Below are 68,230 nucleotides of genomic sequence, written 5' to 3'. Positions count from 1 at the left end.
GTGCAGAAGTAAGGGAGGGTCTAATATCATTTCTGTGTTGCTTCTCCAATTAAAAAAAAAAAAAACCTTTAGGTATGAGAATGAGCTGACCCTGCGCCAGAGCGTGGAGGCCGACATCAACGGCCTGCGCCGGGTGCTGGACGAGCTGACCCTGTCCAAGACCGACCTGGAGATGCAGATCGAGAGCCTGAACGAGGAGCTGGCCTACCTGAAGAAGAACCACGAGGAGGTGAGGGCCGGCAGGGGCCTGCCAGAGCTGAATCACCTCCGGCGAGAAAGGGGAGCAGCCAGACCCAGCCCTCTGCTGTGGGACCTGGAAGCGCTTCCCAGAACATGCTGGTGGCACTCAGAGCCAAGGCGGGGGTGGGGTGCGGGGGGAGGATGAGGAGCATCACACATCTTCCTCTTCCATCCTTATAGGAGATGAAGGAGTTCAGCAGCCAGGTGGTAGGTCAGGTCAACGTGGAGATGGACGCCACCCCCGGCATTGACCTGACCCGCGTGCTGGCCGAGATGAGGGAACAGTACGAGGCCATGGCGGAGAAGAACCGGCGGGACGCCGAGGAATGGTTCCACAGCAAGGTGCCCGGCCTTCTTACCCCGTGGAGCCGGCGGCTGCCAGGGCCTTCCACTAGGCTCCTCCATAACCTTCTTCCTCCTCTAATTTCAGAGTGCAGAGCTGAACAAGGAGGTGTCCTCTAGCACCGCCATGATGGAGACCAGCAAGACGGAGATCACGGAGCTGAGGCGCACGCTCCAGGGCCTGGAGATCGAGCTGCAGTCCCAGCTCAGCATGGTACACCCGCTGCCCTCTGCCCGGCGGCCCCACCACCTCCAGGCCTCTGCCTGGCCTGGCTCCCTTCATCACTTCTTTGTTGCCCCACCAGAAAGCCGGGCTGGAGAGCACGGTGGCGGAGACTGAGTGCCGCTACGCCATGCAGCTGCAGCAGATCCAGGGGCTCATCAGCTGCCTGGAGGCCCAGCTGAGCGAGCTCCGTAGTGAGATGGAGTGCCAGAACCAGGAGTACAAGACTCTGCTGGACATCAAGACGCGGCTGGAGCAGGAGATCGCCACCTACCGCAGCCTGCTGGAGGGCCAGGACGCCAGGTAAGGCCTCTCAAGTCTCTTGGGAAAGTGACCACAGGACCCTTGGACAGCCGAGCAGGTGGGGCCTTAGGGATCAGGTCCTCATGGCCCACATGGAAGGGGACCTTCTGAGCTTAAACAGACTGGACGCAGATCCAGGACCAGAGCTCCCTGTTTTCTAGAATCAGATTGTGGGGGCATTTCCTCAAGCAGGCTGCAGAGTCTGTCCCTTTAAGCTTTCTGGTTTGGGCCTCTGGATTAGATGGGCAGGAATAGGGGCCATGGACAGAACATCTCATATTGGAAAAACTATTACCTTGGGTTCAGGTCAGCTGGACAAAGCTATAAACGTGGTGATTTAACTCCCTTCAGACCATTTGCAGGGACCAGGCCACCCTTGTGGGCTCAGGGGGAGTAGAGGTGGCGGGGGAGAGTACCAAATGGATCAGAGGGAGGACAAAACTTCTGGCAAATGTCCTGGATTTGGGGCGAATATTATCTCCTCCTGAGGCCTCACAGACAGCAGACAGACCTGGCAGGTACCAGGTGCTGCCCCTTGGGCTGGGGGCAGAGTTGGTAAAAAACCCAACTCAGGGGCTCTGAGTGATGATCTGAGTGGCTCCCTCCGCAGACAGGTGAGCAACTGTCCTCGGGGGGCCTTCTGCTCACATGACCTCTCTTCTCTCTCCCAGGATGACTGGCTTACCCTCCTCGGGAGGTAAGGAAACAACCCGGGGAGAGGGGCGAGTCTGGCTCCCGTTCAGCGCCCTGGGGGGCTGGGAGAGAGGCTGTGCTGGACTCCCCAGTGTAGGGAGGGAGGGAGGGGGCTCTGGTGGACGTGGTCATTTGCTTGTCTGTTTTCTTTGCAAAATAGCTGGCTCTGTCCCACTGAGCCACTGGGATACTTTGGAGAGAGAACCACCTTTGGGGACAATAACCTGAGTCCTTATCAACTAACCTCCAACCTGCGCCGTGGGGGCATGGGGCGTGGGGCCCTCCCGGGGGACGCTGACCTGCCGAGGTCTTCTCCAGCTTGAGTGTGTCTTGCCCCGTCCATTTCTCAGGAAGCACCAGCGCCGCGGTCACCACCACCACCTCCTCTTTGGGTCGCCGCACTTCAGACACCCGTAGGCTTTAAATCCACTCAGCATCCTCTTCCTCTGTCTTCAGCGTCCAGAGGAGAGAGCTGATGGGTCCCTGCAGGAGAGGGAGAGACCGCAGGATGCTCCCCCGCCCCACGCTTTCCCGAGGGCGGGCGCTCCGTGCTTCTCTCCTTGTGCGCTTCCTCTTCTCCCTTACCTGGCTACTCTGCCTTCTCAGCTTCTCTACTAACAAGAAAAGATAATTCAATAAAGTTTCCTGCCTTTTTGCAAATGTATTTTTGATTCTGGCCTGGTTTCTGAGGGCAGCACCTGCCAAGACCCTGATTTGGGACGGTGGGAGAATGGGTGCCATTGGGTCAAGTGGCTCCCCCTGACAAGGTCTGGCCCAGGGAGCTCCCAGCTGGGAAGGACACAAGGCACCTGGGTCAACCATCAGGGCACAGACACGGGTGGCTCATGGATGAGGGTGCTCAGCAAACACGGACAAATGGAGCAGACTGGAGACATGGGGGGACACATGAGCCAGTTTAACACCCTGTAGGATGTACGGCAGCAACAGGGTTCCAGTAGCGTCAGGTGATGGAAAGAGGTACAGAGGGCTCTGGGGCAGGCTTTGAGGGGTCAGTGCAGGGCTGATTTAAGGAGGAGACCCAGGACAATTACCCCAGGCCCAATCTGCTGCCTCCCTGCTTTCTGCAGAGCGCCTTCCTGCTTTCTGCAGAGCAACCCCCTTTTTTAAAAAAAGATTTTTTATTTACTTATTTGACAGAGAGAGACACAGTGAGAGAGGGAACACAAGCAGGGGGAGCGGGAGAGGGAGAATCAGGCCTCCCGCTGAGCGAGGAGCCCAAGGTGGGGCCCGATCCCAGGACCCTGAGATCATGACCTGAGCCGAAGGCAGATGCTTAATCGACCGAGCCACCCAGGCACCCCCAGAGCCTTTCCTTTTAAGATGATGGACATCCAGACCTTCAGTTGCCCCTAGCCCCTGGCCTACCCTAAGATCCTGCCATTCCAACCCACTCAAAGTGAGCTGACCTTCCTCCCCAATTCCCCTCTGCACCCCTGTGCCCCCTGCCTCTCTCTGTGTCCCAGCTCAGACTTACAACCTCCTCTTGCTTGGCTCGCTCCTTACATGGAGTCTGGTCCTCTGGATTCTGGCACAGGCACACTTCTCTTTCTCCTTTTCACGACCCCCTTAGCTCATCTGGGACATGTCCTTGGTCACAATTGCCAATACATTCTGATGACTCCAGGGAGGCCCCTCTCCTCCACACCAGACTCTCATGCCCAACTGCACTGGCCATTGCCTCCTCAAATCTACCTGTCGGACGGAGTGCCCCTCATTCTCCCAGATCTGTGCCTTCCTGATCCCCCATTCCAGAGGACCTGGAAACCCAAGCCAGGAGCCCAGGAGTCACCTTGGCCTGCTCACTCCCTACTCCCCTTCCACGTCTATCCCGTGGATGCTATTAGCTATAATGTCCTCACAGCCTCCCTGGCCTTCCTGCCTCCAGTTTGAGCTTCCTCTGCATCCTTGCTCCACACTCCAGTGGGGACGATTGCTGGGAATGGAAAGTCTTCCTCCTGGCCTAGCGATGCTTTCAAAGCTACCCCCGGCCACTGGGGAAAACACTGACGCCTCCCTGGCAGAGGAGACCCTGGGCCTCTTCCTGCCTCTCTCCAAGCCCTGAATTCTATAATCACCTCCTCTCACCCCCCGCAGTCTTGCCACTGCAAACCGCTCTCGGTGACCCAGCCATGTGGCCGGGAGCCTCCGGCCTTTGTTCAGTGAGCGACCTCAGTCTGACCTTCCTCCTCTCTTTCTCTCTGCACCTCCATCTTTGTGTTATTGCAGACTACCAGGTTTTTATTCAACATTCAGGCCCCTCTGTGGCCCTCGGGTAGTGTGGGTGTGTTCAGGTGTGTGCAGCCCCGCGCCGCACAGCATTGACCCTGTGCTTGGAGGGCGGGGCTGTCTTTCTGTCTCCGGGCCAGCCTGCCCCTGGGCTCAGCCCCGCGTACCGGAGGCAGAGATGGATGAATGAACCGGGCAGTGCCTGTCCGATGCTATCTAGTTTCTGCCACGGGGTTTAGGCCAGAGCATAGGTGGGCTCTGCCGCCCCTGCCAGCTTCCCCCTTTTCTGCCTCCTCATTTTCCCCCTCTCCCCCTCCCCAGGCCCCTGCACAGTTTATTCCCCTCATTCTTTGTCCTCCTTCTCCTCCTCCAATCACAAGCCTGCTGTGGGCTCAGCTGGCTGGCTTAGTCCCACAGGGGTCACTCAGACATGGCCCACCTGGCTGACTAAGCCAGATGGTTCCAGATCGCACCCCACGGCAGAACAGGCGGGGCTGGGTGCTAGCTCCCGCGCCCAGAACTGTGCTCGAGCTGAGGCGTCAAAGGGAAACAGGACCTGGCCTCCTCTCCCGGAAGCTTTGTACCTGTCTGTGGTTCCGCTTCGTCAGCAGCTGTTTGTTGAGTGCCCGCTGTGTGACAGGCACTGTGTGGGGGACCTGGACAGAAGGGCAAAAGGTGGCGTCTGTCTTCAAGGAGCTCACGGACGGACTGATGGACGGGGCAGAGGGAGGAGACATCCCCAATAATAAGTGATTGCAACCTTCAAAGCTCAGCTCATGCTCCACCCTCTCTGGTCTCCCCCCACCACTCCCAGCATTCCCAATCTGTCCCCAAAGCCTCCAGTGCCTCCGTCTGTCCCCATGTGTTGATGACCATCGCAGCAATTATTGGAGAGCAGGGCGTGAGGGCCCCGTGCTCTGGAGCAACATCTGTGTGTCCGGCTCTGCCACATGCTCTATTCCTAACCCTGGCCAAGAGACTTAGCTCGTGCGCTCACTTTCGTCACCTGCCCAGCCCTGCCTCCCTGGGAGGCTAGAAAAGCAGTCCTCGGCACATAGCAAGGACTCAGTAAGAGAGCTTTCCGACTCTCTTCCCTAACCGTGAGTTCTTGCAGGGCAGTTCTTTGTAGTCCTCATCCTCATACCCAGAATGTTCTAGGAGCTCAATAAACCTGCTGGATGGAGGACGAGAGAGTGGATAAAGGCCAGCCATGGGGCTGAAAGAAGTAAGGAGGCACACTGCACTGAGATCACCCAGAGAAGGGGTGTCCCCCAGGCTGAGGGAGGGACCCGGGCCAGAGGAGCTCCTCAGAGCTGAGCCCTGTGCCGGTCCAAGGCTTCCAGGGTCCATATCCCAGGCTTGCTGGGCCAGGAGAAGCCCCTCTCCCAGAGACCCAGGCCAAGGCTCTTTAGGGGGCAGCCCCCTCCTTTTCTGAGCTTTTGTTGAAGAGCCTAGTGGGGTTTGAGGTTAGTGGTCCATGTGGAGCAGTGAAATGAGCTGGACCCTGGGCCCCGTGGGGGCTCTGGTCTGGGACCCTTTCACCCAGACCCCAGGGAGGACACTGAGAAAGCTGGGCTCCACCCAAGGGCTTCTGTGGCCCTATTGGGTGTCCCAGGGAAGCTGGGAGGGAAGCCCAGGAGGGGCTGCACAAGCCAACCCAGGAGCCTTCCCGAACTGGGAGGAGGTGGTCACCTCAGTAGTGCCGTCTGAGGGGTGGGACTTTCCATCCGGGACTCAATTTTCTCCCCTGTCATCTGCAGGGGGTGGCTACTGGAGGGGGGACAGCTTTATCGGGGCTGCTGGGTCCATATTTCCCTCCCTGGTTCGCTAGGTGCCCCCACCCACCCCAGGCTCACACCCCTGCTTCCCAGCGCTGCGGCTACGAGCGTCCGGCTAGGCTCTCTGTCATGACTGCCACTGAGCACACGTGAAGGCAAGAGATGCCACACAGAGGGGGTAAAAATAAAGGGGAGAGGAACAATATGGCTAGCACTTGACTCTTTACAGAGCTCCTTTTCATCCTTTATTTCATCTTTCTAACAAGCCCATGAGTTGGCACCATTGCGCCCATTTTACACATCTGAAGACTGAGGACCAGACTGGTGAAGTGGCCTATCGTGAGAGCGGGGATCCGTGTGCCAGTGTGCTTTCCAAGACTGTGGTTGGCCTTCTTTCAAAGTCAAGCAATCAGCCCTGGGAATCTAGGGAAAGAAATGAGGCTCTCTTCTAAGCCCCGATGCTCAGGGGACAAAGGCATCAACCTTGGAATGTTCCTGTGGCGTCCCAAGCCCCAGAGCTGCTCAGGCTCCGGAGGCAAGCACCACCACACGGTAGGTGCTGCACAAGGGTGGCTAATTGCTGTGTTGCCTCTGTAGTTCCAGGCTCCCTGGGCCACCTTGCTCCTTATCCGCAGCAAGAGGTGCCTCCCTCTCCCTCAGGCTCCACCCCTTGGATGCGGCAGTGAACTTCTGCCCCTCCCTGATGGGGTTGCGTGTCCTGCCTGGGCCCTGCAGGGGGCAGGCTCACCCCAGGAAGCAGATCAGCTCGTCTTCGGCCACCTGCTGGGACCCACAGTGGAGGAACAGAGCCCCAGACCTGATCCTATCTGGGCTTGGTCTTGACACATGGCCCTGGCCAGTCCCCAGCCTCATGTTGGGCAGGTGGGCACTCTGGTGAACAGGGCATAGCTCAAGCTAGAACTGTAGCCCCGAGACCCCTTGGAGGCCTCTTGTCTCTCTGCTTTGGGTGGCAACCTTTGAGGGTCCACAAAAGACCCAGAGTGTGAGACTAAGTGCCTGGGGCTTTCTGGGAAGGGGAATCTCAAGGTCCCTCCCAAGGGAAGCTTGAGGGAAGAGAAGGAAGGGGTGTCACAGGAAGGCTGTGGTCAAGGACGTGTGAATATGCAGTTTCATCTTTCCCATGTCAGCCGCTGGGGCCCTTCTTGTTTCTCTGCCTGGGTCAGCACATCTCAGGGCTGCCTGGGGACCTGGCTCCTATTGGATGGTGTTCCTGGGGCTGTTAGCGGCTGGAGTGGAGCAGGGTATGTGGGTGGCATCCCTTTGAGCAGTTCCTCTGGGAGGTTCTGCAAGAGCCGAGCACGCATCAGACTCCGTCCTCCTACAGACGTTGGGAGGGATCAGGTTGGTGGGCGGGTGCTGAGACCCATACAGGCACCTGTTGGGGGTGCGAAAAGGGGGCAGTTGGCAAAGAGCTGGTATTCACTCTTCTGGCCCATTTTTATGAACAGCCATAATGACTCTGTGGCTTCTTTCATCCAAGGATCTCAGACTAGTTTAAAAGTGGAATCCACAGTATAAAGCATAGTTAACTACAACCTGGAGCCCACTGTCTGGTTTGCAGACGTGCTGTCGTGAGGAGGAGATACTGAGACCAAGTGCACACCAGGCCCTGTAAATTCGGACAATGGAATCCAATTAAAGAGGGTGTTTGGGAAATTTGCTTTGTAGTTCAGTTAAGTGGTACCTGAACCAAGGGGACGCGGAGACTGAGGTACCACTTCCTTCTCTCAGTGGGCTTGGCTGCGCATCTCCCACAAACCACAGGTTCCCTAGGCACATTGGGGAGAGCAGTGACAGCTCTGGAATTTTCCATAAAAGCTGGGTGGGGGGAGTTAGGGGCTGAGTGGATCTGAGCAGGAGGCCCTGGACTCTTCCAGATGGGAGCCGTCAGCCGACGCAGCTGTGCAGGAAAAGCTGGCTCCAGGTGAGGGAAGCGGACCCTGGGATGCAAGAGGCAGAGCCTGGCGAGAGAGAACTGGAGAGGTATGGCTGAAGATGGGGGTCAGGGTGGCTCTCTGGGCCTCCTCCAAGGCCACAGCCATTTGGAGCAGAATCCTGACGCCCCGGGCAATTGCCAACATTATACCCCAGGGGGAGAGAAAGTACCTTTGTATCTTGGGGGGCAATGAGAGTTTTGGAAGCATTCTAGGGCTGGTGAAGCGGGAATTTCAAGGCCTAATCTGGGTGAGGTCAGGGCCATGCAAAGAGCAGCAGGCTGGGAAGCCACATCCCCAGGAACCCTGGCAAGCCCTTGAGTCTCTGGAGGAGTCACCGCTCATCAGCTCTCCCGAGGCCTCTGAGCATGGGCTCTGGGCCCTTTATTTATTTTTTTTTTTTTAAAGATTTTATTTATTTATTTGAGAAAGAGAATGAGAGACAGAGAGCATGAGAGGGACGAGGGTCAGAGGGAGAAGCAGACCCCCCGCTGAGCAGGGAGCCCGATGCGGGACTCGATCCCGGGACTCCAGGATCATGACCTGAGCCGAAGGCAGTCGCTTAACCAACTGAGCCACCCAGGCGCCCTGGGCTCTGGGCCCTTTAGAGGGCAGTCAGGGAGTGGGGAAAGACCCCCTTGATCACTTAGGGTGTGTCCAGACTGTCCTGAGCCTGGTGAGGGCAGGCAGCAGCAGAGGGTAGGTGGAAGTTTGGGACTCAGGCCGGGGGGAGTGGAAATGAGCAGGGAGGGACTTGCCAAATCTTGCCTAAGAAGATCTGAGTCACCTTGCTCAAGGCAGCTGCTCTGAGGGTGGAATGTCACTGAGGTGGCCAGGACGAGAGAGAGGACAACCCAGCAGGATACATCTGAGTCCTGCTCGCTGTTGCCTGTGAGGACAAAAATGGCAGCCCTGCCCAGTTAATTTGGAATTGCAGATAGATGATGAATAATTTTTAGTACAAGTATGTCCCAATATTTTTATGCATTTTTATTTGCTAAATCTGGCAAAGATATCCTTAGCAGGTCTGGGAAAAGCTCTGAGTCTCCTATCATCAAGACTAAAGAAGCGAGACCTTTCTCTGATTCTTTGGACAAATCAAATTGGTGGCTCAAAATGTCTTAACTGAAGTTTTTTTTTTCCCCTCCCATAATGCTGCCTTCAACTTTGTGTACCTGTTACTGCATGTCTGCCCTAGAACCCAACAGCTGGAGGCGGATTTGGCACGAGCTTTTGATCTGGTTATTAGACACAGAATATATAGTAACTGTGCTTTTCGGGGTGGGGGGCAGGAATCCCAGGCACTTCATTGCTTGAATAAATGGAAAAAGCAGTTGTGTGGGGGGAAGATATGAAGATCAGTGTGGGTCTCCCCATTTCTGGGTGGGTGGGTCCTGTTGTAGGGTCTAAAGAGTTGAAGACTTGGGATCAGTATTTTTTTTAAAATTATTTTTATTAAAAATTTTTTCTTTAGAAGTTTTTATTTATTTAAGTCATCTTTAAACCCAACGTGGGGCTCAAACTCACGACCCCAAGGTCAAGAGTCACGTGCTTTTCTGACTGAGCCAGCCAGGTGCTCTCGGGATTAGTATTTCTTAGATGCCTCTTACAGTGGGAAATTCTGCAGGACCTGTGTGTATGTGCATCAAAGATCAAATAGGTACCAGGAGAAAGCCAGGAAGCTCAAGCTTAAGCCAGTAGGCCAGTCAGAGAAAGAGAGAGAGAGAGAGAGTGAGACATTGTGCTTCTGGAATGATCTTATTCCTTTGGGCGCCCATTTGTAGGTGACCTGGCTGCCCCATGGTCCATTGTCTTCTTCCCCTGATGTCTTTGGGGCACTGTGTGGTGGTGGCGACGGGCACCTTTTAACCACAGCCCCGAGAAGCAGGAAAAGAGGGACTCTGCTTTCGTCCTTGGGCACACTGTGATGGGCTGTGCCTGGTCCCTTCCGTGCTGAAGGGACTGGTCCACTGGGAAGGAGACTCAGGCTTGATTTCTTGGGCTGTTGCCCACGGAGAACCCTGGCTTTCAGATGGGAGCTCATTTGGGAACGGAAACTTTTTTTTTTACCAAAAACCCACAAACTCAGTGGTTGATTTTGAACTTGGTGGCCTTCCAAGGTGGGCTTGGGAAAAGCCAGGGTGTTTTATGCTCTGCAGCGGCATCTCCACTTCTCCTCTTGCCCCTGAAGCTGGGGCCACGGTGGGCAGAGAGCATCTTGTCAGCTCTGTACTAAAACCAGCACTTTGTGCCAGCAGGAAGTGGGGGTGGCTTTGGAAGCTGCTAGAATAAGGGTCAGAGGCCTCATCTGGGGGGTCCCTGCTGCTCTGGACATAGTCCCAGCCACTGTCTTTCCTTGCACAACTGGGCTAGGCCAGTGTCCCATGAAACCAGGGCGAGTGGTTTGTGCCCTTGGTTATAGCATTTGACTGGGGCTCGACTAGATGGGTTCTAAGAACAGTTTTGATCTCTTAAATCCATGACACCCATTCCTATTTATCAAGCATGTGTCCATTTACTTCTTACGATCCCGTAAATGTGGTGCCTCTTGGGGAAATCTGAGGCTCAGAGTGACTGAGTAGCCTGAACCGAGGTCTGGCTGAATTCAGGCCCAGGACCCCCACTGTCCAGTCTGACACTATCCAAGCCCCTTCTTTTGCAAAGCGATGTCCTGGCTCAGTTGGCTAGAGATGTCATTTCAGCTTGGACTTGCTGGGATGCCCGCTCAACATCCTGGTGATGCTGTACCTCTGAATGGGGGCTTCTGGGGAACGGCCCCGGGAGGTGACTTAATGTGGCTTCTGCCTATGAGGGAAGGTCAGAAGGAAGCCCGTGCCATAGCTCTTGTGGTGCGTAGGTGTGGAGGCAAACGGTGACCTGGGGTCCAAGGGAGTTTGCAGAAACAAAACAACAACGAGAAAAGAAACTGTGTAATGACTTGACAATCTGTAACTCTTCTTTACTCCTTTATTCTGTAGGTCAGTGGCAAAGAAGGGATGGTGGCTGTGGGGGATGATGAATGAGTCACAGACATGTCCAGGTGACTCCTGGCCCCCTGCACAGGAAATGCCTATAATATCTGAGATGGAAGGACCTCAAGCTGGCCTGGTCTAGGCCCTTCCTGTTCAGACTGGGGCTCTGGAGCCCGGAGTGGACAGGGCTCACTCAGGGAGTTTGGGGCTGAGTTAGCCTGGAGTCCAGGCCCTCCATCCTTAGCCCAGTGTATTTTAGATTAACCTTAGAAAGAATGTTCTCGGAATAGGGACTCTATTTTGAAATAAAACCTGATGAGTGGGCACTCCTGGTTTCCTTAACACTGAACAGGTGGATTTTCTCCAGGGTTGGGCCACCAGGGGGAGTGGGGTGGGCAGATCCTTGGGCCTATGCTGGGAGAGGAGCAGCTCTGTGAGTCCCGGCTTCTCTTCCCTGATACAGGTAGAGCATCTATTCATCCTGTGGGCCTCACTTCATCCTGCGATGGTCCCGGCTCCTGTGTGGAAGAAAGTAGAGGAATTCCTCCCATGAGGCCCCCTTCACTCTTCCCTCTGAGAGTGGCCTTGCAGTCTACACCATGGAGAAAAGGCAGGGGACCAAGAGGGACCAAAAGCCCTTCTCTGGCCCTCTTGTCACCTGCTCCAGGAGAGGTATGTGCCTCTCTTCATAGCTTGGAAGACCCCTGCCTGGACTCTGGTCCATGGTGGTCCTCCTGATGCACAGGCTGAGAGTGATGGGACATCCAGAGCAGCAGTTGCCCTGAAAGAAACCTAGCCTCATCTTCAGATATGGATGGCACAGTGGAAGGGCTTAAGAAGCCCAGAAAATGAGAACATTCATTTCCGATGCCCAGCAGCTCGACACCCCAGAGAAGAGCCGCGCCAGGGCTCAGTGATGGCAGCCCTAAGAATGAGCACGCTGTGTCATCAATGAGGTAAATCGAGGCCTGGGCGCCTTAAGGACTTGCCCGAGGGGGCCCCGGAAGGACAGGCAGACTCAGTACTAGTTTTCCTAGAAAGTAAAGGGGGTGTCTCTAAGAGGTCTGGTCAGAGCCCCCATCCCTGTCCTGATGGTCCAGTGATTCTTAAGCGAGGGTGGTTTTGCCTCCCAGGGGACATTTGGCAATGTCTGGAGACAGTTTGGGGTTCACACCTGGGGGAGGAGGTTGCTACTGGCATCCGGTGGTGGAATCCAGAGATGTTGAAAACATCTTACAATGCACACAAAGCCCCCACCACGAAGAATTCTGTAGTCTACGATGTCAACAGTGCTGAGGTTGAGAAACCCGGAGGCTCTGCTGGGAGAGCAGGGACGATGGGGCTGCTCTAAGAGCCTGAGGTCCCCGCTCTCACTCCCAGGAGGGGCTGCTCTCAGGCACCCCGTCGAGGTGTCCACTGCGCTGGGCGAGGCGTGTGCACCACCGCCAACCGTCCTGAGTAATTCCAGAGAGAAGCTTATAAAGAGTTTTAAGAGGTTGCTAAATTACAACTTCAGAAGCACATAAATGCTTCCATAAACGCCAGCCTTGCAAACCAAGTCTGTGTGGGAGAAGAGCAAGCAGGTTGCCCGAGCCTTGGGAAATCCCACTTTGTGAGGCGGAAGAAGGAATTTACCTGTGGTGGTGAATTCTCAGGTGCTCCTCCCAGCTTGCTTAACTACCTGGCAGTGCTTCGTTTGTTCTTATTCCTTCCCTGTCCAAAGAGTCTGCATGAGCCATCTCTGGTCTTCTGCATCGACCCATTTCTCAGGGACTGGGGGGTCAGTGTAGGCTGCCTCAGGATCCTGATTCTACTCTCCTAGGTTCAGAGACCTGCAGGTCACAAAGGAAACCACCCTCCAAAGCAGCCCCTTTGGGGGCTCACATTCATGATCCTCTGCCGGCCACAACCATAAACCATCATCAAAGACTGTCCCGTGTAAGCAATATTTCTATAGTGCACAATGGCTTTCAAAAACACTTTGACTTCTATTCTGTTTGATTCTCCTCGTATCTGTGTGAGGCAGGCAGGGTAGGCTGATGACCTCTGCTGTCCTGATGAGGACACTGAGGCATGCCAGAGAGTGACATATGCTCACATCACAGGGCAGATGAGCCACAGAGCCACCATTTGGACCTAGGTCTCGGGTCCCTAAATTCTGGGTGCCTGCACTTGCCCTTGGTTTTATGAGAGAAGTGGTGGGACAAGAGTGTAGGATTTGGGGTCTGAGAGCCCTGGTCTCAGTTCCAGGCTCTGTCACTCAACTGCCTGTTCACCTTGAGCAAGCTTGTTTTTAGCCATTCGGTGTCTCTGTTTCCATGTCGGTGGAATGGAGACAGATTGGCCACCTCCCAGGATTATTGTGAGGTGTAAAGGACGTAACCAGGACTCTGGCACACAGTAGCCCCATGAATCGTAGCCCCCTTTGCTCCCTTTTAACCATCCCAGGGGCCCAGACGTCCCTGAGCACCTGTGAGCACTGGGGAAGTGGATGGGGGTGACAAGTGGATGGGGGTGACAAGTGGGCAGACCGGGATGCTCAGGGGAAGGCACAGCAGAGAGAGCAGGAACCAAATGTCATTTGTGAGGCCACTCCCGATTTATGGGATCTGGTGCAAGGACTTTGAAGAGGCAATAAAATTCATATTCTGCCAGGAAATGACAATAGACAAGAGTCCTGACTTAGCAAACAAAATTAAAAAAAATTTTTTTTTAATAAGGTAAGAAATTCTGGATAGGTAGCAAAAATCACATTCTAATGAGATTAGCTTTCCCAAGAGTAACATGCCAACACCCCATGGAGAGTGTATATAAATACTCCAGAGAGGCCTTGAGAGCCTAGAACCTGAGCTCCTTGCTAAGCTGCAACCTTCCTCTGCTAGGATCATGGCCACCCAGGTCTGCTCCCCCGTCTTCTCCTCTGGATCTGCCAAAGGCCTGTGCGGCCTCTCTTGGGTGTCCTCTGTCCGCTCTGTGGGCTCCTGCAGGGTACCCAGTCTTGCTGGTACTATGGGGTCCGCCTCCTCCGTCAGGCTGGGCCTGTCCAGCCACGGGAGCTGCTTCCCTGGCTCCTACCTGTCTGCTGGGTGCCACCCCTCTGGCTTTGTTGGGAGTGGGGGCTGGTTCTGTGACGGCTCCTTCAATGGCAGCGAGAAGGAGACCATGCAGTTCCTGAACGACCGCCTGGCCAACTACCTGGAGAAGGTGCGCCAGCTGGAGCGCGAGAACGCGGAGCTGGAGAAACGCATCCGGGAGTGGTACGAGTCTCAGATCCCATACATCTGCCCAGACTACCAGTCCTATTTCAAAACCATCGAGGAGCTCCAGCAGAAGGTAACGGGGACCCGGCCCCTCTCCAGCATCCCCAGCCCTGGGTGGGGGGTTGTCTCATCCCAAGGGACTACCCACTGATGGTAGCTCTTGGGGAATTCTCTGTCCAGGGCAAGCTCTTCTGTCTGGGGTTCTGGTTTCCTGGGGGACCCAGACCTCTGTGTGAGTCTTTAGCTTGCTTATAACTATGCCAGCCATCCTTCTCCTCCCCTCCCTGTCTCAGCTGTAGGAAGAGCAATAACCTATACCCAGCCCCTACTGGATGCAGGCACCCTGCCTGATGCTTTGTAGCCGTTGGATTATTTATCCCTCATCTGGGAGAGATGGGTATTACTGGGCCCATTCAACAGATACAGAAGTTAGATATCAGGGAGGTTCAGCCACTTGCCCAAGATTGCACAGCCCCTGAGTGCTAGATGCAGAATCTGAATCCGGGTTGACCTGTTCTTTCCACCTTACCCTGAGGCACCCCACTGTGTCACTCTGGGGCCTACTTCTAGGGATGCCCCTCCTGGACTGATGCTCCCTCCATACCTGGGCTCAGGGCTGCGGGTGCTGAGGGTACTGGTGGTTCTTAGAAACATGGCCTCTGTGAGCTGGGTGATTCCCTCCCACCCACTCCACACTGCTGGGCCTTTCCTAGCTCATGGGATGCCCCTTGTTCCTCAGATCCTGCTGACCAAGGCTGAGAACACCAGGCTAGTCTTGCAGATTGACAACGCCAAGCTGGCTGCTGACGACTTTCGGACCAAGTGAGTGGGCCTCATCGGGGAAGGTCTGTCATGCTTTCTCTCGCCTCTGTTCCCGGCCTTGGGAGCTGGTGAGCTGGGAGGAAGGCCAGATGGAACCGTAAGTGGGAATACAGCACAGGCCCTGCATCCCTTCCGGGTCCAAGGCAAGGCTCCCCGTGCTGCTGACCCCAAATCAGCCCCTGCAGCTGATGGAGGGCAGCCTATGCCCGGCTCCTCCGCTGCCCCCTGCCTGTGCTCGGTTCCCTCCCTGCGGACTCAGCAGGGCTCTGTGTGCACAGGTACGAGACGGAGCTGTCCATGCGGCAGCTGGTGGAGGCCGACACGAATGGCCTGCGCCGGATCCTGGACGAGCTGACCCTGTGCAAGGCCGACCTGGAGGCCCAGGTGGAGTCCCTGAAGGAGGAGCTGCTGTGCCTCAAGAAGAACCACGAGGAGGTGAGGCTGGTGCCGTGCGACCTTCCAGTGTTTCCCATCCAGCAGGGAGCCCCTAGTGACCCTTGGGCACAACGACGGTGACCACTGCTCCCACAGGAACTCCAGCTGACATTTGTTGATGATGGCGTACTGCATGCCAGGAGCTATCTGAAACACTTTGCATTTTGTTCTCACTTCATTTCATCCTCGCAACCGTCCCATTTTACAGATGAGAAAAATGAGGCACAGAGAAGTTAAGTCACTTGCCTAAGGTCACACAGATCCCACACTCCTGCCCATGACACTAAATCTCCCTCTGGATGCTAGTGCCTGATAACACTTATTCTATTTGCCTGACATTTGCATCATCTCATTTTACTCTCCTGAATCTGCAGAGGAGGTAGGTATATGTCCATGAGGGGACCGAGGCTCAGAGAAGTTAAGATCCTGTCTGAGGTTACACAGCCGGCCCTTGAGGGAGGAGGATTTGAACCCAGCCACCTGAACCCTCAATCCAGCTTCCTTTCCACAACCTTATGCCATCGTGCCTCCTCTCTGCAGGAAGTCAATGTACTCCGTTGCCAACTCGGGGACCGACTGAATGTGGAGGTGGATGCCGCCCCCCCAGTGGATCTCAACAAGATTCTGGATGATATGAGATGCCAGTATGAGGCCCTGGTGGAGAATAACCGTAGAGATGTGGAGGCTTGGTTCAACACCCAGGTGGGGCTGGGGCCACCCGGGACCACAGGCTCCTGGAGCAGGGGCTCTCCCTGAAAGGAGCTTCACTCGGTCTGACCGTGCTCTGGGCCCTCTTGTGTTTCAGACCGAGGAGCTGAACCAGCAGGTGGTGTCCAGCTCGGAGCAGCTGCAGTCCTGCCAGGCGGAGATCATCGAGCTGAGACGCACGGTCAACGCCCTGGAGATCGAGCTGCAGGCCCAGCACAGCATGGTGAGTGGCCTCTGCCTGAGGGACCGGCCACAGCCCCTGGCAAGCCCTGACCCACCAGCCTCAGCACAGGGCTTATCCTGGGGCGTGATCACGAGGGATATGCAGATACCCAGAGCTACCGGGCTCTGGGTGGGACTCCTTCCCATGAACAGCTCTTCCTCTTTCCCCTTACAGAGGAATTCCCTGGAATCCACCCTGGCAGAGACCGAGGCCCGCTACGGCTCCCAGCTGGGCCAGATGCAGTGCTTGATCAGCAACGTGGAGGCCCAGCTGGCTGAGATCAGGTGTGACCTGGAGCGGCAGAACCAGGAGTACCAGGTGCTGCTGGACGTCAAGGCCCGGCTGGAGTCAGAGATCGCCACCTACCGCCGCCTGCTGGAGAGTGAGGACTGCAAGTGAGTGGCTGTGCGCCCCGGAGAGCGAGGTGTGGGGCCAGGGCTTCCTGGACCAGCCCTTGGGGCCTCGGAGAGGGTGTCAGTCCCTGCAGAGGCTTTTGCCCAGATGACAGGGATTGATCCAAAGCCTTTCCCTGGAGATCCTTTCTTGTCCCAGCTTGGTCATCACAGGGTCACAAGCTGCCCCCCCACCCCCACCCCATAGTGCTTCCCCAACCATCGTGCTTGGCTGGGGGTTCCTCGTCCTCCTCCCTGCAGCCCTTGGGGGTTTCAGAGGCACTGAAGCCATTCGTTGTTGTCACCCACCTGTAATCACTCTATCCCCTAAATCCGTTGAACAGGAATCTCAGTCCCATGCCCCGCTGCCAGATGCACTCTGATCTGATTTCATTTCCTCAGGCTGCCTGCGCACCCTTGTGCCACGGAATGCAAGCCTTTGCTTAGGGGACCTTACATCTCGACTGGGCCCTGTGCTCCGGCTGGGCCCAGCGGCCCGACTCCCCAGGTCAGCACCCAGATCCGCACCATCACCGAGGAGATCAGAGACGGGAAAGTCATTTCCTCCAGGGAGCACCTGCAGCCCTGCCCGCTGTAGCCAGCGCGCCGCAAGGACATGCCTGTGGCTCTCGGCTCTAAGCGACCCTCCATTCCCTAGAGGGGCTCCCCGCTCAGCAGATTTTTTTCTACCAAAATACTTCTTATATTGTGTTTCTGGACTTAACTGCTTTTATGCTATGCAAAACTAGGTTCCCCTGGACATAGACCCAATAAAGTGTGTTCTCTTGGCATTGCAAACTTGACTGTCTATTCTCGTGAGGTTAGTTAGTGGGGATGTTTGATCAAGCGTCACGGTAAAGCTACGGGTTTGGGTTTCAGGTCTGTCTTCTTTGGGTCTGAGTGGTAGGAAGTGACAGGATGATTAACATATTTAAAAATGGGGATACCTTGGGCCCTGGCCCTCAGGAAGAGATGGGCATTGTCATTACCCACAGGCTCAGCCCTGCCCATGGGTACCCACCTGGGGCGGCCCCACAAGGGGCAAAGGCTCCCAAGCCAGGCCTCCTTCGTTGCCCTGCCTGGATCTGGGGGTTCCCTCTCCTTCCCTTCAGCTTCTCCTCCTTTGTCCCGCTTCCACCACCCTGCTGCCTCACCCCCAGGCCTGACACTGGTGACAGTTCAGGAGAGGGGTTTCCAGGACCAACCAGGGAGAGGCAAACCGCAGGCAGCCAGCCTGGGCAGACCACCTCTGGGAGGGGAGCTGGGCAATGAAGGCAGGAGGGCCAGGTGACTCCTGTCCCCAGTGCCGGGTACAGGGCTGAAGTGAAGGGCGGCAGGGACAATGACATGTGGGGGGGTCAGACATGGAGCAGGGGGAGGGAAGCTCACTGTAGGGCAGAGGTCAGAGTGCCCCGAATTCTACTGGCCGAGCTGTGACCTTCCGGGCGTCCAGCCTAACTGCGCCGGGCCCCGGACACCCCTCTGAGCAGAGAACCATGGCCTGTGAGAAGTCTGAGGGCCCCACGCCTTCTTTGTCCCCCTGATTTATTCTTTAGTGGAGAACACAGACCCAGAGAGGACAGCAGCTTGCTCCAGGACATACAGCAGTGAGTGGCAGAGAAGAGGCCATTGTCCGGCCATTCTGATTCTGACGCTGGTGCTCTTCCCAGCACATCATGTCTCACCCCGCCCCGCCAACCCGAATCATTATTACCTGCTGGACAAAGTCAGAGGGGCAGCCCTGCCCGGCCCTGCTTCTCTCTGTGCTCCACACTCCTGCTCTGGGGCTTGAGGTCTGCCTCTCCCCATTCTGGCCTGAGCCTCCGGAGGGGAGAGGTGGGCGGCCGGGGCTGCACAGAGCGCGTCCCACCCGTTTGCTGGTGCATGGAGACCAGCCAGGGATGGGGCCGTGACTGAGCCGTCCGACTACCGCTCAAGCTGCCCTCCTCCTGCTGCTGCAGGCAGACAGACCACGCAGGGTTGTGTCCCGACAAATAGTCACAGTCAACTCCTCCCACAGCCCAGCGCGTTCCCTTTATGGATGCACTCGACAGTGTATGGGGTGCCTCATCTCTGCCCCGTGGGATTGTGGGTGCTTTCTTTACGTAGCTTTGTCTAGGTTTTTATGAAATTTTCAGAGTATCTGTGCTGGTTAAGGAAGCCCTCCTATTCTCAACCTCGCACCCACCCTTGACTGAGTTCCAGCTTAAATCGCTCACTGCCGTGCAGACCAGAACTTAGCGCTGCTGGGGGCCTGCACTTGGCACCGCGAGTGGCAGGCTTAGGACGCCCTCTCAAGCCTTTTGATGCCCATATCATTGCTCTTTTCTTGATGGCAAGAGAGAGATGATATAAAACATCACATTTTATCAAATTTCTCCTGAGTGAACATAATCCTTTCTTTCAAGGTGGTTCTGATCTTGTTTATACTTTGCCAAGATGCCATCTGGCTCATTGACGCACACTCAGATCAATTAGTCAGTCAACAGATATGTACTGAACACCCCATGCATGAAAAACCCTGTGCTAACGCAGGGGCACGTCTAGGGAGAAGTGGGGGTGCCCGGGAAGCAGCTGGACCCAATGTGGGATCACAGGACCTGTCCTCAAGAAACTGATGACCCAGCTGGCCCAGGCATGGCAGGTGTGGGTATGGGGCAGGCTCTCAGGTTCTCAGGACAGGGAGAGATCACTGAGAGCTAGGGATTTCGGGGAGATTTGGAATTAATGGGGGCCTTGAAGGATGGGCAGAGCAGGAAGGAGGAACGCAAAGGATATTTTAGAGCATGGCCACGGCATGTTCTGGGGACAGTGCAGACCCCATCTCAGCAGAGTGCACAGGTCCTGGAGGGAAAGTAATTCGGATACTTACTAAGCAAGATTGGTTCCTGCTGATAAGGGGTTCCAGGTAATTATTTCATCCTAATAAAAAGAGTACTAAGGAAGAATGGAAATAGCCCAGAATGATTTAGAGGCTACTTCATAGCTTTAAAAATATTACTTATATGTTTTTTTAAAAGTTTTTTTTTTTACGAGAGAGAGAGAGAGAGCACGAGCAGGGGGATGAGCAGAGGGAGAGGGAGCAGAGAGAGAATCTCCAGCAGACTCTCCGCTGAGCACGGATCCAGATATGGGGTTCGATCTCAGGACCCTGAGATCATGACCTGAGCTGAAACCATGAGTTGGACGCTCAACTGACTGAGCCACCCAAGTGCCCCTAAAAATATTACTTATATGTTTTATAAAATTACCTAAAAAAACTTACCAAGAATTTTTACCCATGTCTTCAGCATAGAATCGGCTTATGGGACTGTCTCCCTCTGGCAGAATGGCTTTTGGCCCAGAGAACAGTTTGTTAGTGTTCGTGTGGGTGGGCACCGCTCCCCTACACAGAGCTGCCTAATCTCTTTCCATCTCTGAGCCTCAGTTTCCACATCTATAGCAGTAGGGATAGTAAGACTGACTTTGGAAGTGTCTTTCTCTTCCAGCTCCCTACCTACTTTTTTTCTCCTTCCTTCCTTATTCCCTTGTTTCTTTAATATGTTTCCCTTCTCTCAAAATCCTTTCTTTGCTTTCTTACTTAGCACAATTCACCACAGGTGAAGCATTCATTCATTTGCCCTTTCCTTCTGAGACATCTGGAAGCCAGAACTGTGCTTGAATGATAGAGATTTCAAGAGAAATAGGAGGTCTGTCCTTGCCCCCAAGAATGTACAAGTCTCCCTGGGAAGATAGGGCTCAAACACCAGACAATTTGAGGACATCAGTGAAGGGAGGGCCAACAGATCAACCACCGGTCATTGCCATGGGCGTTCAGAGCCAGGAGGGCAAAGCAGGGCTGGAGCAGGGGTAGGCTCCAGAAACATTCCAAGCCTCAGTTTACTCATCTACTAAATGGGGCTATTGGCAATGCTAGTCTCATGAGATTGTTGTGAGCAGTGAATGAGAGAATGCCTAGAGAGAGCTCAGCTCGGGGCCTGGCAGTCCTAAGTACTTAGTGACTGATGGCTGGTACCATTAGCCTTGTCATTAATTGGGCTGTGTAGGGGAGAAAATCCCGTTCTGGTCAGCACAGGTGTGGAGCCCTGCCTAGGAACCCATGTGACCCCCAGGGCTGTATAAACAGCATGAGGCTTCCCAGGCCCTGACTGCTGTGGCTTTTCTGGGTCCTATGGATCCAGGGTAGCCCTCACTGAGCCCAGAGCACAGGAGGCTGTGACTTAGCAGGGCTTGGGTGGAGCCCTGTACTCATATGGATGGGAAACATGAACACCAAAGGAGGCTCATCCAGGCTCTCAGCTCAGCTGCGTCCTTTGCACTGAGGCATGGATTTCCAGAGAGGAGAAGGTGAGGCAGCCAATGGGCCCTGGGATTGTGTTGGGTGGGTGCTGGTCACACCAGGCTCCCGGGTGTGGGAAGGGCATGGTGACTCATGAGAGTTCTAGATCTGAGGGCCCCCAAACACAGGCACCTGGCCTGGGGGATGGTGGCCTAGGTGCTCAGAGCCCATCTATGCTCCCCAGTGACAGCTGCTTAGCCTTGTCAGCTTGAGTACGGCCACATTCCGCCCATGTGGGGACTGGTAATCCTAGTTGTTGCTGTTCCTGAGCACTCACCATGAGCAGGTGCTGTTCTAGACATTTCCTCAGCTCTGAGGTGGGGGTGACAAGCCCGGGCTCACAGGGTAACATGAAGGTGAAGAGACCATGCACGGCAGAGCAGTGAGCCTCGCACCGGGAAGGTTGCTGGCGCTCAGCTCACAGCTGTTCTCCTGACGGGAAGGTAAAACCCGTCCCTAGAAGAGTAAGCAGGACCCCAAACGGCAGGGCTGACTGGAAAGCAAGTGGCCCAGGGCTCTAGCTGATGAGGCCCCACGGCAGCACCACCTGCCCTCTGGCTCAGCTCTCGGCCCCTCTCCCAAGCCTCCTCCCTTGGCACATTGGGTTTTCAGGAAAAATAACCCACCCTCGTCAAGCTTTCTGGACATCAGCCCGGACAACTCTGGTAGCAGAGATGAAACGGAAGTTCAGACTGTGTCTTCTCAGGAGGCCTGTGATCATGCCCCCATACTCTGCCTCAGCCCCCAGGCGGCCGGCAGGAAAGGCTGCCCCGCTTCTCAGCCAGGGCCTGGGGAGACATACCTTCCTACACATGGTACGTGTCACCACGGGCAGGTGCTCAGGTAGCCGACCGCTAGTCGTTTTGGCTGATGTTGGGGCTATACAACCAGCTAGATTTCCTGGTGAGGGAGGGAGTGGGGGGAGGTCTGTCCACCAGGGCTCTGCTCTGTCTGGGGCAACCAACTTTCCCATTTTGTGTGGGACTGAGAGGTTCCCAGGGTTAGGGGGCTTTTGGCACGAACACCAGAACAGTACTGCAGAAACTGGGATAGTTGGCCACCATGGCCCTATTTCCAGGGCCATTCTAGAGCCTTCTGTGTCTCCTTGGGCATGAAGTCTCTGCTTCTTGCAACAACCGGGCTTGCTCTTCCATCGCCCAGGGGCCAACCTGGAGGCCTCCTCTACTCCCCTGAGCCCATAAAAGGAGATGATGCTAGAGAACGTCAAGACTGGGGCTGTGGGTTCCCACACCTCCTAAGGCGGAGGCTGAGATCTGGGCTTGGATGACAAGCCCCTTTGAAGAACTGACGGATACTTGGTCTTCTCGGCAACACGGGGCGGAGGAGACGTCTCGATGTAGCCATCAGTTCAACGGGGCTCCCGTTTTATGAGGCCGGGAAATGTTCGTGGGAAGCTAAATAACAGGGTAATGAGGGGTTCCTATAGAAAGCGGTATTAACTTTAATGAGGAGAAAACCCTTTGTAAAGGGCAACGCCCACTGGAGCAGAGATATAAACCCGGGGTGAAGAGCTGCTTCTCCGCATTGGGGGGCGCCTGGCCTCGAAGACCCATCACTTGTGTCTGGGCTGCCAAGGCCATGGCTTCCAAGGGCCTCAAGGCCAGCTTCTCTTCGGGGTCTCTCAAGGGCCTGGGAGGGGCCGGTGGGGGCTCTGCTCGAGTGTCCATGATGTACTCTAGCAGCTCTTGCAAGCTCCCGAGCCTCTCCCGCGGGGCCCGGAATTTCTCTGCGTGCTCCGTTGGGCTGGGCAGGAGCAGCTGCAGGGCGGCCAGCTGCCTCCCTGCTCTCTGCCTCCCGTCCGGAGGCTTTGCCACCAGCTACAGCCTGGGCGGGGGCTGGTTTGGGGAGGGCATCCTCACCGGCAGCGAGAAGGAGACCATGCAGTCCCTGAACGACCGCCTGGCCAGCTACCTGGAGAAGGTGCGCCAGCTGGAGCGTGAGAACGCCAGCCTGGAGAGCCGCATCCGGGAGTGGTGTGAGCAGCAGGTGCCCTACCTGTGCCCTGACTACCAGTCCTACTTCCGGACCATCGAGGAGCTCCAGAAGAAGGTAGGAGGTTTGGAGAGGCTCTGGCTGCCCAGGAGTCTGATGCCACGAGCCCTGGACTGGAAGCTGGAACACCTGTGCTGGTAGCCCTGCTCCCATGGGGCACTTCAGAGGTCATGGAGCGTGTTCACATCTCTGGCCTCGTCTGCTCCTCCTGACGAGCGAGATATCATTAGCCCATTTTACAGATGAGAACACTGAAGCTCAGGCTGGTTAAATGACTTATTCTAGCTGGTCCAGCTGGCAGCTGGGGGAGCCAGAGCCGGGCTCTATGAACTCACTGGCTGCTAGCATGGTCTATCTCTATGAGTTTTAATTTCTTCATTTTTTTTAAGGTGAGGGGATTGAGCTTGACTTGTCTGGTGCAGATCAGGTTTTCTGTAAAGAACTCAGGGAAGGAGAAGCCCATAGCCCACATCCCCTGAGGGTCCCTGCTGGCTCCTAGGAGGGACCATTTGCGACCAAGGAATCACAGAGTACGCTGTTGTTCATGACCTGCCCTGAGCCCCCAGTGGCCTGGGAGACAGGAAGACAAGAGTTAACCACCATGCCAGTTTTTGCTGCAGCATTTCCACACTCCCCCAGTCTATGCCAGGTTACGGGTCCCAGAGGCACTGCACTGGGAGGGGCTATAGAGGCATCCCGGTCTGATCCCTACTTTGTGCCCGTAAGCCTCATGGAGCCTCAGATGCCAGGAATCCAGGGATGGTTGACTCCCTCCCAAGGAGGTGGCCCTTGCCAACTTTGGGGAGCTCCAGCCAGCAGATTGTCCTTCCTTTCACTGATGTCACTTCTTTATTTCCCCAGACCCTGTGCACCAAGGCAGAGAATGCCAGCCTGGTGGTGCAGATCGACAACGCCAAGCTGGCCGCAGACGACTTCAGAACCAAGTGAGTGTCCTGCTCCCTCCTTGGTTGGGGGCTGGTAGAACTGGACATTGGTGATGCCAGGATGTAGGGTTTTGGCTGCACTAAGTCACTGAGGCATTAAGGTGGGACACACAGAACCAGGGCAGCCTGGGGTGGGATCTGACTTGGACGTAAAAAGGAAACGGAGCTTCAAGCATCCTGTTATGTACCTGCCAGGTACGAGACGGAGCTGTCCATGCGGCAGCTGGTGGAGTCGGACATGAACGGCCTGCGCAGGATCCTGGATGATCTGACCCTGTGCAAGTCTGACCTGGAGGCCCAGGTGGAGTCCCTGAAGGAGGAGCTGCTGTGCCTCAAGAAGAACCACGAGGAGGTGAGCATGGGAAGGAGGTGAACATCGGGAAGGAGGTGAGCATGGGGAAGAAGGTGAGCATGGCGAAGAAGGTGAGCATGGGGGAACAGGTGCACATGGGGGAGCAGGTGGACATGGGGAGCAGGTAGGCATAGGGGAGGAGGGTGAGTGAGGCAGCCAGCTGGGACAGTTAGTGCTGACCCTGATCTGTGCCACAGGAAGTGAACTTGCTGCGCTCCCAGCTTGGTGACCGGCTCAATGTTGAGGTGGACGCTGCCCCACCTGTTGACCTGAACCGTGTTCTGGATGAGATGAGGTGCCAGTATGAGACCCTGGTGGAGAATAACCGCCGGGATGCTGAAGAATGGTTCAACACTCAGGTAGGTAGCTGGAGAGAGTCAGTGTAATAGAGACACAGGGTGGGTCAGACAGAATTGACCTTGGGGCTCCGAATCAGGAAACTGAGTTTGAGCCTCAGCTCTGTTTTGACCTTGCTGCGCACCTTGGGCAGGTTGCTGTCCTCTAAGCAATAATGTCCTCAAAGATGAAATGAATGGGTTGGACTGGGTGTTCTGGAAGGTCCTTCTTGGCTCATGATTCTATGCGGCCTCTGTAGACCTCTGAAGCTGAATCCCGGTGTTCCTGACCAGGTCCTGTGTGTGTATGTTTCAGACCGAGGAGCTGAACCAGCAGGTGGTGTCCAGCTCAGAGCAACTGCAGTCCTGCCAGGCGGAGATCATCGAGCTGAGACGCACGGTCAATGCCCTGGAGATCGAGCTGCAGGCCCAGCAGAGCATGGTGAGCCTGAGGCTTGAGGAGGGCTCCTGGGGCACCAAACCCAGCAGCACATGAGCCCCCTGGGCCTCCATGCTCTGACCACACAGGCAGGCTTCAGGGGTTCAAGTTCTTGAGCATCAGGGACTTTTTGTGTAGGGTGGAATGAGGTCCCAGCCCCCATTCACAAGTGTCCCAGGGGTAAAAGACAGGAGACCTATGGCAACCGACATGTCCCAGGGCAGCAGCTCTGTGTACTTGTGTAAGTACATTCATTCTGAGTAATTATCACGTCCTCAGGGATATCCTTAGTAGGGGGGATACTCTCTAGATCAGGGAGGCTATAGGGGCTAATGGGCTATCTCAAATGAGATGTCCGATTGTGGTTCATCTGGGTTCAAAGTGATTCTCTGAGCTTCTGTTCTTGGATTCTGAGGACTCGCTGAAACCCAGATGGATTAAGTGCATCTTCTCTGACTTCTCACCTTCGTCTTTTGCTGTCACAGCGAGATGCTTTGGAATCTACCCTGGCGGAGACCGAGGCCCGCTACGGCTCCCAGCTGGGCCAGATGCAGTGCCTGATCAGCAACGTGGAGTCCCAGCTGGCTGAGATCAGGAGTGACCTGGAGCGGCAGAACCAGGAGTACCAGGTGCTGCTGGACGTGCGGGCCCGGCTGGAGTGCGAGATCAACACGTACCGAGGCCTGCTGGAGAGCGAGGAGGGCAAGTGAGTGGCATTGCATGCTCGCTCGTCCTGCTGATGCAGTCTACAAAGTTCTGGGGAGACCCCGTGGTGCCTGGGAAGAGCCCAGCATTTGGAGTCAGGAGCCCTGGGGTTTAAGTTCTGGTCTTATTACAAATTCATCATGCAACCCCAGCAAGTCCTTTTTCTCTCTGGGCCTCTGTTTTCCCATTGGTAAAACAAGGGGGCAGGACTGGGTGATTTTTAAGGTGCTCTGAGTTATTGAAAACAGTAACTGGAAAATCACAGTAATCTGAACTTTCTCTTTCTCTTAGGCTGCCCTGTAACCCATGTGCTCCTGACCACTCGTCTGCCAAGTCCTGCCTCCCCTGCCTTCCTGCGGTCTCCTGCGGTCCCGGTGTGGTCCACACCACCTGCAGCCCCCGCCCTATGTGCGTGCCCTGCCCGGGGGGCCGGTTCTGAGAGTGACTGGCCCAGAAAGCCCAGGCTAGTATCCAGGGCCTGGACTTGGCCTCTATTCAACCCTAACCCTAGAGCCTGATCCCCTCTCTCTGTGCAGAGCGTGCTGGGGCCTGGCTCTGAGAGGGCTCACTGCAAATGCATCCCTCCAAGTCTCTCCAAGCCTGTCACGAAGGCTGGCCGTCCCTGAAAGCCTTAACTCCTCATCATTTCAGTGGGTGCCAGCCAGGCTCTCTGTTTTCAGGCTGCCTCTGGGGTCAGGTTTTCCTTCGGGTGCTGTTTTAGTGGGTTCTGGAATGCAGTAGAAGGCTTCTGTGGGCAGAATAATAAAGTGCATTTGGCTTTGGCTCTCTATGCCTAATGGCACTGTTCTGGTGTCCCTGTTGTATGTCTCTGTTGGGTGAAGAGAGGGATGACTCCTGGGCAGATGGATAGGGATGTTTGACCGCGTATGACAGGGGGATGACAGGGTCCCTGTGGCCCTGTTTGGGGTGACTAAGGGCCTCCAATGGGGCTTTTTGCTCAGCGGCTCAGCTTTCCTGATGAAGACGCTTCTCTAAGATTCCCATGTGGTGACCCGTATTACCAGACCTTTTCTACTTCGCTCCTTAGTCTACATGGCCACCCTGGGATCCCAGAGGAGGGTGGATAAAGCCAGGGCCAGTACAAGGTGAAGCATTTTAGGCTCCTTTTCAATTCATGCCTCTGGTTCTCATAAGAGAAGCAATGCGGACATCCCACACCAGCGTATCTTCATTTCATTCCTTCCACTGCGATACTTTCACACAGCCCTCCAACTTGGCAGATCCCCCCAAAACCTACACCCCTGCAGGTGCAAGAGTGAGCCCACCATTGTGACCTCCACCCACAATTCAGATATTCTTGTCCGTAAGAGACTCATCATGTTCTCTGTGCCTTTGGCATCTGATGCTGCACACAGAGCCTTTGGGTACCAGAGCATTTCCGCATGGAAGTGGGAGCTCCCAGCCTCTTGGCCCAAAGATTCTTGTTTATGTCCAGACTGTCCTCCCCCAGTAGACCAGGAAAATGCCAAGCTCCATGGATTCCAATGGGAAATGGTGATGAAGATAAAACTTTCTTAGGTAGAAAGGAAGGCGGGTTGTCTCCAGATAGCCCTGTGCTCCTTATAAGATGCCAAGAGCACCACTATGGAATTTTAGTGATGTTAGGGGAGTTGTAACAGCACACAAGGTGGAGAACGGATTGGGGAAAGACAGGTGACCAAGTGGGCCTAAGACCCCCACCCCTTAAGGGGGCCTGGTATCATTCACCCTGATTCAACTTTAGAGTTGTCCCCTTAATAACCCCCCATAAAGGAGAGCCTGGGGCTTTGGTTTCTCCCAGCCCCCTGGCTCCTGGCATCCTGCACTGCCTTGGCTTTGGTCTTCTTGGAACACCTTGGCTGGTTTTGTTGAGGCTCAGTCACTGGAAGAAGATGATGGTCTCACGATCATTCACTTCATTCAACAAACCTTTGCCGAGCACCTTCCTGGGCCAGACAGTGTGTCAGGTGCCAGGAGCAGGATTGACCCTTGTCAGAGGGAGGCCTTGGGGTGGGAAAAGAAGGGCACCCACTCCTTGCCTCAGTGGTAGAAGGAGGCCTGCTGAAGGGGCCGTGGCGTTAGCGTGAAGAAGACGGGCTCCGAATGTGGAGTCAGACTGACCTGGGTTCAAATCCTGTCCCCAGCACTTACCGCCTGTGGGAGCTTTAGCAGGGGGTGCCCCATTGCTGAGTCTCACTTTCCTCATCAGTAAAACAGAAGCCATGACACTAAACGTACTCTGAGGTCCATACTGCTTTCCCGAGCATTTGCTGGGCCTTTGAAAATGGCTCAATATTGTTGACCGTCTATCCTAGCTAGAGGCCTGGATTGCCCTGAGCCTGGGCATCTGCCTTTTCCCTGTCCAGACTTTCATTTCTGAGCTTTCCTTCCAGACAGCAATGCCTAGCAGCCAAAGTAGAGATGCCGTTCTGTGGCTTATCTTTTCTGATTCGGAGAAAAGTCAGGCTTGGGGGACCTGCAGTCAGCAAGCCGTGCAAGGGTTGAGCACACAGCTCTAGTTAACTCCATGTCCCATCAGCCACACTTCCTCCTTATGACATCCTTTGTGGTCCAAAGCCCTTCCAAACCCATCCTACTTCCCTCCAAGATGCAGCGAACCAGATCCTGCAGAGCCTTGCCTCTTACTATTATTTACGTCATCTGCTTGTGCTCTTTGAATGTAATGCTGTTCCCATTAAGTCAGAGATTCTCAACCTTGGCCGCACTTTGGAATGACGAGCATATAGGTCACTGGTCTGACGCCCAGCAACCCTGACTTAGTTGGTCTCGGATATGGCCTGGGGTTGGGGGTTTAAAAAGCTCCCCAAGTGATTCCAATGTGCAGCCAGGGTTGGGGGTTCCTTTGTCGGCGAGGAGGACCTTCCGGCTTGGCAGCTGGGGGCTCAGGCAGCTCTGCCGTCGCCATCATGCTGGAGGATCCCTGACGGGTGCTTTTGACTATCTCTCAGCTCTGGCTTTTTTCTCTCCTTTAATCTCAAACATCTGCACTGAACTTGAAATTTCAGTTATCATATTTTTAATTCCAGGGAGTTATTTTTTTGTTCTCTGTTCCTCTTTTATAATATCTATCATGACTGCTGGTTCTTAACTCTGAGGTCATTACAAAATACACACACATGTATATATATTAGTGTATTAATAGATTGTTTTAGAGTCCGCGTTGTTTCCGTTTCCCCCAGTTTCCTCTTAACTGTTTTGTTTATTTGCTTGTTTTGTTGTGTCTCTGTCTGTGATGCTGGAAACTTCTCTCAAATGTCTGGGGATCCTTCTGCTTATGTTTGATGACACAACACTATGGACAGGTTGGCAAACTGGCTTTTGGATGGTAGAACTACCTAAATTCAGCTTTGATAAATCTTTTGTCTGGGGTCGGTCTGGTTTTTCAAAGAATGGAAGGAAGGAGACAGTCTAGGGCCAGGCCCCTGCTTGCAACCTACCTATCCTTGTTTATTTTTATTTTTTAAAAGGATTTTATTTATTTGAGAGAGAGAGAGAGCGTGGGAGAGAGAGCACAAGCAGGGGGAGCGGCAGGCAGAGGGAGAAGCAGGCTCCCTGCTGGGCAGGGAGCCCAATGCAGGACTTGATCCCAGGACCCTGAGATCATGACCTGAGCTGGAAGCAGACGCTTAACCGACTGAGCCACCCAGGCACCCCCTACCTCCCCTTGTTTAAATGGGCCCTCCACCCTGGACACAGTCAGCCCCCAGTTCTCACTGGTGTTTCTTCCGCGTTTGCTTCCACTTCCTTGCCCTTCTCTGAGTGACTTTCCCTTCTCTCCCTTTTTCAAATACACTTCTTTGCCCAGTAGTTGGCTTTGGCCTCAGAGGCGTTGGGGTACAGTGGACAGGCTTTGGACTCAGCCAGAACTGAGTTTGAGAACGGGCTGCGCATGCTCCTGCGCTGGGTCCACCTGTCCCGTCCCCATCCTTCACCCGGCCGGGGCTTTGAACATTGCCGTTTTCCTTTTTCACACACACTCTCACGTGAGACCCAGTCCTTCCTCTGTCATGTGAACTGATGCTCATGCCAAGAGTTTGAATTTAGTGGATTTTGCTGAAGGTCTCGCGAACACCACAGAGTGGGACTGCGCTCCACAGCATGGCCCCTCAGCTCCTTCCTGGTATCTGTCCTCCTCGCTCCTGCAACCCTCTCCCCTTCACCCTTTGCTTCCATGATTGTCCTGGGAACTTCCAATTCTTCTCCCTTTTCTCCCTCTGATGTCTTGTCAGCCAACATCCAGGCACTTGGGGTCCCATCTTCTACCCCAAGAACTTAGTGTATTTTTTTAAGTAAAGACAGCTCTGGGACGCCTGGGTGGCTCAGGTGGTTAAGTGTCTGCCTTCGGCTCAGGTCATGATCCCAGGGTCCTGGGATCGAGTCCCTGATCAGGCTCCTTGCTCAGCGGGAAGCCTGCTTCTCCCTCTCCCACTCCCTCTGCTTGTGCGTGTTCTCTCTCTCTCTCTCTCTCTCTCTCTCTGGCAAATAAATAAAATCTTTAAAAAAAAGACCGCTCTTTCTGCAAGAGGAATTCTGGTGGCAGGTATTAAGATCTAGATGCTCCTCCTATACCTTAGTGGTTCTCAAGCCTGCCTGGAGAACTCATTTAACACAGATGGCTGGGCCCCACCCTCAGAGTTTCTGACTCAGTTGGTCTGGGGTGGGCGTGAGGAATTTGCATTTCTAGCACGTTCCTGAGTGATGCTGCTTTCTGGAGGCCACACTTTGAGAACCACTGCTATACCTTCTTACAGTAATAATTATTTTACAGTTTTTTGGGTGAGGATTAAGTGGGCAAATTAATGCCAAGCACCCAGCCTGGTACTTGTATAGATTCAATAAATGCTGGTTATGATTTTGTAGGCTGGTCCAGTGAGTCTCATTCCAACTAGTTGGTATCATCATCATAACCTCCTTCCATCCTGATGCCACTGTCTTCTCTAAATAGTTAATCCAGACAAAAGAATTGGAATTTATGGTTGGTGCAACAAATTTCAGGGAACCGGGCTACATGGCATTTCCCCTTCCCTGGCCCTCTGCCAACCCTTCTAGAAATAGATGAAAAAATAATACAAGTACTTACACCCCAATATCATATTGAGAAGATTAATGAATAAAAAGTGGCTCTCTAACCCCACATATTAAACATGTGATATGTGAGCCCACGGGTATTGTAGGCAGGACTGAAAACCACTGGTCTTGCCTATTGCCAATTTTTTTTTTTTTGAGAGGGAGTGAGGACAAAGGGAGAGGGAGAGAGAGAATCCCAAGCAGCCTCCATGCCCAGTGTGGAGTCCAACTCGGGGCTCAATCTCACGACCCTGAGATCATGACCTGAGCCAAAATCAAGAGTCGGACGCTTAATCACCTGAACCACCCAGGTGCCCCTTGTCTGTTGCTCTCTTAAGAAATGCCCAAGGCTTCTCCTGGCTTAGCTCATCCCAGGGCTGCAGAGGGTCGCTTCTTAAGGGAGCTGATTCACACTGCTCCCCGTCTCTGAGGTCCCGAAATGAGCCCTGCATGGCAGAAAGTAAAAATAGAGCCTGCTGCAGCCTGTCCTCCCCTGTCCTTCAACAAACAATCCTCAAACTCTCGACGTCTGTATGTGGAGCAGTGATAATGAAGGGAGGATCCAGAGATGGTCAAGATAGAGCGTCTGCCTCACGGGGATGGTCCTGAGACTGATTTCCTTTTCTGAGAGAGGGGTCCTCACGTCTCTTTCTGACTAGCATCCAGCTGAAGAGATGCCCCTGATTCTTAGGCTTTCTGTCTGTGTCTTGAGTTTGTTCTCTCTTCCCTGACATCACTTCTTCCCCTGGGTAGGAGGATGATACAGGTTTAGAAGCCTCCGAGGTTCTGTTTCCTATCTCCCTGGATTTATACCACTGCAACTATCCATGCAGCTTCTAGCACCCGCATACTTCCTCCTTGGGGGGCAGGCCTCTCCCCACAGGAAATGCCCTCTTTAAAAGGAACAGCTACTGCCCCACAGAACCACGGCCTTTCTCAGGTGGGGGTGCAGTGGGCAAGACCATTGGTGGCACAGGGCCAGGTGCTGTGGTCCTCTGGCAGCCCCGCCCTGGTAATGAGGCCCCGGACACCGAGCTGATCCTTTGAAGATGTGTCCTGAAGCTCTCCCCTGGTGGTCAATGACAGGAGCCCAGTGTCCTGCTTTAGTCAAATGACTAGCTTCGCCTCTTTTATGGGGAAAGGAACTCCTTATTGGAAACCAATTATGAATTAATTAGCAGCTTCCTCTGGGGCTGAGCATCAACATCAACACCACCCCATGATGACTTTCTAGAGCGAACCCCCTCATTCCAGGGGTATAAAAAGTCCCAAGCAGGTTGGGGTCTGCAGACACTGGCAATCCAGGTGACTGCTGCTGAGAAGGACCTCCCCGACATGCCATCCAACTGTTCAGCTTCCATCAAGAGCTGCCCGAGGCCCTCCTCCGGCTGTTCCAGCAGCCTGAGCTGCCGGCCTGAGCTGTGCCTGGGTTATGTCTGCCAGCCCATGGCCTGCGTGCCTTCTGTCTGCATGCCCACCACCTACCGGCCCACCAGCTGCCTCTCCAAGACCTACCTCTCCGGCTCCTGCTGGCCCAGCAGCTGCCGGCCAACCAGTGGCATCTCCAGCTCTGTGGGCACCTGCAGCTGGTACTGTGAGGGCTCCTTCAATGGCAACGAGAAGGAGACCATGCAGGTCCTGAATGACCGCCTGGCCAGCTACTTGGGGAAGGTGCACCAACTGGAGCGGGAGAACGCAGAGCTGGAGAGCAAGATCCAAGAGGCATGCCAGTCTCAAGTGGCCACCGTGTGTCCTGACTACCAGTCTTATTTCAGGACCATTGAGGAGCTCCAGCAGAAGGTGAGGGCAAGTAGTGAACAGACTCACTGGGAAGGCAACCAGAAGAGCAGAAGAGCTAGCATTCCAGATTTGAATCTTGTTAATTCATTAAGCCACATTCAGGGGAAAGAGACTTCCCTAGAGCATAGGATTAGCTCCTAAGTTGAGCGTTCAGCTAGAGCCCTTAACATGGAAGAAGTCTGGGATTTAGTCTCCATTCTACTGCTGCATGACTTTGGGAGGGCCCTGCCCTTCCCTAGACCTCAGTTTCCTCATCTGTAAACTGGGGATAATAAGAGTTCTCACCTGGTGGGGCTGTCACAGGATTCCACGAATCGAGGCAGGTGAAGTGTTTAACACAACCTCTGGTACATGGTGAGTTTTCAGTAAATGTTAGTGGTTGTTAAGGCTCTGTCTGTCCCATGAATGACTTCAGACTTAATGGGATTCTTTCTTTCCACATTGTTCATTGCAACCAAATGGGGCATTTGGATTTATGAAGACCTAGGTGCTTAAAAAATAAATCCCATGTTTTCCAAGGACTAGCAGTTCACCAACTATTCCCCAGGGCTCTAGGGAAGAGGGGCTTCTGCAAGGATGATTCCCAGGCTGCTGAGCCCTCTCAGCTACTGGCTTCTCATTTGGGTTCTTTCTCCTTTTTCTTGTCCTGAATTAACCCCCTCTTGTGCATTGGCCCCCAGGTTCTGTGCACCAAGGCAGAGAATGCCAGGATGGTCATGCACATTGATAACGCCAAGCTTGCTGTGGACGACTTCAGGACCAAGTGAGTTTGGCCGGGGGATGGGGGCGCCTCCTCTCCCTGCACATCTTTGGGGGCAGCTCTCCATTAGTTTCAGAGAGGGCTGGAGAAGCCCCCGCATTTCCAGGGCTTCCCTGATTTCTGTGTTCAGCACCAGCGCTCAGCTGCTGACCCTGCCCTTGCACAGGTACGAGACGGAGCTGTCCATGCGGCAGCTGGTGGAGGCCGACACGAATGGCCTGCGCCGGATCCTGGACGAGCTGACCCTGTGCAAGGCCGACCTGGAGGCCCAGGTGGAGTCCCTGAAGGAGGAGCTGCTGTGCCTCAAGAAGAACCATGAACAGGTGAGCCCTAAAGTCAAGCTGACGTGGCCCTGGGAAGCTGAGTGGGAAGAATGTGAGGTTTTGGGGTTGAAATTCCCAGGGGTGCCATGTAATGTTTCTGGGACTTGCCCAATTTACTGAACCTTTCTGAGGCTCCTCGTCTGTAAAACAGAGTGGCACTATCACACAGGCTGCTGTGAGCTTTAAGGGAGTCCAGGGGTGTGAAACACCTGTCACTTGGTCCGGGCTCAGAGAGGCGAGCAACCTTCTCTTCTGCATCGTGGTCTTTTGTGACTGCCAGATGCTCGCGGTGACTGCACGTGTTTTTCTCATGCAAGCATTGAGAAAACATTCTGGGGCTGTAGTGGTACCTGACGGCCTGAGGGGGTTGTGTTCCAGAACTCGCATGCAATGGCCTGTCCATCTCTGCCAGGCTTGGCTGTTGGGGTGACCCCCATCCTTCCAAGGGAGGGTCGAGTGCGGTGGTTTTCTTTTTTCTGTCCCCACCCTGTTCTTCCACTCTCCTGTTTGCATATAATATACTTGATATAAAAGTCACAGGTCTTTATTTTCTGATTTCCCCCCTCATCTCCTGCAGGTCCTCGGAGGGTGATTCCTCCACCCTGGGCACCCGTGTGCTGCAAAGCCCACCAGAGCTCTGGTGTCTCCCCGCCCACCCCCCTCTCTCAGTTGACTCTCAACCCCTTGACTTGGGATTTGAAAGAACAAGGGTCTCTGAATCCTGGCTGGGTTTCCTTAGGCTTAAATGTAAAGTAACAATCAGTTACCGCATACTCACTCAGTGCCCTAAGGTAGCTGACTCATCCTATTTAAATCAGTGAGCTGGGAACCGCACTGGGAGGCCAATGATGAGGCATCATCACACACCCCGGGGCAGCCTCCGAGACAACTTTCTCTCCTTGGCAGCCAAGCCTAGGGAGGCGCCTGCTCCACTCGGGCCTTGAACCAAGTAAAGCCAGACTCCTGCTGCCCTCCGTCCCAGATGAACACGGGCTGGGAGGGTGGCTGGGAATGCAGGGGCACGGGTTTCCCTTTGTAGCCCAAGGAGATCAAACAAATCCCGACGTTGCTCTCGGCTTCTGCCAAAGTGACAGGAAGAGCGATGGGGTGCTTCTGCCCTTATGGGAGTGTCCGGCTGGAGCTGGAAGACCACAGGGCATGCTGCAGAGTGGACTGCAATCCTCAAAGGGCCCCTCTGACATAGACATCTTAGCATCTTTTGTTCCATCATTTTATGTCTCCCAGGGGTGGTGACCATGTGACTTCATGCTTGTGCCTTTTCAGGAAGTCAGTGCCCTCCGATACCAGCTGGGGGACCGCCTTAACGTTGAGGTAGACGCTGCACCCCCCGTGGACCTGAACAGGCTGCTGGAGGAGATGCGGTGCCAGTATGAGACTGTGGTGGAGACCAACCTCAGGGACGTGGAGGAATGGTTCAACACGCAGGTGGGCCTCTCGCAGGTGGGGCCGGCCTCCCTAGTGTCCCTGAGAAGGTACTCCTGCCCTTCTTCTGTCTCCCCCATTGCAGATGGAGGAGCTTAATCAGCAGGTGGCCACGAGCTCCGAGCAGCTTCAGAGTTACCAGTCAGACATCATTGATCTGAGACGAACTGTCAACACGCTGGAGATCGAGCTGCAGGCCCAGCACAGCCTGGTGGGTCCTGGATCCCAGGTGGCATTGCACTTAGGTGCAGGCATCCAGGAGGGAGGAGGAGGCCCAGATTCAGCCACCATGGTTGCTTGCCCAGCTGATGTCTCCTAGAGGGAGTTTCTCCCCAGACCCAGCACAGAGATCAAAGGGGCATGTCTCACATCTGACATGGGGCAGGTGGACACTTGTTCTCTGCTTGGTCTGTCCTTCCAAACCTATGCTGCCTATTGGAGTGATAACACTTCCCATGCTCAGGTTCCTCTCTGGATGAGTGAAATCATAGTCTCTGGAGGTGGGGCCCGGGCACCAGGATTTTCTAAAAGCTCCCATGTGACTTTAATGTGCAGCCAGGGCTGAAGACCATGGATCTAAATAATGCCATAGGGGATGAGCCTGGTGAACCTCAGATCCAACGTGTAAAGCCAGACTGAGGATGAAGAAGGAATAAGGGATTTAGGATCACATGGACCTGGGTTCAAATTCTAGACTTGATACCGACCAGCTGCTTAAGTTTGAATAACTCACTCAGCCTTTTTGGGGTTAGTTTCCACAGTGACTTAGGTGGGGAGGGGTCATTCCCAACCCCAAAGAGAGAGGTGGCTCTTCTTGAGCTCTTCTTTCTGAACCAGGAAAATACATCTACTCCTCCACTATTTTGTCTTTCCCTTTGCCTTAGAGGGACTCTCTGGAATCCACCCTGGCGGAGACCGAGGCCCGCTACGGCTCCCAGCTGGCCCAGATGCAGTGCCTGATCAGCAACGTGGAGGCCCAGCTGGCTGAGATCAGGTGTGACCTGGAGCGGCAGAACCAGGAGTACAAGGTGCTGCTGGACGTCAAGGCCCGGCTGGAGTCAGAGATCGCCACGTACCGGGGCCTGCTGGAGAGCGAGGACTGCAAGTGAGTGGGCCCCGCTGGGGCTGTATAGATGCGGGCAAGGGTTGGAGGAGGCCATGGGAAGCAACTGGGCCTACCCATGAGTTAGAGCCCTCTCATGATTAAGAAGCAGTTGGAAAGCTGCTATGACCCAAAGAAAGTCAGGCAGGTGTTCATGCTGCCATCCCAAACCTGGCCCATTGGGGAGACCATTGTGTTCCTTTCTGTGTCAGCAAACTCCTTCCAAGGGCTTCCCAGGTGCGGGGCACCATGGGGGACGTGGGGCTAGATGGTGACAAGGCCTCTGCTCTCAGGTTGTTTCCATCTGTTTAGGGAGACAGGCAAGCAACTGGAGCTCATACTTGGGGGAAAGGTTTTCTGCACTTGGGAGGACATGGGTAGCTTAGTGTGATCAAGCTGTGGTGGGAAGGAGGACAGGAAAGATTGGTGAGGCCCATCCCTGAAAACCATGAAGGCCATGCTGGGGAGGGAGGACCTTATTTCTTTCTTTCTTTTTTTTTTTTTTTAAAGATTTTATTTATTTATTTAACAGAGACAGAGATAGCGAGAGCAGGAACACAAGCAGCGGGAGTGGGAGAGGGAGAAGCAGGCTTCCCCTCGAGGAGGGAGCCCGATGTGGGACTCGATCCCAGGACCCTGGGATCATGACCTGAGCCGAAGGCAGATGCTTAACGACTGAGCCACCCAGGCACCCAGGAGGACCTTATTTCATAGGCAATTGAAAAGTCTAATTTTTTTGGGGGGGGGAGGAAATGATAGAATTTGCTCAACTGCCTATCTCCCCAGTGAGATGGTAAACACCTAGAACTCAGAGACATTATAAATTCTTTTTACCTCCTGCACCTGGCACGTAGTAAATGCTCAGTAATGTTTCTTGACTGAGTCCGTGAAGGCTCAAAGCTGCTCTTTAGGAAGATGGTACGGATGCCTGCAGGAAGGACAGAGTAGAGGGAGGAGGGTCCAGGCAAGGAACGTGTTCAGGAGGCCATGGCCATGGTCTGGGTAAACAGTGGGAAGGGTTGGAAGCTGGGCAGTGCAGATAGGCTCAGTAGGGCCTGGTGGTCACCTGGGCGCAGGACACCTCAGGACAGTGGACACCTGGTGGGCTGATTGCTGTTGCAGGCAGTTTCTTATTCAGCATTCAGCCTTGCTTTTCTGTCATTCGCTCTCACCCTCCGGGGCAAGAGTTGCAAAGTTAAATACTCTTCAAGGAGCAGGCTGTTAACGTGCATGAGTGACACGGCTCACTGTGGGGCTGTGGAGGACCAGAGAGCTATGCCTAGTCCAATGAGGGCACTGCCCCCACCCCCCAAGGCTGTTTCTACCGTGTGAGATGCAGATCCAGTATGGTTGGGTCTTTTGATTGTTCAAGAGAAGCTGGGGATCTGGATGTCTTTTAAATATTAAATTCTTCTGATTTTTAAGTATCTTCAACAAATTAAAAAAAATACAGTGCCGTCCATATGAAACATATTTCAGGCTGGATGTTGTCCCTGGGCACCTGTCCAGTTTCTGGGCTATTTGGCTCCCATCTACTGTCCAGGGTGTTGTTTCTGGTTTTGAGCCCACACCTGTCGGTCTCTGAGATCATCCTTTCTCCTTTTGCCATGTATTCCTTCTGTATGAATTACTTAGTTCCTCTTAGTCAACAACACTCTTATGACACGCCTGCTCCTGGCCGGGTTTGCAGGGTTCGCATTCATATGTGGCTGCTGACCTCACTGTTTAATGGGGAAACGGACCGTGACAGAATAACCACCAATCACTCTGGGAGGAGGCACAGGGTACCCCTGGGGGACTTGATACAGAGAGATCAGGGAGGGCCTCAAGGAGGATGTGACAGTTGAGTTGAAGTTCGAAGCTGTTCTTCATCATGGCCATGTGGAATCACTGAAGGTTTTAGGCAGGGAGGGGCATGCTTCTATTTGTGTTGTAGAAGATCGCTCTGCCCTCGAAGTTGATAGTGGTTAGGAGGGGCAAGAGAGGGGCTGGGGAGACCAGTGAGGGGGCCACTGGGGTCATACAGGCAAAGGTGATGGAGGTGGGACTAGGGAGGCTGAGTGGAGAAGGTGAGCAGTGGGTGAGTTTGAGAGGCGTCTGGGGGGCAGAACCACGACACGTGTTGCTGAGTTGGACTTTTTTCTAATCCTGCCCCACGTGCCTTTCTTCCACAGGTTGCCCTGTAACCCATGCTCCACTCCCTCCTGTCCCCCTTGTGCACCTTCCCCCAGCATGCCCCGCACCATCTGTGTGCCCCGCACCGTCTGCGTGCCTTGTGTGCCCTGCCCTCCGGGCCGCTACTGAAGTCCCTCAGCATCGATGGATCCTGGAGAGACCCGAGCTGGGTGCCTGGAGCCTTCTCAGGCAGAGTCTGACCACGGTCAGGGGCCAGCAAGGAAGCCCTCCAGCAGCTGCCCTGGGAGGTGAGCTGCGTGCAACATGCTCTGATCTGCAGGGGGCGCCCTAGCCCCCACTTCTTAGAAGATGCTTCTCACTTCCACCTGCCCATTACTCTCTTTGCTGATGTTTCTGGTTGTCTCTTCTGCCTCAAGAACATATTCTTTTAACTGGAAAATAAAGCCCCATCCAGTGGCCCTGCAAGCATATCTTTCTCTGTTTGTCGCTTTGTTGCTGTATTCTCCAGCCAGCTCTACTCAGTTGGGCTCAAGAGGAATGTGCCCAAATTCTATATTTATTTTTATGCCCCGTCTGTTTCCACAGAGGCTTGGGAGGCACTCGCTAGAAAGTCCTGCATGCCATAAATAGTTAAAGCCAGGCAATCGGTCCAGAGCCAAGTAATAAAAGAATAAAGAGAAGAGGGAGATAATTATGCCAGAAACCTAGACCAAACTACTGTAATTGAGAATAATACTGTTATAACCCCACCCCTCCACCTCATTACAACTGGTACAATGGGATCATTCATTCATTCATTCAAATAACCTTCACTAATGGCCTCCTACGTGCAGATTTGGCATTAGGGGCTGGCTAAGCCCTGGGTAGTCCTCCAGACATTTTGTTAATGCCCCATTTACACCTTGCGACAATCTGTGAGAAAGATACCATTATTTTCTTTTTGTAAATGAGGAAGCTGAGACCCAGAGAGGTTAAGAAACTGGCCCAAGTTCACACAACTAGTAAGAAGTAGACCCAGGACTCAGTATAGGCTGTTAGGCCCCAGGGATATTCAAGCAATTCATAATTCTGAGTCCTCATATTTGCAAGCTACAGCTGGGTGCGGGGGCTACAAAAAAATGCAAGGGATCCCCGCTGTCCAGATGCCGAGGATTGGAGAGGGGGCTGAGGCCAGGGTGTGAAAGACCCCACTCTTCCTCAATAAGGGCCAGATGATGATGATGATGATGATGATGATAATAATAGTAATAATAATAATAATATCCATGACTACCACTTACTGAGCACTTACGATGCACCTGGTACTGTGCTGAGCATATTACATAAACCAGCCTATAGCACCTTGCACAACCACCGTGTAAGGGAGACATCGTGTCCATTTTAGAAAAGAGACACCGAGGAGTGGAGGATGGGTTAGCCAGTTGCCCAAAGTTACATGCAAGGACAAAGATTCGAACCCAGGTCCGTTTGCTTCCACTGAAGCATTTATTCGAACCACTCTGCTAGACGGCCACATTCCTACCTAGAAAGAGCACACACTAGCAAAGACTGGGAGAAAGTACTAGTGTGGGGAGAGCAGGAAGGGCCTCACGCAGCTGGTGGCATTTGAGATGGGCCTGAATGTCTACAGAGCAAATGAGAGGTAGACGTGCATGGGGCCTGCATGGAAGCAGCGGTCCTGCTCAAGAGGCCTTGAGTGGCTAGAGCAGCAGGAGTCCCTGTGGAAGCCTGGCTGGAATAAAGCTCATGTGGTAGGAAGGTATCAGACCATGGTGGGTGGTCGGGTACCCCAGAAAGAGCCTGGACTCCATCCTGAAGGCAGCAGGAGGGCTGCTGCGGGTTCTGAGCCCCAGGATGGCATGGCCGGAGTGATATTTTAGAATGTTTCACCAAGGAGTGTTTCAAAAGGATGGCTGAGGGGCAGGGGGAAAGCTGATAGGAGTGTGTGGAAGAAGCTAAGGAGACCTCAACTCAGGTTGTGACAGTGGGAAGGTCAGTGTGAGAGGCTCAGTAAAGGACCCGACTTGGCAAGGCTAGCCATGGCAGATGAAGAGGAGAGTGCCAGAAATGGGAATCTCGCACACCTTTCTGAACCTCAACTTCCAAACACACTGTTCTTCCTTAATGAGCTGAGGTGATGTTTCTATTAAAGATCTGCCCTCTGGACTTGCCAAGAAATGATGAGAGACGGATTGGCTCCCGCAGCTGCCTGGGGCTCTCGGGACATGATGCTGCACGCAGGCCTGGCAGGCAGGGTCGTGAGCCTGACAGGAGACACAAACACACTGCTTAGCCAGCTGTGGTTCCTGAGTGTGGAGGTGAGGGTAAAATTTCAGTGAGCTGGGATGCCAAGGGAGAGGAGCTTCTGGCCAACTGGATATTCTCATAACTGAGTACCAACCAGCGGTCCTTCTTGATTTCAAGCCCTGCGTAAATTTGCCTAGAATGTGCTTAGCTTGATAAACACAGTAGACTGAACAGAACCAGATCTTGGGTTCTAAAATCCTAGGACTGTTCTGTCCAATATGGTAGCCACAAACTATAGGTGGCTATTGAATTTTTAATTAAATAAAATGGAAAATTCAGTTCCTCAATTGTACAACCCACATTTCAAGTGCTCAATACCTACATGAGGCTAAGGGTACCATACTATAGAGTGCAGATGTAGACTATTTCCATTATTCCAGAAAGTTCTATTTGCCAGCACTGTCCTAAACTGTCAGAATCATAAGGAACCTTCCAGATGATCTGGCCCAGTCTCTTCCATGTACAGATGGGGACTCTAAGGCCCAGAGAGCTGGAAAGATGTGCTCATAGACATACAACCAACAGGTGGGAATCGAAATCTAGGGGGTCTCTCTGAGCCCTTTATGTTTTTTCCAAGCACCAAGGTTTATTTTTATTTCAGGCAAATAAATATTTTTCCTTTCTCCTCCTTCCATGTCCTTAAGAACAGAGGCATTTTCTCTGAGATGCTGAAACTCCATCCTGGGACTATATTTCCCCTTTAAAAAAATAACTGGAAACCACCAAACTCAGAATCTCCTTATCCTTGGAGCATGTGGCTCAGTAAGAGCACAGACCCCAGGCTGTGGCCAGAGCTGTAGCAATCAGACAGGGGTTGCAGGTCAGGAGTCCAGGCCCCTGGGTCTTTGGGGACTTCTGCAGGCTCCTTTTCCCTCAGAGCATACTGTCCAACCCAACCGGGTCCCTGTTTCCACCCTTGTGTGTCATCTGACTTGCCAAGACCTGTCTGACCACCGAAATGCCTGTTAAATCTTTTTATATGATACCAAGCTCGGAGTGCTGCCCCCTCTGCTGGACATGGATGGCCACCATCTTCTGTGTTCGGATGGTGCTTCCAAGCGAGAGAGGTTTCGAGTTATCCTCCTGCCTAGCCCATCTCTCTTTTCTGTTGGATGAAAAAGCCATGGGTGTAGACTTTGGGAAATATTTATGCCCACCAGCACCAGGACCTCCTGGAAAGTGGACCCAGTGCTACACATATGCGGATTCTCAGAGGAACTCTGTCCTCATATCAAAGTATTTGGATTTAATTAACTCCAGTTTATAGGAAAACTTAGGCAGGACCACAGTAAAGTAATAAAACCGTTGGCGTATTTGATGTTTGAGAGAAACTCCCACAGGTAGCAGGATCTTCCCTGAGTGGGGACTGGAAAAGTAAGGACGTGTGTTTCAAAGATGTGACTTCCCCTGAAGCCATTAAGGAGACTGGTGCACAGCGTTAGGCCTGCCTCTCACTGCCCTAGAGCAAGGCCCCCTTCACGGGGTCGGAGTGAGGGCCAACCAGGGCAGAACTGGCTTCAGGGAAGCTTCCAGAAAAGAAAGGCCCAGTGGTCAGACACACTGACTGGGAGAATAACCAAGATAGTTTGTGGACTGAATTACACTGAATGGGACCTTCCCTATGATATTGGAAAAACTTCTGCAATATGATCAGGAAAGGAGATGCTGGGTGAAAACTGGGAAGATCATGAATAACAAAACAATTCTTTGTGTGTTTCGTAGATTTCAGCACATGCACGCAATGATCTCAATTTGGCTAAATAGAAATTTCCTAAGATCGTTTGAATTTTATCTTTTTGAGCAATTGGTCAAGATAAATTCGTTTCCAAAAAGTCCTCTCTCTAAGCCCTAATTAAGTAACCAAATACACCAATGAGCGTCTTGCCACAAGGGAAACCACAGCAGCGACTTTGGCTTCACAAAACCTGTGCTGGGATCCCAGTCCCACCGCCACTAGCAGTGTGATTGTGGCGGGTCTCCTAAGCTCCGTGCATCGCAGTCTCCTTCTCCCCGTGGAAAGGCGGGTAATTCTACCTCCTCCACAGAGTCAGTGGGACAGAATGCATCTCAACTGTCCATCATGATGTCTGGCATACCCTAAGGGCTCAATTAATGTTGGTTAAAGAAAATCTGCGTCGGCAACAAGTGCCCCTGTCTATGGAAGCTGAGTCATTTTTCAGCGCCATTTCACACAGAAATTTCAGAAAGAACAGGGGTAGAAGCACCAGCAACACCACCACACCAACCACCACCGTCTAGGCCCCTTTGCTTTGCTCTGAGGTTGAAGAGCATCTGGATGGACTTCCGGTCTCTGTCTAAATACCTCCGTGCAGTGGAGGGTCCAGTGTCCAAGGTCCAGTGTCCACTTCTGGAGTCCACCCATGTGAGGCCCTTCCCCTGCCCCAGCCCTCTGGCTCCAGGGCAGGCCAACATGCTCCCCACATGCTCTGAGGGATCCAATTTTTAGGCCTCATTCATTGTGCTGCATAGAGCAGGGTTGGCAAGTGACAGCTCACAGGTCACATCCAGCTGTTGCCTGTTTTGGTCATTAAAGTTTTACTGGAACACGCCCTCCCCCCCCTTTGCTTCCATACCATCTAAGTCTGCCCTGTGGCACAATGTGGAGTTGAGCAGTTGTAGTGCAAACAGCCTTGTATGGCCTGCAAAACCCGAAATATTCACCAGTTGGCCTTTTAATAGGACATGTTTGGTGTAGAGGAAAGAGAACGTGCTGGAGTCAGGAGTCCTGGGCCACAGTCTGGACTCTGGGGCTGATGTGCTCTGTACCCCTGAGGAGCTCACAGCCCCTCTTGTCTCTGGCTGAAGCAGGAAGGGGTTGAAGTCACTCTAATTTTTCTCTAGTTCCAACACCTTTGCACCCCTGTGTTCTACTGCTTGGTCTTTCTGGGGCTTGGGCGCTGCATGTCTGGGTGGCAGAATGTCTTCAATCCACACACCACTCCCTCAGGCAACACACAAGGGCATCCTGTGACCTGTACCCCACAAGCCCCACGTAGCACCTCCTCCTTGAGCCCACCCCTTGTGCCCATCAGAGGCTGCCAGGGTAGCAGCAGATCCTGTACATGGGGGCAGTGGGGATCCTCCCATTGCTGCAGATGAGAGGGACGCAGGAAGTCAGAGACTCACCTGTGGCTGACGCCCACTTACGAATGGCTCATCTCTGAGGTGGGGCGCCCCTGTGGCTCTGCAGCTTCTCATGACTTCCACGTGTGTTTTGACTTCCCAGTTTTCTTAGTGGGGCCATTTTCCTTTGGTAGCACTTGGGGAGCTGCATCTCATTTCTGGATCCTGGCCAATAAATTAAATGAATGAATTAATAAGTGAAGTTGTCTATTGAGTGTGTCTACTGTTGTCAGGTTATTTCACTGAGTTACAGTGGTCATGGGTGTGGTTATTTTAAACAATGGCTGTGACCCATTGATGGTCTGTGAAGTCATTTTAGTGGATTTTGATCAGCCTGAGAGAGCGAGAGAGAGAACAGAATAGAAAATAATATGTATGTGTGTGTTGGGTTGCAAAATGTGCAGCGTAATTCTTACTTGGGTTGTGATCAAGAGTTCAAGCCCATGGTCTATTCTAGAGCTTGCATTTTCAGTGGGGAACAGAGGACCAGAAGAACTGGCTGACTTGCTTTGGGCCACCCAGCTAGTAAGGGGCAGCACTGGGAGCAGAGACTGTCTAGAAACACCCCCTCCTTAAATGAGAACAAATCCCTAATCCTGCTTTGTCAGCCCTAGAAGGAGGCTCTCCAGCTGTGGAGAAGGGGCCAAATAATTTGGTCCTGCCTTCCGGGTCACCTGCCCTTAGGGCCTGTCACTAAGTACCACAGCCAGGACTTGGGAGCCTTCTCTCACTCTGATACTGGTCAATAGGGAATAAAGGACCCCAGGTTCCCTGTCACTGGGTGGTCGAAAGGGGATTCAGCTCTATGTTGATGACAGCAAAAAGGATCTATGGGTCATGAGTTTAGATGACCTGGCTCACAGCCTACTTGTGGGACATACAGACCTGACCTAATCTCATGGTTTTGTGAAGAAAGTGCTCTTGTCTGAGACCCTCTCCTTCTAGCTCGGGTTTCCCTCTGTGTTCTGGACACCATGTCCAGCTCCTTCCCAGATGCTAGGCCAAGGAGGAGCTGAGCCCTTGAAGTGCTTCTTTCCTTTCTGTGAATGCCCCTCCTCTGCAGGTGATGGACATGTCAGACAGGTACCCACATAGCACAGGGCTGTGGCTTTACCTTCACAGACTTCAATCACACACCAGACTCAGCATTTTAATCCTGGAATTCACTGGAAAGGTACGCGAAGAGCACAAGAGAGTGGATTCCTTACAGAGCCCCAGTGGCTGGGGGCTCTTTCTCCCAGACCTCTGATGGCTGTGGGGGAAAACCTGCTGAACAAACTCCTTACTGATTCTGCCATGAAGTATATGGATAGTTCTCCTAAGTGGGATAAATAAACACTAGACAAAGACAAACGAGTTAGGAGAGAACTTGGCTTTTCAGAATGTTTTGGAGCTCAGAATTGCAGATAAGGTCTTATGGCCATGTCCTGCTTTATTAGATGTAGTTTGTTAGCAACTGAACTCTGCTTTCTGGGGTGTGTGAATCTTCCTGAGTAACTCCCAGGGCAGATTTTATAACCTTCACTTTCCACAGGAGAAAAATGAAATCTCTGTGGCTTAAAAACCTTAGTCGAGTCAGAACCACACAAGTGTGGCTCCAAAGTGCTGGTTTTCACAATACCACAATGGTTTTCCCATTCTCTTTCCTTGTTCTTCTAAGTCACTGCTTCTTAGCCTTGACTGCACACTGGAACCACTTGGGGAGCTTTAAAAAATACTGATGTCTGAAGAAGAACAAAGAGGGGGCATTACATTCCCTGATTTCAAGCTATATTATAACACTGTAGACATAAAAACAGCATGGTACTGGCATAAACATAGACACATAGACCAATGTAACAGAATCAAGAGCCCAGAACTAAACCCATGTTTATACATCCAATTAACATTTGACAAGGGAGCCAAGAATACTCAATGGAGACAAGATAGTCTCTTCAATAAACGGTCTGGGAAAACATGGCCATTCACCCCTATCTTACACTACTCACCAAAATTAACCCAAAATGTATTAAAGACTTAAGTGTAAGACCCGGCCCATAAAACTCCTAGAAGAAAACATGGGAAAAAATAGGTCTTGGTCATGATCTCTTGGATATGACACATAAAGCACAAGTAACAAAATAAAAAACAAGTGGGACTACATCAAAAAGCTAGCATATATTCATGTATTTATAAGCCGTTCTAACTTTTATTTTTCTGAAAACACTAGGCTTTTTAAAGGGGGTGATGGTGATGGCTGAGACCCTGAAAGAGAAGGGAAATGACATTTTTTAAGTGCTTACTCTGTGCTAGGCATTATGTTAGGAGTTCTATCTACCTGGTATCCTTTACTCTTACCAGTAGCCCTGGGTATAACTATCATTTTAAGTGTTCATAGGAGGAAACAGGTGCATTTAAAGGTTATGTAACTTCATTGAGGTCAGGCAGCTCAGAAATTGAGGTTTGGGTATTTTCTATTCCCATTGCTGTGAAAATTATAAAAAATATGTATATTGGTCTCTTGCCCCCAGTTCCTGGCACAGAACTCCTAAAACTCTTGTAATTTCCTAAGTGATAAGAATACTAGGAGCATCTTTTGTTCTAATATTTGGTTTTTGACCCTGATTCCTGGCACAGAGCTCCTAAATCCCTTGGGATTTCGTGGGTGATAAGAATGTTTTTTGTTCTAATGAAGCCACTCTGGGTGGGCTTCTAGATGGGGGCTGGTCACCACAAAGACTAAGCTATGATTAGAATCTTGGCATTTTCCACCTCAGTGATCGATCATGCCTACATGATAATGCCTCCATAAAAATCCCCAAAGTACAGGATTCACAGAGCTTTTGGGATGGTGAACATGTGGAGGTGTGGGGAGTATGGCTTGTTCAGAGAGGGTCTGAAATTTCTGCACCGCTTCCCACATATCTTGCCCTATGTGTCTCTTTAGGCTATTCACCTGTGTCCTTTATAATAAACTGATAAACATAAATGTTTCCCTGAGTTCTGTGAGCCATTCTAGTAAATTATCAAACCCAAGGAAGGGGTCATGGGAACCCTGATTTATAGCCAGTCATTCAGAAGTACAGGTGACAACCTGGGACTTGTGATTGGTGTCTGAGGTAGGGGCAGTCTTGTGGGACTGAGTCCTTACCTTGTGAGATCTGATGCTAAATCTATGTAGATAACATCAGAATTAAATTGAATTATAGGACAACCAGCTGGTGTCACGGAGAATTGCTTGGTTACAGAATAGACAGTTATGAAGGAAAAGTAGATTCTGCACTTGGGCCTTCAATAGGGTAATGGGAAAAAAGATGGTGACATATCTGCAGACCTCAGAGTGAGTGTGGCACCACCTCCATACGCCACTGTGGTGCCTTGTCACAAATGTCTCCCCCACTTTAAGTCAGGGACTCTGTCTTTTATAGCTGCATTCCCAATGGTAGGAGGAAACAACATTGATAAGTGAATAAACTTTGTGGATTACAGGACTGCATCTAAGAAATCTGACGGTAAATCCTACCTAATTTGAATAAAAGTGTGCCTTTTCCATTTGTCAAAGCCTCAAGAGTTGCATACCTAGAATAATAAATTGATTATTTATTACTTATATTATTATTTATTACTCTTCTCTCAAGAGTCTTCATGATTTTCTTGACCTACAATTTTCTCTGGCACCATTTCCTAACACTGAAGAGACATGACAGTATGAGGCTTCACACACAGGAGCTGTCTTCAATCTTTGCATCCACTGCGTTATATGATGGGTAATGCTCCTATTCAGGGCATGAACCCTTGGATGCTCCATGCATCTTCCTGCAGCAGGAGCCATGCCATAGAAAGGTAGGCTGTGGGCTAGGCACAATTTCTGGGTGCTAGTCTTCAAGTCCATACCTTTCCCTCCCACTGGTTGAGATGCATCCATCTGTAACAGCACCGTGTTTGAAAATAGCATCTCAAGACCACAGCTTGGGCTTTCCATCTGCAGTAGGCTTCCTGCCTCTAGAGACTGGTATTTCTAAAGTCAGAATCAGTGAGAGAACTTTGTGCACACAGGTGAGTGAAGTAGGGTTAAAGCTCCTGTCTCTCACACTCTGTCTTCACCACTTCCTGTCACTGAATCTGGCTCATATTTGGTCATCAAGGGCCATTGGGACTCTTTTCAAAGGGTCAGGAAGAAAGGCGGTCTTAGATATGAGGGCAGGGATCCTCACCCCACACTGACCTTCTTTGAGAAAAATGCAAATCAGTGGAACCAAACAACTTTACAAAGAGACATGCAACATCAGTGTCATTATGCAAAACAGCATATTCAGTAGAGCCCATGCCAGGACCGTGAGGAAGCTTCAGTAGAGAGGAGCGTCACCCGGACATAGAAAGCTGCAGCATTGACATTATGGAGTAGCAAGTGTTGTGTATTTTGAGATGGAAGAAATCATGAGTTTTAACTAATGGAATGAATCCTGCCAGAGAATAAGGCCGAAAGATAGATTCTATTTAGTGGGTAAAAAAAAATGACTTTATAAGCTAGTTCCCTGGTTTATAGAGAAGCTTGTTGCTATGTGATGAGGCAGAGGAGAGCAACAAAGGGATGTTTGAAGATGTAACCTATGCAGATTGCACCCAGAGGCCTCTGAAGGATGAGTTCACCTTACCTGGTGATGTCTTCTAATTATGGTGTCTATAAAGAGCTATTCATTGATGAGCTCTGAGTAACCCTTAGGACAGAGCTGACCACTAGTTACCTTTCCTGGGAAACCCAATCTGGACAAAAGTCTCAAATTCTGTATTTCTTCCTGATAGAACTCCAATAGCTTATGTTTCACAGATACATATCTGGTCCTTATAGAGATATCTGTTCAGCTTTTGCTCATTGCTCAGAGGACTGGAAAATATTCATTTTCACAAAGATATAGTTATAACCACTTTGGGGGCTGGTTCTTACTCCACATTAGGCGTTCTCAGTCCTAGGGGACAATCTATTTCCTGCCATAAATTTTGAGAGAAAACTTTTGGGACCTTAACAGTCAGCTGTCTTGGTCCCCCAGTACTAAGAGCTTGTGGGGTGTGAGATGTAGTATAATAATTTGGAAATGGAACTTTCTTCTGGGCATCTTTCTGCATGGTCCTTGGAGAAACCCTGCCCTATTTCTTTGGTACCCCAACATTTGTATTTTCTGAGATACAAAGAGTAACATAAAATGTCAGATTCTTATTTTATCTCTTAATTTTAACTTCTTACCAGTTTATAGACCTTATAATCTTTCTTAGTTCTGGCAATGACACAGTTGTTCTCCTATTGGGGGTGGGTGGGATGAGGGATGTGGGGGTGGTCAAGGTGAAGAGAACAAGAATGGGCTCTGGAGTCAAAAGAAACTGATAGTAAGAACAGGCTTTGACACTTCATAATGGGGTAGATCTTAGAAAAATAACTTCACATCTCTGGTCCTGAATGCCTTATTTATTTCTTTTGTAAAATTAAGATAAGAATATCCACTTTACAGAATGGTAGGAAGGATTAAACAATATTTTTGATAAACCTCCTAACACATATGGTAAGTGCTGAATGAAGAACTTTAGAATCAAGGAAGTAAGGCAGGAAAAACTCCCCCATACTGACTTTGATAACTCAGTGTCCATTGAGTTTCAGGGCCAAGTTCTTATTTGGGATTAAAAAAAGATTATTGTTCATTTTTATTTGTTTCTGGCTTATTGAACTCACCTTTCCTGGTTCAGATCAGGCAAGGTTCAGGGTCATCCTCATACTGATGAGCTTCTTAGACAACCTATTTAAAACATCCATGGCTACCCAAGTTTGAGTTGCTTCCTGATGGATAGGAACTATGCCAGGCTTAAATAACTGTATGGCAGGTGTGTGGCATAGTGCCTGGCACATAGAATGTGCCAGGAGATGCATGTTGAATGAATGGACTTAATTAAAGTTTTATTGCCCCTCAAACTGAGTTTGAGAGACACACAACTGAAGAAAGAAGAAATGTGAAATTTTTGGTAATCAAAACCCATAACATCTACCAGCAAAGAAGCAGTCTCTTTCCTAATTAGGAAAGGCTGGGTTAATCTTAGCCCAGGTGAGCACCACTGTGGTCATAGGGATTTATCTCTCTTGCCACTCCAGTGACCAACAGGAATAGTCATACCTTCATTGTGGGCACATCAACAGGGAGGCCAACTCTAGTCAGGGAATAAACCTCTGATGGCCAAAAGGATTTTGTTCTTTGAAAAACAATAAAAAGCTTCTGACTTTCCATCAACAGACAACCTGATATCAAAGAGCCAGGAGGTACCTCAAATTCATCAACATTCCTTTAATGAGGTGGGGAACTCTTAATGGTAAACTCAACAGCTGAGTAACAGGATGACGGTACAATAGGGAGAGAATCAAGGCACTGAGGTCAAGGCATGGAGCCAACACCCACCTGGGATGGGGTATAAAAGGCCCAGGAGGGAGGGAGGTTGTCAGACTTGGTGGCTTGGTCTTCCCAGCTGATCTGAACCTTCTGTGCAACCTCAGCCTAACACCATGACTTCCTGCTACATCAGCTCATCCCAGTGTTCAGGCAGCACCAGGATGCCTGCAACAACAAATGTCTGTGGCTCCTTCATTGACATTGTGGGCCAGCCTGGGGCAGAGGCCAGGGCTGCCTCCCTGTGCCTGTCGGCCACCCTGGCACACGCCAACCGAGTGCGTGTGGGGGCAACCCCTCTGGGCAAACCCAGCCTCTGTATGCCCCACAGCTGCCGCACCGCTTGCCCCTTGCCAGGGACCTGCAACATTCCCGGCAACCTTGGAGTCTGTGAGAACTATGGGGAAGGCGCCCCGAATGGCCACGAGAAGGTGACCATGCAGTTCCTGAACGATCGCCTGGCCAACTACATGCAGAAGGTGCGCCAACTGGAGAAGGAGAACGCGGAGCTAGAGACCAGGATCCAAGAGTCGAGCAAATGCCATGAGTCCACCATGTGCCCAGACTACCAGTCCTACTTCCAGACTATTGAGGAGCTCCAGCAGAAGGTGTGGTTTGGAGTAGCCTGGGGTGTGCTGGGTCTGAGGAAGGTGGAAGGGCATGGCAGGTTAAAAGCTCCTGAAGGTTCAAGGAGCTTTTGGTTCTTGGATTCTCTTGAGTGTGAGTGTAGATGCTACCTGTAGAGCTGGATCCCAGAGTATGATGTTTTGCGTGTGAACTGTCTTCCTGCTTTTCCTCAGATCCTGTGCAGCAAGGCTGAGAATACCAGGCTGATTATCCAAGTTGACAATGCCAAGCTGGCTGCTGATGACTTTAGAATCAAGTAAGTAGGACTAGAAGAGGGCTCAGAGTGACTCCTCTTTTTTGTTCTATTGCTAGGTGCCCACTATGGTACTGGCCCAAAGTAGGGGTTTGAAAATAGTTGCTGACTAGAAGCATGAATGGATCAATACATAAGTGTTCACTTTCTTCTTTTCCAAACCATAACTTAACCTATTACTAGAAGTGGTCCTTATATAGGAGAAAGAGAAAAAAAGCATTGAAACAAAAAGAGGAAGAATCATCTAGATTGGTCAGGTCTCATGTCATTTTCTTCCCACATCTGGAATATAAGAGAGCTTTGTGTTATAGCCAGAAACAAAATCAAGTCATTGCAAGAATAAACTTTCAGTGCATTGGTTGTTGACAGACGCACTGACTCTTGGCAAAATTTATCAGTGGGAAGAATTGTCACTGTAGCTCCTTGGTATCAAGAGTTGCAACTGAATAAATGAGAAAGGCATAAAAATCATGTGAAATAGTTAATCCATGGGGTAAACTAGAAAACTGTCGGTCCAGAAGGCTTACTTTTGAGTCATTATTTTTCCTGGCTAAATGATCTTTTATAGCAGAATGAACACTGCATTGAAGTTTGAACACTTAGGCTGAATCCATGTATATACTATTAACCAAGGTATACAATCCTGGATAATCCATTTATTCTTTCTGAGCCTCAGTTTCCCATTTTGTCCCATCCAGTGGGCATAATGATACTTGTCCCGACCATGAGCTCTGTAGCTCATGTTGGATCTCACAGGATCCATCAGAGTGAAAGTTGATTAATTGAGGAAATGAGGATCCAAGTTGGTGGGAACCAGGGGCAGCTGAGAGGGGATATCCTTATCATCCTGCTGACCTTGCATCTCCTGTGCTGGAAGGCACGAGAGTGAGTTCTCCCTGCGCCAAGTGGTGGAGGCGGACATGTGTGGGATGCACAAGCTCCTGGATGACCTGAGCCTGGCCAAGGCTGACCTGGAGGCCCAGCAGGAGTCCCTGAAGGAGGAGCTGCTCTGCCTCAAGAGCAACCACGAACAGGTGTGGGCCTGGGGCTGCAGACCCTTTGGGGAGGGCACTGGGCAGAAAAGGGAGCACTGCTCACCTTGTGGCTCTAGGATTAGAACCTGGGCTCAGTTGGCATCGGGATGAAGGGTTGATCTGGGTCTTGGAGTCAGGCTGACTGTGTGGGAGGTGGCAGAGGGGGAGTTTCTTATCTGTAAAGTTTTGCCTTGTCAATTTAGGAAGGTGTCCAAGTGGGCTCTTCCCAGTGGACCGTGGGCAAGACCTTTTACATCAGTGCACCAGTGGGGTCTCCCTTCATGCTGTTTGTCTGGGGAGGGGTTCAGGTGCCATCTGCTCTGTCAAAAGGTCTTTCCTCACTCAGGGTGTGGGTCCTTCTGTTCCTGCAGGAAGTGAGCATTCTGAGGAGCCAGCTGGGGGACAAGCTCCAGATTAAGCTGGATGTTGAGCCCACTGTGGACATGAGCAGGGTGCTGCAGGAGATGAGGTGCCACTATGAAGCCATGGTGCAGACCAACCACAATGATCTGGAAGAGTGGTTCCAAGATCAGGTGAGGGTGCTGCCTCGGAGCAGGGAGGGACCCTGGCTTCTACCTGGGCAGGGGGGTGATCATGTCTCTGTGCCCCTGTGCTTCAGTCTGAAAGCATCAGCAAGCAGGACATGTCCTGCTCCGAGGAGCTGCGGTGCTGCCAGTCGGAGATCCTGGAGCTGAGACGCACGGTGAACGCCCTGGAGGTGGAGCTTCGGGCCCAGCACAGCCTGGTACGGTCCTCCACCCTCACCATGCTGCTAGTGCCACAGGCCGTGGCCTGCTAGCAGCATCTCTCAGAAGTCCCACTCATCAGTTCCACTGACAGTCAGAACTCAGGGTCTGGGTCCCTCCCTCCTTGGGGGAGGTGCCTTGCTGTCAAGGTTAGTTTGATCCTGAAAAATGGTTCCTTTCACAAGTCAACTCCACTGCCTTTAGAATAACGTGTGGGGGTTCAGGTACACATTCATTCCACAAGATTTCACTGGGTGTCTACTTTGTCAGGTATTGGGAATCGAGGGATGAACAGGACACTGTTCCTCAAGTTAGATTTTTTTTTGTGTGTGAAAAGTCATGATGATATTGGCAGTGATTCCTCTAGAGTTCTGGGAATGTCTTGTGACCTCTTGGAATGTGCCTCATGGTGAGATTGGCCATGATTTTCACTGCTGAATTTTGGGACACCTGGGTCTCTTACCCCATTATTTCCCATTACAGAAAGACTGTCTCCAGAACTCCCTGTGTGAAGCTGACGACCGCTTCGGCACTGAGCTGGCCCAGATGCAGGTCCTGATCAGCAACGTGGAGGAGCAGCTGTCCGAGATCCGGGCTGACCTGGAGCGGCAGAACCAGGAGTACCAGGTGCTGCTGGACGTCAAAGCCCGGCTGGAGTGCGAGATTGCCACATACCGGAAACTTCTAGAGAGCGAGGATTGCAAGTATGTGTGATCTAGGCACTTGGACAAATCATTTGCTCAATTCTCATGAGATTCTCAGGGTAACAATAGTGCTATCTACAAGGGGTGCCTGGGTGGCTCGGTCGTTAAGCGTCTGCCTTCAGCTCAGGTCATGATCCCAGGGTCCTGGGATCGAGCCCCGCATTGGGCTCCCTGCTCAGCGGGAGGCCTGCTTCTCCCTCTCCCACTCCCCCTGCTTGTGTTCCCTCTCTCTCTGTGTCTCTCTCTGTCAAATAAGTAAATAAAATCTTAAAACAAACAAACAAAAAATCAAAACAGTGCTGTCTACAAAGAAGAAGGCGGTCTATGCTTCTGCTGAGTGACTCATTGCCGTGTCCTCTGCTCACACTGTGCATTGTTGATAGAATGTGAAGGGAGTGACTGTCCATTTGGATCCAATGCCAGGTCTCCAGTGGGGCTGCTTGGTGTAGCCACTGACTGGGGAGAGTAGACATGGGGCTGCTCCTTGAGCAGGAGATTTGAGTATAGACCCCAGCAGGTTTGTTGAACTTGCTTTTGCTCTCTTGTCAATCCTTCTTTGTATTTTCTATCCTATAGGATAGAACCTGATTCTCATATAGAAAACCTCATTTTGGAAGGCATTTTAAGATCATTCAGTCTAGTTCTAGGGGTGCACAGTAGGGGTCAATGGCCAAGGCTTCTGTTGGGTCCCTGTTCTGTATTTTTGGAGCGGAGACTCCTTCTTCGTTCTCCATCACATATCACTCATTTCCCATCCCTAATTTTGTTCGCCTTTCTATCTCTCCACAGACTCCCCTGCAATCCGTGCTCCACCTCTGCCTCCTGTGTGACTACCGCCTCTGCACCTCGTCCAAGCTGCACACCCTGCACCACTTGTGTGCCTGGGCCAGCCTGTGGAGCCAGCACTGGGAGCCGGTTCTGAATGCCCATGCACCAGTAGGTGCGGTTAAAGTGAGGGGATGCCCAAGGAGAAATGTTTATTATACATCCAGGCGCTATGGTTTCTAACTATTGTTGACTTTCTGTATGCAGAGGCTTTTCCAAAGGCCACAGGAGAAGTAGAATCTTGGTTGAGAGCCTTCCTTCTCAGCTCTGGATTTTCCCAGATTAGTTCCGTGACCTCAGTGGCTGGATCCCAGCCACCAGTGGTGACTTGGGAATATCTACATTGGAGAGACTCAAGCATAAGATCAGGAACTATCTTGGAGGCAAGGATAGGGTGGGACCTGAAATTGCATTTACATTTCAAACACCAATTTTAGTTTGAAAAATTTCCAGTTTGTGACCAGGAAAATGATGAACAAACTTCACTGTTTGGGATTCCCCCCCAATCTACTGATTCTGTCTAACATCTGCAGCCTTGGGTAATGGTTCCAGTGAGGGGGCAATGGAACTAGATACTATGTATCTGACCACTTCCTCTTCTACTTCCTTTCTCCTGTCCTCCTGCCTCCCTGCCTTGGAAGTGGCTCCATTTCCTCTCTAGGGTAAGGTGGGAACTTCCCTTGTATCAGATCTGAGCCTCTCCACTCAGAGTCCTATCTTTGACAAAGGACCAGGCTTGCCTTTGCTATTTAAAGGGGAATTTCAGATTAAGAAAATCTCTCTTCTCTAGAAATCTTGACTCTCCTAACTATTGTCTGGATATAACTCTCTCTTCATCAAATTTTACAGTAAAATTTGAACAATGACTATTTTTTCTAGTACTTTCTTCTGATATGTTAAAACCTATTGATTCAATAGGTCACACTGCTGGGCATGATGATGTAGGGTAATAGAAAATATAGCATTATAATAGTTTCAAAATTTTTATTCTTGTTCCCACCTCATGTCATCCGACCCTCTCCCTTCCTCACCACGATGCTGCCACATTGGCCAGTGCATTCCTTGGACGTGCCTGAGACTGGTCCCTGTTCTTCCTCCTCCCTGGAATGCTTTCCGCTTCTTTCTCGTTATTCAGGCCTCAGCAGAAATGTCACTCCCCTTGAGAGCGCCTGCTTGGCCATCGGTCCACAATGATCACAGCCTTGTCACTCTCTGTCTTGCTTACTGTCACCATGGTAGCTCTCAACAGCTAAAATTGCCTGCTTTTCCATTGTTTTTTTCATTAAAATGCTTCCTGGAGATTAGCATTTGTCCACTGCTGCTTCCCCAGAGCCTAGCTCACTGCTTGGTAAAGAGTAGATGCTTAATAAACATCTGTTGAAAGAATGAATGTGTCTTCCTGACTTTATCTCTGACTTGTTATGGGGCTTGAGAATCATCACTTAACTCAGTGTTTTTCCCTGCTGGAAAATGAGGGTTGTGTCATCTTTCCTACTTACATTCTAGATCTGTCATGGATTCTATGGGTGAGATGAAAGAAATTTAAAAAGTCTGAAAAGGAGAAAGCACCATATTAACCTCATCCAGAGCCAATGTCATATAATTAGGAGTCTGGGTGCTGAGCCATACTGCTCAGAGTTCACCCATGGCCCCAGGCTTTTTTCTCTGGGCAGCTAAAATTAATTTCCTCTAGCAGCTAAATACAATCAGAAATGAAACGGTGCACTTAATAACTTGCTTTCCAGAGCAAATTTTATTTGAGTATTTGCATTAGTTCAAAGAATGAGAAAACTTTGCTCCAAGCGGCAGAGCCTTCCTAGCAACTCCCTTATATTGGATCCATCCAAGGAGAGGGGGCCTAATTTTATGGGTACTCTCATTTCCTTTTTCTTCTTTTGGATCCCAGTGTTGAAGTGATGGGAGAATACACTCTAGTCCCCAGAGGCACTCATTAATTCTAAAGGCCACTGTGATTCTTGTAGAACTCCATTTTGGAGGCTTTGTTTTGGGGGAATACAGATTATTACTGTTTGCAGTCCTGACTTCTAAATGTGGTTAACAGCTGATTGAAAAAAAAAATAGCTCCTATTATCTTCCCTGTTTCTCAGGTCTTGTGTCATCATAGAAGAAAAAGCAACAGGGAGAAATGAAGTTGCTTTAACCACCCACGTCAGGGTAAAGACTGGGATGGTTCAAGGCAGCCATGGGGACAAACTGCCTGTTTAGGGCTCCAGCTTCCAATCCTGAGTGTGTCCTGGTGGTGAGGGGTGGCCTTTAGGAAGAACTTCTCATGATATCAAGTCACCCTTTTGTCTGATGTGGATTGACTGGCCTGTGTTGGGGGCACGAACAGGAGTTTTTCCAGAAACTGGTTTGATTTTTTTTCCCAATGATATGAGCTGGAGAGCTTCCTGTGCAACTTTGGCTTTTTCTGAGAAGTGAAATGAAGGAGATGGGACCTGCTGTGTTGGTGCCCACCTTTGGAGCACTGCCTTTTGGAAAAGACCCAGTCTCTTGCTTCTGGCCAGCTTCAGTCCCCTGACTCTGTGGCTGATGCATTTCTTTCCTTCCTGTGAAGAGCAACATCTACATTGCACGGAGCCTGCTTTGCTCTCTCCCCCTTTGATGGTTAAACATTTGAATATAACTGCACAGTTTTAAAATGGAGTTTTATATAGTGGTGGCTTCCTCCTGCCTGATGTTAAATGCTGTCTCTTCTTCCCAAGAACAGAATGCCACTCTCCAGCATTCTTATAGGGCAGATGTTATAACTGCTTTTAAAATATGAAGCAGCGAAGCTCACAGAGGTTAAATAGCTTGACTACAGATGTGATTTGGCAAGTGGCTGAGCTAGGACTCAGACCTAAATTGCACAGGCTGCAAAGCAACTCTCATTGTATCACTTAATGTGTTTATCCTCTGTTCCTTTGAGTGATTGAGCTGCCTTTTAAAGAGAGACACTTATGAAAGAAATTGAGGAAGACACAAAAAGATGGGAAAACATTCCATGCTCATGTATGGGAAGAACAAACATTGTTAAAATGTTTTTGCTGCCCAGAGCAATCTACACTTTCAATGCAATCCTTATCAAAATACCATTGACAGTTTTCACAGAGCTGGAACAAACAATCCTAAAATTTGTATGGAACCAGAAAAGACTCCGAATCACCAGAGGAACGTTGAAAAAGAAAACCAAAGCTGGGGGCATCACAATGCCTGACTTCAAGCTATATTAAAAAGCAGTGATCACCAAGACAGCATGGTACTGGCACAAAAACAGACATATAGACCAATGGAACAGAATAGAGAGCCCAGATACGGACCCTCAACTCTATGGTCAAATAATCTTCGACAAAGCAGGAAAAAACATGCAATGGAAAAAAGACAGTCTCTTCAATAAATGGTGCTGAGAAAATTGGACAGCCACATGCAGAAGAATGAAACTGGACCATTCTCTTACACCATACACAAAGATAAACTCAAAATGGATGAAAGACCTCAATATGAGACAGGAATCCATCAAAATCCTAGAAGAGAACATAGGCAGTAAGCTCTTTGACATTGGCCACAGGGACTTCTTAAGACTCATCTCTACATATTTTCTTTTTCTTTTTTTTATTATGTTATGTTAATCACCATACATTACATCATTAGTTTTTGATGTAGTGTTCCATGATTCATTGTTTGCATATAACACCCAGTGCTCCATGCAGAACGTGCCCTCTTTAATACCCATCACCAGGCTAACCCATCCTCCCACCCCCCCTCCCCTCTAGAACCCTCAGTTTGTTTTTCAGAGTCCATAGTCTCTCATGGTTCATTTAAGACTCATCTCTAAAGGCAGATGTAAAAAAGAATGAAATCTTGCCATTTTCAACAACATGGATGGACCTAGAGGGTATAGTGCTAAGTGAAATAAGTCGGTCAGAGAAAGACAAATATGATATGATTTCACTCATATGTGGAAGTTAAGAAACAAAACAAATGAACAAAGAAAAAAAAAGGACAAACAAAAAAACCAGACCCTTAAATACAGAGAATAAACCAGTGGTTGCCAGAGGGGATGTAAGTGGGGAGATGGGTGAAATAGATAGAGGGGATTAAGAGTGCACTTATCATGATGAGCATTCTATACATTACTCAATATATAGAATTGTTGAATCACTGTATTATACGTCTGAAACTAATATTACACTGAATCAAAAAACAATAAGGGAGGCCCTGCAATGTGAGCCTTGGATATCCCCATTTTTCATACTCATGGTCACTGACATAATTTGGAAAGGGTCACTGAAATTGTGTAATTTGTTTGATTTATTTAGTACAAACCTTACAAGACAGTGTATTGTTAGTTCCTGAATGAGCTAGTCTGCCCCCAGCTCACTGCTGTCTAACTTCTCCTAAATGCCTTGTCTGTGTTGAACATTTCATGGGTCAAATCAGTATCTGAGAAGGGATAAAGGATGACTTTTGAGGAGGGAATACGTCATTAGCAGAGAAGGACTATTCCCAGTAGAATCAAAGCGATTGATTCCATCATTAAATAATTCTGTTCTTTTCCTAAAAGGGCATGGGCTAAACACATGATTCAGTGTGATCTACTTTTGAGTGTTCTGTAGGACTTTTCATAGAAATATGTTCCTAGATGAAAATAAATTATCCTGATTTTGATTTGATTTAGGATGACAGGGTTTAGAAGTCAAGGATTTTCTGTTATTGGGGCAAGAAGCTACTGTTTGGTTCATACTATATTCATTCATTCATTCATTCATTCAACACATACTTGTTGAGCATCACCATGCACCAGGCACTGTGGAGGATAAACTGAGTATGACTGGCTCTATAGCTGAGTTCATTTAGTTCTTTCTTTCATGTTTTCATTGATTGGGCATTTCCTGTGAGTCAGATGCTGTGTTGGGAATTACAGAGATGAACAAAAATAATAACATAAATAATAAGACAAAACCCGTGCTTCTAAGGGTCTTCCACATAATCTGGCAACAGAGCACACTATGAAGAGGGCTATGTTCAAGGTAAACTGAGGATTCAGTGTGAGTGGAGAACAGGAACTGACTGAATGCCCTGAGAAGCTGGAGGAAGCTTCCACTTAAAGACAACTTTTCAGTTGAGAAACATGAATCCCCAGAGATACACTTGACCTTCAGAATGTTTCAGAATTAGGTATTTAATAATAGATTCTCAATGTGAAAAATAATGCAGAATTGTCAATATTTCCTCATTTTTTTAAAGGTTTATTTTGTATTTATTTGAGAGAGAGAGAGTGAGCAGGGGGAGGGGGCAAAGGGAGAGGAAGAGGGAGAGAGAGACAAGCAGATTCCATGCAGAGTACAGAGCCTGACGCAGGGCTCGATCTCACAACTCCGAGATCATGACCTGAGCTGAAATCAAGAGTTGGACGCTCAACTGACTGAGCCACCTAGGCACCCCAATATTTACCTATTTATATTGCATAAAAACTGTGAAGTGGACCAAATAAATAGTTTGACAATGAGTTATTCAGAATTTCATATTTTCCCAACTTCCTAAATCATCCACTCTACAAGTTTCTACAATTGCATTTTTCTCCTTTCTATTAAACATACCTTTGCTCCAGAACCATCTCCAGCCAGGTCAGTGAGAGATTTGTTAGCTTCACATCCACAGGATATGGTCCTCTGAGAAGCTCAGAGGAATGGACTCCTAACATTAAGGGGAAATCCACAAGCCCTTGGGGGCAGAGGATGGAGGAGATGGCTCCTAGTCCAATGTCCCAGGGACCTCATCAGCCACAATAATCACTCAAAGATGAGGCTGTGGAGGGCAAAGGGGCTTCTGAACGCTGGGGCAGAACAACACCTGAACCCCACCAGTTCAGCACAAAAGTCATAGATTCCTGAAAGGGAAAATGGAGCCCCAGGGTGTCCAAACTCTCACAAAATACCAAGCATTTTTTTGTTTGTAGAAAGGCTTCTTAAAAAAAAAAAAAACAACTAGCTTACAAAAATTATACACATAGAACATACATCTTGTGAAAACTTGAAACAGAAGTGAAGACTACACCATGCAAATAGTCCTCCTCCACAAATTAGTTTCCATATGTATACAGAGGAGAGGGGGCATATTTTGAGGTTCTAACAGACAATCCTCACTATATTTCCTTGTACCCTGGGCCCTTCTAATAGCTGTAGCCCAAGCAACGCTCAGTGATTTGAGAGAGGGAAGACATAGCAGAAGGCAGGGAAGAGGTTTTGAGTCTCCTGAGTCCAAGCCCTGAGTTGACAAGAGAACGGACTTGGATGAGACAAGTAAGGGGAAACGTCCCACCCTCTAGTTAGAGGAAGGCATCTGGAATTGAGGAATGAAGAGGAGGGGAAGGGAAGAGAATTTAGAGGCCGGTGGATCCCCTGCTTGTTCTACCCCTTCTCCCAGGCTGAGATAGAGAGTCAAGGGCAGAAGGGTAATAGGTTGGGAGATGTAGGACCAGAGGGCATCTGTTCTCCCTTTCCCAGGTAGAACCTGGAGAGGCACCAAGACCCCATGGGAGAAATAGTTCATGGGGAGTCTAGACAGAAGGGCCTGAGAAAATGTCATAGACAATCCCGGGTAGTACTGAAGCTGAAATATGACTCTGTGCATCAGAGAGTAGCATGAATAGAGCAAAGGGAGCCCTGAGAGCTCAAGGGCCATGTGGGTGAGAATGACGATGCCATGGCAACACCGGGGTGTTCTGATAGCCTAGAACTGGGCAGGAGGACCCAAGTGGGTCTCTGTTACAGTGGGGATGGAGGAAAATGCCAAGGGCTGATCCCTGCCCACCTCCTGTTTCCCAACATTCTGGAAAAAAGGCCCCTGAAACTCAGGGCAACCTCTTGGGAAGAGGTCCTCAAGATGACTGAGATAAGGTTCTGCCACTGGTGTCATGTGGGTTGAAGATTAAAAGTACAATTTAGTTCAAGCACAAGAAAGTAAAGTTACATATCTTTCACACCTGACTTTATGGTCTGAGATTCATTCTTGCCATAAATGTAAGCCCACATATATCCCCCTTTGGGTAAATATGAAAAGTAGCATACTGTTGAGCATTTGGTCTTTTCTTCACTGAAACTTACATCACAGGTATCATTTCTATGCTAGTATATCTATATCTATCCATATCTACCTCATTATTTGCAATGGCTGCAAGCTTTTCACTATATGCATGTACTACAATTCACTTAACCAGGCTTCTTTTGGTGGGTGTTTCATTTCTCTCTAGTCTGCTATGATTCCCCAGATATTGCAATAAATACTCTTGTTATTCTTGTACACGTGTCCATGTAAGTGCGTCTGGGATAATTCCTGGAAGTGGAATTATTGGGTTACAGTGTGTGCAATTGTAATTTGCATAGATATTGCTAAACTGCCTTGAAGAAGCTGCATGATTTACTGCCCCTCCCACAGTGTTTGACAATGCCTGTTTTTCTATTCCTTGCCAACATTGTGACATTAACCTTTTTGATCTTTGCTCATTTAAATAGGTACAAAATGGTAATTTAATAAGCATTTTTGAATTTTAAATGATGTGAGCATCTAAACCCATGATTAAAAGCCACTTGAAAAAAACCAGCTAACACTTATTTAGTGTTTACTCTGCCATGTGCTGGACATTATTTTAAATGATTTACAGAGATCAAATTCTTTAATAGTTAAAACAAGTCTATGAGCTAGATGCTATTACTGCCTCTGTTTTACGTATGTAGAAACCACAGCACAGAGAGGTCAGGTCACCAGGCCAAGTTTTCACAGCTAGTAAATGGTAGAACCAGAATCCGAACCCAGGCAGGCTGGCTCCAGAGTTCTTGGCCTTAACCACACTACTATGCTGCATTAAAGGGCTTTGTAATGGGCTGGGGTAGGAGATAAATAAGGGCAAATGTGCTGCCCTAGAATGTGGATAAAGGAACCCTGTTATCAGGGGATGACGGAGAGAGGAAGTGCAGACAATTGTTTTTGTCAGCTAGTCTCTGATGCCCTGGAGACCTGGGACAAGAATAAAGCAGACTACTGCTAATAAAGACCCTTAAAATCAGACTAAAGATTTCCAAGTAATCATATCATAAAATCCCACTTAAGGAAGAAGATAATGGCAGCTTTCAGTCTTTTTCAAAGCCTCTCGAGGCGGACTTCTGAGATCACAAAGATCCCTGAGGGTGTCCGTCCTGGAACCCCCTTGCCCAGAGTGTCTGAGGGTGTACAGGCACAGCTGGGCCAGGATGGAGCACCTGTTGTGGTCTGCCAACCTCCTCCTGGTGCAGCACACACAGGGCACGCGCTTGTGGACAGCACCGGCTTCCTTAGACACCCTCAGAATCTCCCCCCTGGCTACAGATAAGGTAGCTGCAGACCAGATCCTAACCCCTGGGCTGCTCTGACGTCATTGCTTTCTCTTTCACACGGAGTTGTCTCAGTAGGTCCCAACGCCATGGCTTTGAATGATGCTGTTCTGGACCCAGTGCTCCACCTCCCCCTGAAGACAGAAAGCAACTCCAAAACTTTCACTCCCAAAGAGAGATGGGATGGCCCCTGTGAATGAGGAGGGCTGCAGGACTGTCCCTCTCTTCACGCTTCATCGCCAGGACTTCCCTTCATGCAACCTGGCTCATATGTTGTTCTCAGGGGCCGAGGACTCTACAGGGAGTGAAAGGAGGCAGCCTGGGATGTCAAGGGTAGGCTCCTCCCCAGCTGCACAGCATCTCAAACACCTGCCTCATGCCTTCCACTTACTGCCGGTTCCTTTGAGACAAAAGAAAAATCAGTAGAACCCACTTCTCTAAGAGCAACAAGTGGCTTCAGTGTCATTATGCAAAACAGACCACGCCAAGCCCAAGCCAGGGCTTTAGAGAGGGGTGTCAGTGAGGGCATCAACACTCCATCTGTGAAGCCTAAAAAGTAACAAGTGGCGTGTGTCCTGAGATGGAAGGAACCATAATTTCAGTCAATGGGACAAATCCTGCCAGGGGATAGGGCCAAAAGGTAGAGCCTATTTAGCAAATCAAAGGAAACGACTGTAATGGTCCAATTCTCTGGATTAAAGTGATGCACTGGGATGAGGCAAGAGAGAAATAAAGGGGTGTTTGAAGATGGAATTTATGCAGATTGCACCCAGAGGCCTCTGAAGGATGGGAAGGCCAGGCTTGGTGATGTCTCCTAATTATGGTGTTTGTAAGGGGTTATTCATTGTTGACCTCAGGGTAACTGGCACTGACCCCAGAGTGGCTTTTCCTTTTGGGAAGAATTCCAGATTTCTTTATTTCTTTTTGAGAGAATTCTGAGAGCCCAGGTTTCACCAATACTCACATCCATTGCCTCCCATTTGGTTTTCTTGGGGATGCTTGTTCTCGAATTTTAGAGATTAGAGAAGAGACCTATTTATATCCTTCTGGGGTGTTCTCCGATTAGCTCTTCCTCCATCTTTCAGTCCCTCTACTTTCCCTCCAGCACTCTGGAGGGGCAACCTCTGACCCCACAGCTCATGGTTGCTTTAGTTCCTTGGCTCTAACAAAAATCTCTGGGATGTGAGGTCTATTTTAGACTCTCGACTTTTGAATATAACTTTTTCTATGTGCATTTTTTGTCCTCTCTGCTCTGTGCCTAAACATCTTCCTTTGCTGGAACACAAGGACCCTCAGATATATATATATATATTTTTGCATCAGCTTCTTGGCCAACAACTAAGCCTCCTGCAACAAAGACAACACACAGGTTGTTCTAACCAGAGGTCATGGCAGGGTGGAAAGAGAATGAATGGGCTCTACAGACATGAGACTGAATCAAGTTCTTGACAATTTATTTCTCTGTGAATTGGAAGATGGACTTTAGTTTCTTCATCGGCACACTGAGGCTATGAATAGCTGCCTCATAGGTAGTAAGGATTAAATAGGAAAGAACACTGCAGGATAGCTATTACAACTTACATTCTCCTAAATGTTAGTTCTTGAGCTTTTCTTTAAATATCCCTTGAGCTCTGGTCCCAGTTCCCTTTTCTGGATCAAATAAAGCTTTTTGTTTGTTTGTTTGTCAGTAGCTTCTCTCTAGATACATACTTGTTCAGGACCACGGATCCTCTCTTTCACCAACTCCCATTGATCAATGGTTCTCATTCAAGTTTGTTGAAGACAACCTGAGATTTCTGGGGTACTGTTTTCTCCTGAAGAATAGGGACCATTGCATGTTCAAAAACCAGCACACTGCCCAAGTTCTAGGGAATGTTTAGGAAACAGGCTGAACAAGTGAATGACTGAAAACTGATTCTGACTAGTCAACCAAAACTTAGCTAGCAATAATGTTTCTGGATGCATTGATGCTTTAAAGCTTCTCAAGGGGAGTGTGCAGTGTAAAGGATAGAAGAAAGAAGAAATGGGACCTCACAATAATTAAGTATCTGTAGACTTACCAGTTTTATAAACTGGTGTTTCTTTTCAAAGGAAAGTCTGGGTGAGTCTAAGCACAGGTGACAGATTCACTGTCCCTCCTGATACACAGAAAATTGACTGAAAGATTCAATCCTTGAATGTGTCCACATCCACAGAGACGCTGGCCCAGTCCAGAGAGCACATCTGGAAGTTGAATTAACTGCTGGTGATTGTTGGGTAGAAATAGAAATCGCTGACCTTTCCTCAACAGATAACCTGATATCAAAAATCAAAGGGCACCTCAACATTCCTTTAATGAGGTGGGGAACTCTTAATGGTAAACTCAACAGCTGAGTAACAGGATGACGGTACAATAGGGAGAGAATCAAGGCACTGAGGTCAAGGCATGGAGCCAACACCCACCTGGGATGGGGTATAAAAGGTCCAGGAGGGAGGGAGGTTGTCAGACTCAGTGGCTTGGTCTTCCCAGCTGATCTGAACCTTCTGTGCAACCTCAGCCTAACACCATGACTTCCTGCTACATCAGCTCATCCCAGTGTCCAGGCAGCACCAGGATGCCTGCAGCAACGAATGTCTGTGGCTCCTCCATTGACATTGTGGGCCAGCCTGGGGCAGAGGCCAGGGCTGCCTCCCTGTGCCTGTCGGCCACCCTGGCACACGCCAACCGAGTGCGTGTGGGGGCAACCCCTCTGGGCAAACCCAGCCTCTGTATGCCCCACAGCTGCCGCACCGCTTGCCCCTTGCCAGGGACCTGCAACATTCCCGGCAACCTTGGAGTCTGTGAGAACTATGGGGAAGGCGCCCCGAATGGCCACGAGAAGGTGACCATGCAGTTCCTGAACGATCGCCTGGCCAACTACATGCAGAAGGTGCGCCAACTGGAGAAGGAGAACGCGGAGCTAGAGACCAGGATCCAAGAGTCGAGCAAATGCCATGAGTCCACCATGTGCCCAGACTACCAGTCCTACTTCCAGACTATTGAGGAGCTCCAGCAGAAGGTGTGGTTTGGAGTAGCCTGGGGTGTGCTGGGTCTGAGGAAGGTGGAAGGGCATGGCAGGTTAAAAGCTCCTGAAGGTTCAAGGAGCTTTTGGTTCTTGGATTCTCTTGAGTGTGAGTGTAGATGCTACCTGTAGAGCTGGATCCCAGAGTATGATGTTTTGTGTGTGAACTGTCTTCCTGCTTTTCCTCAGATCCTGTGCAGCAAGGCTGAGAATACCAGGCTGATTATCCAAGTTGACAATGCCAAGCTGGCTGCTGATGACTTTAGAATCAAGTAAGTAGGACTAGAAGAGGGCTCAGAGTGACTCCTTCCTCCACCCTAAGTCCCAATGGCCAAACAATTGATTGACTGAATCACTGTCTTGTTTCTTCTTTCCTAAATTCCCCAAATAAAAATTTTTATTACAAACAAAACTAATAGAAGGTGGATGAGAAAAAACAACACATAGCATGTATGATATAGCCTAGAGTTAGTCCTCCTTCAATTATTTTCCTAAAATGGAAGATAAGGCTGCCTGAGCTCATTAACTGGGGGCAGATAAGGTGATTTCAAGAATAAACTGAGCAAGGACAGTCATTGAATTTCATACATAATTAGAGGATCCACTTACAGATGGGTCAGGGTCCAGATTTACCTATGGGGCCCTCAGGTACCCCACATTTCTACTAAACAAAGATCAGAGATAGAGAAGTAGCCCAATACAAGGAATAAGGGAGCAAATCACTGACCTGGCACCTGGTTGTTGCTTAACCTGCTTAAGTGATAGATGAGCAAGTGGTGTGAGATCTGTCCTGGCTCCTAAGATACATTGTCATAGGCAAGCAGGTTAATCTTTTGGAATCAAAGTTGCCTCAATGCCTGAAGGTAAAATGATATCTGCTAGGAGTTCTTTGCTAGACCGTGAGCGGATTGAGTAGAGGGGCTGAGTCTAATTCATCTCTGAGGCCGGGACTGAGCACAGTGAGCAAATGAGAATTCCAGTTGGTGAAGGAAATGGGAACCAGAGGCAGCTGAGAGGGGATATCCTTATCATTCTGCTGACCTTACATTTCCTGTGCTGGAAGGCACGAGAGTGAGTTCTCCCTGCGCCAAACGGTGGAGAAGGACATGTGTGGGATGCACAAGCTCCTGGATGACCTGAGCCTGGCCAAGGCTGACCTGGAGGCCCAGCAGGAGTCCCTGAAGGAGGAGTTGCTCTGCCTCAAGAGCAACCACGAACAGGTGTGGGCCTGGGGCTGCAGACCCTTTGGGGAGGGCACTGGGCAGAAAAGGGAGCACTGCTCACCTTGTGGCTCTAGGATTAGAACCTGGGCTCAGTTGGCATCGGGATGAAGGGTTGATCTGGGTCTTGGAGTCAGGCTGACTGTGTGGGAGGTGGCAGAGGGGGAGTTTCTTGTCTGTAAAGTTTTGCCTTGTCAATTTAGGAAGGTGTCCAAATGGGCTCTTCCCAGTGGACCGTGGGCAAGACCTTTTACATCAGTGCACCAGTGGGGTCTCCCTTCATGCTGTTTGTCTGGGGAGGGGTTCAGGTGCCATCTGCTCTGTCAAAAGGTCTTTCCTCACTCAGGGTGTGGGTCCTTCTGTTCCTGCAGGAAGTGAGCATTCTGAGGAGCCAGCTGGGGGACAAGCTCCAGATTAAGCTGGATGTTGAGCCCACCGTGGACATGAGCAGCGTGCTGCAGGAGATGAGGTGCCACTATGAAGCCATGGTGCAGACCAACCACAATGATCTGGAAGAGTGGTTCCAAGATCAGGTGAGGGTGCTGCCTCGGAGCAGGGAGGGACCCTGGCTTCTACCTGGGCAGGGGGGTGATCATGTCTCTGTGCCCTTGTGCCTCAGTCCGAAAGCATCAGCAAGCAGGACATGTCCTGCTCTGAGGAGCTGCGGTGCTGCCAGTCGGAGATCCTGGAGCTGAGACGCACGGTGAACGCCCTGGAGGTGGAGCTTCGGGCCCAGCACAGCCTGGTACGGTCCTCCACCCTCACCATGCTGCTAGTGCCACAGGCCGTGGCCTGCTAGCAGCATCTCTCAGAAGTCCCACTCATCAGTTCCACTGACAGTCAGAACTCAGGGTCTGGGTCCCTCCCTCCTTGGGGGAGGTGCCTTGCTGTCAAGGTTAGTTTGATCCTGAAAAATGGTTCCTTTCACAAGTCAACTCCCTTCCTTTAGAATAACGTGTGGGGGTTCAGGCACACATTCATTCCACAAGATTTCACTGGGTGTCTACTTTGTCAGGTATTGGGAATCGAGGGATGAACAGGACACTGTTCCTCAAGTTAGATTTTTTTTTGTGTGTGGAAAGTCATGATGATATTGGCAGTGATTCCTCTAGAGTTCTGGGAATGTCTTGTGACCTCTTGGAATGTGCCTCATGGTGAGATTGGCCATGATTTTCACTGCT

The 68,230-nt window shown here is 50.7% G+C and overlaps 6 protein-coding genes across 6 annotated transcripts in view; all 6 read left to right on the top strand.

Moving 5' to 3' along the window:
- KRT13 (keratin 13) overlaps nucleotides 1-2,465 on the top strand; it is a 4,405-nt gene extending 1,940 nt beyond the window's left edge. The window contains exons 3-8 of the mRNA XM_032396455.1: nucleotides 73-229; nucleotides 421-582; nucleotides 671-796; nucleotides 888-1,108; nucleotides 1,780-1,805; nucleotides 2,152-2,465. Coding sequence (XP_032252346.1) covers nucleotides 73-229; nucleotides 421-582; nucleotides 671-796; nucleotides 888-1,108; nucleotides 1,780-1,805; nucleotides 2,152-2,225 — 766 coding nt within the window. The 3' untranslated portion in view covers nucleotides 2,226-2,465. The remainder of the gene's footprint in view (nucleotides 1-72; nucleotides 230-420; nucleotides 583-670; nucleotides 797-887; nucleotides 1,109-1,779; nucleotides 1,806-2,151) is intronic.
- Nucleotides 2,466-13,639: 11,174 nt separating this feature from the next.
- Nucleotides 13,640-17,191, top strand: KRT36 (keratin 36). The gene is made up of 7 exons (XM_032396514.1): nucleotides 13,640-14,086; nucleotides 14,753-14,835; nucleotides 15,114-15,270; nucleotides 15,811-15,972; nucleotides 16,076-16,201; nucleotides 16,376-16,596; nucleotides 16,996-17,191. The coding sequence occupies exons 1-7, from the start codon at nucleotides 13,640-13,642 to the stop codon at nucleotides 17,189-17,191; spliced, it is 1,392 nt and encodes a 463-aa protein (XP_032252405.1).
- Nucleotides 17,192-22,531: 5,340 nt separating this feature from the next.
- KRT35 (keratin 35) lies at nucleotides 22,532-26,159 on the top strand. Its single transcript, XM_032396542.1, has 7 exons — nucleotides 22,532-23,002; nucleotides 23,807-23,889; nucleotides 24,085-24,241; nucleotides 24,439-24,600; nucleotides 24,893-25,018; nucleotides 25,501-25,721; nucleotides 26,012-26,159. The coding sequence occupies exons 1-7, from the start codon at nucleotides 22,532-22,534 to the stop codon at nucleotides 26,157-26,159; spliced, it is 1,368 nt and encodes a 455-aa protein (XP_032252433.1).
- A 5,984-nt stretch (nucleotides 26,160-32,143) lies between these two features.
- Nucleotides 32,144-38,540, top strand: KRT32 (keratin 32). Its single transcript, XM_032396551.1, has 7 exons — nucleotides 32,144-32,608; nucleotides 33,289-33,371; nucleotides 33,535-33,691; nucleotides 34,976-35,137; nucleotides 35,220-35,345; nucleotides 36,019-36,239; nucleotides 38,411-38,540. The coding sequence occupies exons 1-7, from the start codon at nucleotides 32,144-32,146 to the stop codon at nucleotides 38,538-38,540; spliced, it is 1,344 nt and encodes a 447-aa protein (XP_032252442.1).
- An 11,803-nt stretch (nucleotides 38,541-50,343) lies between these two features.
- Nucleotides 50,344-54,513, top strand: LOC116626886 (keratin, type I cuticular Ha8-like). The gene is made up of 7 exons (XM_032396462.1): nucleotides 50,344-50,835; nucleotides 51,028-51,110; nucleotides 51,985-52,141; nucleotides 52,513-52,674; nucleotides 52,761-52,886; nucleotides 53,371-53,591; nucleotides 54,381-54,513. Exons 1-7 carry the CDS (start codon nucleotides 50,344-50,346, stop codon nucleotides 54,511-54,513), a joined length of 1,374 nt encoding a protein of 457 aa, XP_032252353.1.
- A 10,821-nt stretch (nucleotides 54,514-65,334) lies between these two features.
- Nucleotides 65,335-68,230, top strand: part of LOC116626885 (keratin, type I cuticular Ha8-like) — a 3,622-nt gene continuing 726 nt past the window's right edge. The window contains exons 1-5 of the mRNA XM_032396461.1: nucleotides 65,335-65,826; nucleotides 66,019-66,101; nucleotides 66,893-67,049; nucleotides 67,421-67,582; nucleotides 67,669-67,794. Of these exons, the coding sequence (XP_032252352.1) occupies nucleotides 65,335-65,826; nucleotides 66,019-66,101; nucleotides 66,893-67,049; nucleotides 67,421-67,582; nucleotides 67,669-67,794 (1,020 nt within the window). The remainder of the gene's footprint in view (nucleotides 65,827-66,018; nucleotides 66,102-66,892; nucleotides 67,050-67,420; nucleotides 67,583-67,668; nucleotides 67,795-68,230) is intronic.

The sequence above is a fragment of the Phoca vitulina genome, unplaced genomic scaffold (assembly GCF_004348235.1).
Source record: "Phoca vitulina isolate PV1807 unplaced genomic scaffold, GSC_HSeal_1.0 scaffold92, whole genome shotgun sequence".
NCBI classification, from domain to species: domain Eukaryota; kingdom Metazoa; phylum Chordata; class Mammalia; order Carnivora; family Phocidae; genus Phoca; species Phoca vitulina.
Note: the sequence above shows the minus strand (reverse complement) of the source record. Positions and strands in the feature narration are given on the sequence as shown.

Bases quoted from the DNA above. Each gene is read 5' to 3' on its own strand.
- KRT36 (XM_032396514.1), top strand. From the start codon at position 13,640: ATGGCCACCCAGGTCTGCTCCCCCGTCTTCTCCTCTGGATCTGCCAAA. The intron at 15,973-16,075 runs GTGGGGCTGGGG...CTTGTGTTTCAG, and splicing joins AGGCTTGGTTCAACACCCAG to ACCGAGGAGCTGAACCAGCA. The intron at 16,202-16,375 runs GTGAGTGGCCTC...TTCCCCTTACAG, and splicing joins TGCAGGCCCAGCACAGCATG to AGGAATTCCCTGGAATCCAC.
- KRT35 (XM_032396542.1), top strand. From the start codon at position 22,532: ATGGCTTCCAAGGGCCTCAAGGCCAGCTTCTCTTCGGGGTCTCTCAAG. The intron at 25,019-25,500 runs GTGAGCCTGAGG...TTGCTGTCACAG, and splicing joins TGCAGGCCCAGCAGAGCATG to CGAGATGCTTTGGAATCTAC. The intron at 25,722-26,011 runs GTGAGTGGCATT...TCTTTCTCTTAG, and splicing joins CTGGAGAGCGAGGAGGGCAA to GCTGCCCTGTAACCCATGTG.
- KRT32 (XM_032396551.1), top strand. From the start codon at position 32,144: ATGCCATCCAACTGTTCAGCTTCCATCAAGAGCTGCCCGAGGCCCTCC. The intron at 35,346-36,018 runs GTGGGTCCTGGA...CCTTTGCCTTAG, and splicing joins TGCAGGCCCAGCACAGCCTG to AGGGACTCTCTGGAATCCAC. The intron at 36,240-38,410 runs GTGAGTGGGCCC...TTTCTTCCACAG, and splicing joins CTGGAGAGCGAGGACTGCAA to GTTGCCCTGTAACCCATGCT.
- LOC116626886 (XM_032396462.1), top strand. From the start codon at position 50,344: ATGACTTCCTGCTACATCAGCTCATCCCAGTGTTCAGGCAGCACCAGG. The intron at 52,142-52,512 runs GTGTGGGCCTGG...CTGTTCCTGCAG, and splicing joins TCAAGAGCAACCACGAACAG to GAAGTGAGCATTCTGAGGAG. The intron at 52,675-52,760 runs GTGAGGGTGCTG...CCTGTGCTTCAG, and splicing joins AAGAGTGGTTCCAAGATCAG to TCTGAAAGCATCAGCAAGCA.